The sequence below is a fragment of the Mytilus californianus genome, unplaced genomic scaffold (assembly GCF_021869535.1).
Source record: "Mytilus californianus isolate M0D057914Y unplaced genomic scaffold, xbMytCali1.0.p SCAF_2, whole genome shotgun sequence".
Taxonomy (NCBI): Eukaryota; Metazoa; Mollusca; class Bivalvia; order Mytilida; family Mytilidae; genus Mytilus; species Mytilus californianus.
The window spans coordinates 55,516,414-55,580,925 of NW_026262668.1; the positions used below are offsets into that span (position 1 = coordinate 55,516,414).

The 64,512-nt window shown below is 32.1% G+C and overlaps 1 protein-coding gene and 1 long non-coding RNA gene across 6 annotated transcripts; both read left to right on the forward strand.

The window, feature by feature from the left end:
• Window positions 1–1,560: 1,560 nt before the first annotated feature.
• Window positions 1,561–50,127, forward strand: LOC127730051 (zinc finger protein 236-like). The gene is made up of 7 exons (XM_052238098.1): window positions 1,561–1,725; window positions 33,011–33,438; window positions 36,873–37,304; window positions 38,070–40,588; window positions 41,125–41,273; window positions 41,950–42,033; window positions 43,673–50,127. Exons 1-7 carry the CDS (start codon window positions 1,677–1,679, stop codon window positions 43,891–43,893), a joined length of 3,882 nt encoding a protein of 1,293 aa, XP_052094058.1. The 5' UTR covers window positions 1,561–1,676; the 3' UTR covers window positions 43,894–50,127.
• Window positions 14,793–30,164, forward strand: LOC127730064 (uncharacterized). Of its 5 annotated transcripts, none has more exons than XR_007994951.1 (4): window positions 14,793–17,658; window positions 17,929–19,936; window positions 28,613–28,979; window positions 29,141–30,164. It is a non-coding gene; the product is annotated as an uncharacterized LOC127730064 (long non-coding RNA). The 5 variants fall into 5 exon arrangements; XR_007994950.1 differs by having other exon boundaries at window positions 17,929–18,315; window positions 18,839–19,936; window positions 28,613–30,164; XR_007994948.1 differs by having other exon boundaries at window positions 28,613–30,164.
• Window positions 50,128–64,512: the final 14,385 nt, after the last annotated feature.

Here is a 64,512-nt window from a genome sequence, read left to right on the forward strand (position 1 = left end):
GACTATTTTCTAATAAAAAATAATACCTTTTTTTTTATTAATCCACTCGAGTGCTTTTGGGCATGGGAATTGTTTTATAGATATTTTTAATATTAAATTATTTATTCTGTTTAGCTTTTTCCCTATATTTTACGTATGCTTGCAGCAATGCTTATATCTACACGACCTTGTTGTGGAAACAGTTTATTATGATCTATTATGTAACGCCCCCATACTCTTATTTTCCGAGAATATACCAACACATAGTTTATAAACGCTGCATGGTCGGTATAAAAGGAATCCTAAGAAACGAAAGAATATGCAAAAATCCATTTTTTTTAAGTGAAATTGAAGATGAGGAGTATTTTCGTATCAAGTGTGACAAATTCAGAAGCGAGAGAGAGGGGTTGGTTGGAGTTGTTAAATTGAGTTTGTTGTGTTTCATCAAAGTAATAAATGTCAACATTGTATACATGTGATAAAAATTGAGAGATTATTTTAGACGATGGAGAGCTGTCTCATTGGCAAGACATATAATACGAACTATATGTCTCTCTGTATATGCCAAGTCTTCTTATTTGTATATCAAATTCAGTGACAACTTTTACTTGTCTATTTGATATCTATTTTAAAACAATCTTGGACTGTGTAGTGACGGCCCGGGTTACGTGCACCTTTTTCTTTCCTGATTTTCTTTTAATTTTCTTTTTGTTGCGTCACATCAGACATATAATATGTATTATATGTCAGGCTGTGGCTCCGGACTCTGGTCACGTACGTATGGGCCTAAATCGAACGGGGAAAATGTGATAAGCAAGCGCGGAGAATCAATTTTGATAAGATTGATTCCTTTCATAGAAGCACACTCTATTTCCTTAGATAAACCAGACATATATCATATTGTATTTCATATATCTGGACAAATACACATATGCACGTCGTTGATTCTGTAACACCAAATTTTTTACAGTCCCTCTCTCTCCGATACTTTGCGGTTTATCATGCACTTTTCTTGTTTATTTTTCTTTGCAAGTATGCAAACTTGCAAGCGTAGAGGAGGAAGGTTCAAAATGAAACATTTTTCAGTAATGAAGCAAGACCTGAAAATTGCGCCTCGGAGCTGGGATTATTATACTATTATATATGTTCGTATAATAGTCCCAGCTCGGAGAAACCATACAATATCTTTTGAATTCTTTAAAAATGCATTGACTGTATAGTACACGAGGAATTTAGAAAAGATACGATTTTTTTTATTCATATAATTCGATTCATTGCAAACTTAAAATGGTCTAAAACCAAATTAAATAAACCAAAAAATCAGTGAACGTCTTTCTCACTGCTTTTTCTCTATTTAAATTCTTCTGAGTCTCGGTGTAAGTATTTTTCTTTTCAGTATTGTTACGTGAATAAATTAATTTCTAGTATACTATTTTTAGATCTTATAGTACCCATAACACACATGCATTTTATCAATTAGTCAACAAGTTGTAAAATAATATTGCCGAATAAATTATTGTTCACCATGCGACAAGTGACGAGAATCTATTTCCGTCCTCGTGCACACGTGCTAAGGTCAATCCCGTCATGCATTTATCAACATGGAGATGAACGAGGTGGTCGCGATCGTTACTGCATACCTATGCTTATGAAAACTACAACACACATGACCGGGATATTGAAAAGGGATTGTAAAAATGCCCAAGATATCAAGAAGAAAGCAGTCAAAACCTCAGCACATATGTGGTAAGTAGGAAAACATGGGATTTTTGTCTAAATTTGTATATTTTGCTGGGCGTGAACAGCCTGCATGCACATACATCACGCGTGCGCACGTGACGTTTCATCGACTTAAAGCTTCTACAATGCATAATGTTTTATTGATTTTTAGCAACCTCGAGTATTGATTAACTGCTACAGCAGTCGCTGGCTAGAAACATCAGTTTATTATTTATTATTTTGAAGAAGTACGTGTTGCGTTTGTAAGGATCGTCCGCTATATTTACAAATCGGTAAATAGGTCAAATATGTCAGCTGACCAGGTTTACCTGTAGAATTGTTGACATACACACTCACCTGTATGATTTGAAACGTGCATGCACAAGCATAAGTTCGTGATAGGAACTGGCAACAGTTCAAATTTATTGCATGAAGATTCATAATTTTAATGAATAATTTCAATAAATAAACTGTCTACTTTCACTTTCTATAAATACGTTTGTATAAAAATAGTAATGTAACATTTTACAGTTCAATTTATAACTGTATTCTGAGAATATTATTAATATGACTTTAAAATCAAAATAATTTATATGGATAGATTATGCGAAATAAAAAGATATGTTCGGAATGAAGAAATGGACATTTTTATTAAAAAAAGTGAGAAAAAAAAAAAATTTACATTTTGATTGTAGATGAATCATTTTATTTAAATTGACACAGATGTATTCAAATTATCAAATGGAAGTACATTTTTGATTTTGAAAGAACTATTGAAAAAGAATTGATTTAACATACTGGAAATGTCCATTCGAGAGATATTTTGTGACATGCAGAGCCTGCCCCCAGGTGTAGCCAACCTCTTGTAGCTTGCCTACAATAGTTACCATGGTGGTCACTGGTACAAGATCAGTATGTTTTTCTCATACTGTTGGTGTCATATTGAAAGCTGGTGTACTTCCATTTAGTATTCTTAGTACGTGGCCTAGCCATTTAGAATGTTGTTGTTGTTCTCATCTATGATGTTCTGACAGTTACACTGGCCTCTTTTATGTTGATTTTTTGTATTGCTGATTTCATTTGGCGTAAATTTTTTGTGAATTGCGAAGACAGTTGTTGTCTAAAGATTTCTTCCGTTTGTATGTCGCGATGTTTAATTCACTGGCATTCTGATCCATACAACATGTACAAAGAGGACTGGTTTTACATTGCTGGTGAATAGTTTTAGCTTGGGGTTAATGTTGACGTTTTAGACTTCCAGATGGGACTGTAGTCTTGCAAATGCTGAGCCTGCATTTAAAGTGGTTTGGATGTCTTTCTTAGCTCAATTATCAGTACTGATTATGCTCACAAGGTAATAGGATCTTGTAATGAGGCCTTTTATAGCTTGCTATACAATAATTGTTTTGCTTATTGTTGAAGCCTGTAAAATGACCTGTAGTTGTTTACATTCTTGACTTTTGGTCTGACTGCCAATGGTGAATATTTTTTCTCATTGTCAGTCTTACCACGTCTTCTAATTTTCATATTTTTATGCCCCAACTACGATAGTAGAGGGGCATTATGTTTTTCGGTATGTGCGTCTGTTTGTCCGTCTGTCCTGCTTCAGGTTAAAGTTTTTGGTCAAGGTAGTTTATGATGAAGTTGAAGTCCAATCAACTTGAAACTTTGTACACATGTTCCCTATGATATGATCTTTCTAATTTTAATGTCAAATTAGAGTTTTGACCCCAATTTTACGGTCCACTGAACATAGAAAATGATAGTGCGAGTGGGGCATCTGTGTACTATGGACACGTTCTTGTTATGCATTATATTTGAAACTACCTGTATGACATGCTAGTGTGTGGAATCAGCTGGAAAATTCAAATTTGGATTAGTAATTAAGTTTTTGTCTTGCCTTGATAGAGTAAAAAAGCTAGAGAGAGAATTAGTTACATGTAAGTTGTTTCCAGCAGTGTCTGCAAGCATCAACAATTTGTTTAAGTTTGTAATTATTTCAGTTTAAGGGGAACCAGTCCCAACCACTAATAATGAATCAATAATATTTGGTTTGCAGTTATATAAGCAAATAGCACCTTTCATTTTCATGGAGATAATTTTGCCCTGCCCCTCAGTCATGGTTTATTGACTTTGAAACTATTGCATAGTTTACATGTTAAAGTTTGATTAGGTCAGTTTAAGGGGAACCACTTATGATAAGTCAATGATATTCCTTTTGAAGTTGCGTTAACATTGGCATATCTTGTATCCTAGTAATTATTAGGGCCCCTGCCGAATGGCGTCCGCCCTATAGTGATCTGTCTGTCCATCCGTCCGTAACAAATCGTGTCCGCTCTATATCTAGAGAACCGTTATGATTTCAAAGTTTATACTTGACATGTATATTAACCAACACCAGAGGGTGTGTCATAATGTATGTTCAACTTCCTAGGTCAAAGATCAAGGTCAAAAACTTTGGTTTTAGTTGACAACCCCATGTCCTATGGTAAAGATCGTGTCCGCTCTATATCTTGAGAACCGTTATGATTTCAAAGTTTATACTTGATATGTATATTAACCAACACCAGAGGGTGTGTCATAATGTATGTACAACTTCCTAGGTCAAAGGTCAAGGTCAAATACTTTGGTTTCATTTGACAACCCCATGTCCAATGATAAAGATACAATTTTTTTACCACACATTATTCACAGTGGGGCCCACAGAGATGGCTCCCATCTCAATGATATTTAGTTTGGCCCTGTTGAGTGTTTCTTCAGTCATGGTTCATTGACGTTGAGTATTTTGCATAATTTACATGTTAAAGAATTGATATTTTAATTTCAACATTTTCATTATAATACTATCAAAATTACATCCAGTATTTGCCTGCCATAATTTTGTCCTTCATTTGTATTACTATTAGCTTAAATAAGGCATTAGATTTTTCCATTTTAGTTGTTTTACATTTTATAGGGTCTTTTAATTTAAATTTAGATACATGCACAGCACTTTGTGTTTTGTTCATTGTTGAAGGCTGTAAAATGGCCTGTAGTTGTTAGCATCCTTCTTGTTTGGTCTGACTGTTTATGGTGGACAAGTTTTCTCATCATCACTGTATGCTATGCTAGTGTGTGGAACTAGCTGAAATTTGGATTAGATTTTAATTTATATGCAAATAATGTAGGATTTTAGTAACACTTTTCCTTAAAACATATACGTTAAAAAATAACAATTTATAGAGTTTTTTACTTTATAAATGGATTATCGAAAATTAAACAACCTATAATCGAAACATCACTAGTACTACATGTATAACATGCCAATATGGTGAAGATTGATTATTCTCAATGGTCATGTTATAACTTAACCAATGATGTAATGATTTCCTGCAGATGGACACCTGTTGAAAATCTCACAATAAACTGGAGTACAAAGAGTAATTCATTATAGGACTTTAGTTATTTAATAAATCATAAGGGCAGAAAATTAGAAGACCTAAAACCAGCTAGAATGTATCAGTGAACAGTGAACTCCTACTCGCACAATTAATACATTTGCATATCCAATATACATTATTTTCTTTTTCAAGGAAAGGAAGAAATGCAACCTTTCCCTAGAAAATATGAGTTGCTTTACTTCTTTTGTAATACACTTCTAGAACGGTTTTTTTTTATTTCCTTTCCTTGCAGGCTTGTCCTAATTTCCATACCCGATTGTTTCAAATATAAACTTTTAAATATTATTATAAATTGTTGCTTTTTAACTTTTTTGGGGGAAAACCATTCACCACATATCATGCCTTTAAGTTTACACACATTGATGGCTATCATATTATTTTGGTTTCACCTGTAGGTTAGATATCAGTAGTGATCTTTAGAACTTTACAGGTATGCATATTATGTGAACAGGCATGGTTAAATTTCCCATGAATTAGTATGTCATACTAATGGAATGAAGATTGTTTCTTCATAACTTTTCAAGCAGAAAAAGTTTTGTAAGCATGCAGATCATTAGTTTTGATGTCATGATTTGGCAGCACTCTGTTTTGGGATAATTTTTTCAGTGACTTTCTGTGTTAAAAATTATTATTATAATCATAAAAAGGCGTCTCATATTACCTGATGATTTTCTTATCCTCCTGGAGCACATGCGATCATTCCAGTTTTTGTTTGTGTTGCTCAGTCTTTACTTTTCTATATAGAGTTTTGTTGATTGTAGTCTTTTCTGTGTATTTCTTTTTTGCCAATGTGTTGTCTATTCTTCTTTTCTTTGTTATTGTTTGTTGTCCCTTTAATTTCTTATGTTTCTTTTTTGTTAAGATACATTTGTACTAGTTATTTTGGAATCTTAAACAGCATTCTCAAAAAGTGGTGGTCCGAAAGTTTTTGACCACCAAAATTTTTCAAAGAACAGACACAATTTGAGCATTTTGCAATAGAAATAATAGTGGGGACCAGAAGATTTTCTTCAAGGACCACCAGGTAAAAAAAGATTTTGAGGACTCTTGTCTTAAAGAATTCACTGGTTTATTGAAAATAACTAATATCTAATACGTGAATTAATAAAATGTTGACCAAATACAAACAAATTGTCTGTACATGGATGTAAGGAGATGTAGATAAATGTTAGAGAGACAGCAACAACAACCCAATAAGGCAGGTTCAATACATATAAAGAGACTTAATTTTATATTGAAATAGATGTGCAATGTGTGCAGTCGTGATGTTTTTCTCTCAGATTTCCGAAATGGAACAGTGCTTTTGAAGTTAAAGGAGTATATGCACCAATTTTAAACGAACACACAACCACTCAGAGCATATGTATAGAATGGTATTTCAAACTTAAAGAGACAAAAATATAACCTGTAGTGAACATTATAAACACCTGAATTAAGCTCTAATTATAAAAAGAACCATAGTGAACAACATCAGAAAAAGGTGTGTCACAATAAAAGAAGGACAAGGGGTAGCATATAATACCAATCATGAATTAGTGCTTAATCATGTTAATGGACAACTACATTAGATGAAACCCTGACTTATGTACTGAACTTTGAAGAAAATAATGTTGAAAGAAAAGATGAATTATAATCTTAAGAATTCTCTTATTATTTTTGTTTAAATACACTAGTCCCCAATTAAATTTTTTATATGACTTTATGAGTTTTTTCATTTGCTTTGAAAAAAAGGTCTATATAACAAAAAATTAAGTGTCAAACCATAGGTTTTTTTCAAAATTAAGTAAAAACAATTTGTGAAGTCTGAAATCTTGGCTTTGAATTTTAGTTGTCGAAAGACATGAAAGAAGAACTCTAAAAATGTATAAAATTGGGTTAAATCATTCATTTCCAGCTGAAGGCATGAAATTTACAATTGAATTGAAAAATTTAATTTCCTGTTAAATGCAAAGTTTAAAGGCCTGAAAATATTCATATAATTTTCACGTGTCATGTTAAAAGCTGGGATACAAAATCAGATCATTTTATTGTTCATTGCCCACGAACATTGAAATAGTTTTAACATGTTTGTTCTCCATTCAATGACAAGAATGCATAGCGTGTACCGGCGCCCATGCATGACAGGAATTAGGTCAACATTTAAACAGGTAAACATTTTACCTGTTTCACCCCTTCATACATGTATGTACATTCTTATAGCTTGTGGGGAAATAGATAAAATGTCCACTAAATTTAAGCCATTTAAAATGACCATTACATAATGAGACTAAATGTCTGTTCTAAGCTGTGATATTGTGTAACGTATTTGATCAGTGTGGGAGATATTGGAAATCATTAAATGTTAACAAACCAGTTTTTCTTGTAGCGTGCAGCGTTATATAGATCTTGGTTTTCAATGATTGTGCAAGGTTATACCAAATAGAGGATAGGTTCATGTCATGCAGAAAAAAATGGTGTTAAGTTTACTTCAGATCATTTTGGCATATATAGTGCTTGATTAAAATCAATACTTATAAAGAATTTGATATGTTGTCAGTAAATGTACCATTTCAATACATGTCTTAACCTAAAATGAAATATACTGCACCATGGTTTTGTGTTTATTTGTTTTTATCCCGTTTTAGATCATATTATATCTTTGAAGGTTTTTATGTTTTTATGAAAGAATTTCATATCAGATTCACTAAATAGTTAATGAGGACTTTGTTGGTTAATACTATGGACACTGGACACAGTATACCAATCAACTAACAGAAAATCATTTTTTTTTCAGTTTTTTCGACTCCAGTCATGATAAATAAATTTCTACAATATTTTATAAGGTAACATTACTGACTTCATTTCTCATGGTATGCTCTTGACAGTTATTCTTTCGTAGAGTTATATTGAATCAAAACATAAATCACCAATTCAAAAATTTTGCAATGAATTAAACATAAGGTCTGGACTCGACTGTATGAATAAAGACCTTAGATGAATTCTTGCTTCTTCCCAACATGCCCAATTTTTGGTTCAAGTTTTTTCAGTTAGATCCCACTTTCACAAGTGCGTCTTGGAGCTGATAGTCAAAACACTTTCAGCCAATGAGAAGCTGTGTTGCATCCAGAATTAAATCATTAAGATATATTAATAAAAGATCTTGAAACTGTTACTGGATATGGTAAATATGAGATAAAATATAATACTATTCCTGTTTTATCAAAACAATTACTCTTTAAAGAATAAGAGAAAATATTGAATAATTATTTAATACAATACTTTTGCTTCTTGATGCAGATTATGCAGATATGAGAAAACTATAAGTATACATAAAGAAAACGGTTTTTAAGCAGTTAAGCTGCTTTATGCGAGCACCCTAGATTTGTGTTCTACCCAATAAATGCTGAAATATGTGCCATTGTTATTATCTGGCTGGCTATTATGTTATTTATAACTAATTGAACACTTTTTTCATACTTTTAATTCTGGAATACAAAAAATATGACCAGAAAAACCTTAAATGATCGTCGAACCACCCAAAAGTTTTGAAGTTGCACATAGGAAGTAGTGCTCAATAGAAATCCTTATGTAGTTTATTATCCCCTGTGCTTTTGGCCAAGATGTCAAAGAACAATTGCATGAATTATTTCATCGCCGAAAATCTCTAATTACAAGTCGTTTACAGTTGCCAAATGGCACAAAGCGCAGGAATATTGTATAACGGCTGTGACTAATATGACACGGAGTTGAAGTCTCAGTTGGCGGTAATTTTAACTTCATCGACAAAACGTAAATCAAGGACGTTTTAAATTTGGTGATTTCTGATAATAATCATTTTGTTCAACGGCTAGCTTTATACCGAAAATCGCCAACATGTTATGTGTAAATCCGAGTAAATCGTATCTGACTGACAAAAACAACATTGAAAAACAATGGATGCCATAAACCGGAAATGAAGACAATTATAATACCGGATCTAATTCCGGGGGCGGATAAGGGTAATTCCGGGTTTGCCGATCAAATACAATAAAAATATAATAATTCCAGGCATGAGACAAAATACATCTATCATGATGAAATATAAACTCTAGAATTGAAAACCAAAGATATATTGAAAAGAAAGAAAAAGCAGGAAATATTTTATACAGAAACTCAAAATTACTTTTAGTTCACAAATTTTCATGTCAAAAACCAATAAAATGTGACAGTATTTTCCTTATCATTAATAAATATTGATATTACATGTAGATGTTTTTATTGTTTTAACATATTACTACAATTCCATGAGGTAATTTCTTCTCAATTTTGAAGGGCCTATACAAATCTGGAAGTTTCTTACTTTATTTTCACAGAGGAACTAGCTAATATAATATATAGTGCAACTAGATATGATACACTTAAACAGTTTTGAATTTGAACTGTTTAATATAATGGTATAATTAGTAATAAATAATCAATTGTTGAGACAACACACCCACCCACAGTGATACCCTCAGCCTCCCTCAGCCTTCCTAATACAAAAAAAAAGATTATTTGAATTCATAAATTAATATACAAGACAATTACATTTATTATTAAACATGTTAAACGACAGTGACACTGACAATGAAACAAGCTAACTTAACACCAAAAGCACATTAAATTATCTTACTGAGTTATGAACTATTTCAAGTAAAAGCAGGACCTGGAATTTAGGTTGTGGACCTTTAATCAGCTTGGAGTGTCAAAGGTCCTGGGCTGTCCAGTACCAAATGTTAATTTGAACCCCTGCATTCACAGTAAAGCGATTTTGACGTGTATTGCAATTCCAAGTAGAATTTACTTTTGGACATTAAACGTTTCGAATGCGTATTAAACTAATTCAAATCAGTTAATAATGTGAATCGAATTCGAATTATGTGTGAACGCAGCATTGATATATCTAAGAAATGAAGAATATTAAAAAGATGGACAAAATATTTGTATTAAATTTGTTGCAATTTTTGTCTTGCCTTGACAGAGTCAAAAAGTGAGACATATATATATATATAGGCATGCTGTTTTGGCGGAATCAACAATGTATTAGTTTGTGATTTTGTGATAAGGTCTGGTTTCTGGTAGGTCAATGACATTTTGTAAGTAGTTGTGTTAGCATAGGCACATCTCATTACCATAGAGAATATTTGGCCCCACCCCCTTAGTCATGGTCTATTGACTTTGAAACTTTGCATAGTTTACATGTATATGTTTGTGATTAGGTCAGTTTAGGGGGAACCACTAGTGGTAGGTCAATGATATTTGGTGTGCAGTTGTATAAACTTTTTCATTTCTAATTTCCATTGAGATTATTTGGCCCCGCCCCCTCAATCATGCTCTTTTTACTTGGAAACTTATGTTACTTTGAAATTTCATTTATTAGTTTTCGATTAGGTTAGTATTAGGGAAACCAATAGTGGTAGGTCAATGATAATTGGCATGTAGGTGTAGAAGCATTAGTACGTCTCATTTCCATAGAGGATATTTGGTCCTCACCCCTCAGTCATATGCATGATCTATTGACTTTGAAACTTTTACTTAGTTTACATGAATGAGTTTGTGATTATTATGATTATGTCAGTTTAAAATTACCAGTAATCTTAAGTCAAAGCTATTTGGTATGCGAACGTATTGGTATTCAAAAGTTTCATTTCCATGGATATTATATAACCCCACCCCCTCATTATGGTTCATTGACTTAGAAATTGAATTTGTGTTAAGGTTTGTTTAAAGGGAACGACTTATGAAAAGTCAATGGTATTTGGTTTGCAGTTGAACAAGCATTGGCACCTTTCATTTCCATAGAGATTGTTTAGCCTTGTACCTTCAGTCATGGTTCATTGACTTTGAATATCACTTACATGTTAAAGTATTACTATTTTAAGTGTAACATTTGCATTATCAAAATAACAAATAGGCAAAACATTACGTTGTGTTAATAGCTTATTAAAGATTAGACATGTGTAATTATTATAAAAATAAGGAGATGTGGTATGATTGCCAATGAGACAACTATCCACCAAAATTCAAATGAAGTGGATGTAAGCAATTACAGGCAACCGTACAGCCTTCAAAAATATATGTTGCATCATTGCTAGGCCATTATAACAACATCAGCATTTCTTGTAATACTAGTATACAAGAAAATTACACCATTTCAGATAGTTTCAGGTATGATTTGATAATTGTGCATAGTGGCACCAGCTGATCCAACTAAAAGCGCTAATATGGCATATTCAAACTTTAGTACATAGTGGAATTAAACCATACACCACTGTTGGACACCATAATTGAAATTATTATTCTGAAAAGAATATTCCTCCATGCAGCCTGCAACAATTAGCAAAACCTATACTGCATAGTAAGATATAAACGACCACGAAATGACAAATGTAAAACAATAAAACTAAAGCAGCCTGATTTATGTACAAAACAATTATGAAAAATAAATATGATATACAGCAACAATCAACAATCACCAAATTACTGGGTCCTCACTATGGACAGGTACATACAGAAATTCGACGTCATAATCGGATTTTAACCAATGAAGAACTGAGATCAAATGAACCACACGTTGATTAAATTTTTTTTATACAATGGGTGCAGAAAGGGATAAATTGACGAAGAATTAGAGAAAAATATTTTCATCCATTCTTCCACTATATTCATCTTAACTTCTGCCAAGTTTACCTTTGATTTTTTTAATTAACTGCCTATAGCGCCTTTGGTGCTTTGATTTTTAATTATAAACATGATTATCTGATATCACTAGCTAGGTATACTAGGCACCATAATTGTTTGCCATAATTGAGGTTGAAAATCAGACAGCGTCATTTGAGTATAACTAACAACTCTTCTAAAAGGAAACAACAAGTTATATGTATATGCATCAACTTGAAACAGTTTTCATCCTTAGATAATAAACTTAACTCTTGGAGCCAAAAAAGGGTCCTTATTGCACAGACTCCTAAAAAAAAAACCATCTGACATTAAGCAGTGTCGTCTTTGCCGTTAAGCTGCTAATGAAGGTGCAATATTAAACTAGATTCATGATTGATCTTGTTTAGTTTCTAACTGATTGATAATACTATAATATGTTCCTAACAAAAAGGATATTAAACCTACATGTAGCTTGAATCAGTGTTGACCAAAAATAGACTTAAATCAGACAGTGTGTTTGTAGGAAATACAATTTGTACATGCACAAATTAGTTAGAAAAATAAGGAGATGTGGTGTGATTGCAAATGAGACAACAAGTTCAAATAAGGTGGATCTAAGCAATTATAGACAACTCTACGGCCTTCAACAATGAGAAAAACCCATACCATATAGTTGCCTTTAAAAGGCCCCCACATGAACAATATGAACAATATAAAACAATTTAATTTAGAAAACTAACAACCTAATTTACAACCGAACAGTTTACGAATAACAAATATGACTGACGTGAACCAACCAGTCTAATAGTTAACAAATTTCAAAAACTAAGAGACTTGTTCTCAAACATTTTATTGAAATCTGTATCTCTTCTTTTTATCACAAGACCTGTAATGCAACTTGAAATAGTAGAATATCACATAGCATAGATGAAATGAGTATTTTATAATAACAATTTTGAAATTTTTTAAATTGGAATTAAAAGGCAAAGTGTTACATAAAGAAAATATTAAGTTGAATTTTTCTTGTCAGTTCCCGGTACATAAAAAAGGCTAGATCACTGAAACAGGTGATTTAATAAATGTCAAAGGGGAACAATCCATATTAGAATATAGTTCAATAGGTTCATCATTGAGTAACATGGATGTAAATAATAATCACTTATATGAGTGATTTAATTCAGTTATAATTAAAGAGAGACAACTCTTTCCTGAAACTGAAATAACTGAAATAGGTGATTTTGAAATCACTTGTTTAAGTAGCACCCCTGACTGGTAACAAAAGAAAAGATATTTAGAAAAAAATGAATGGGAAACTAACACCCACCCCCAAAAACATGAATGAATAAACAAAATATATAGTATGTTTCAAACTTTGTATTATTATCATTATTATTGACAATATCATAATTTGGGTTCTCATTTACCCTTTGACAATTAAAGACATATATTCTGTCTTTGTTACATTTGTACATGTATATAGTGGCCTACATTACTTACCAAAAGTTCATCTACAAAGATAACTATTAATAGGTCAAGACAATTTGATTCTATGTTTGGCATCATACATGATTATAGTCTGCATTAGAAGTAGAATTTTCATTGAGCATATGTCAACCAGAGTGAAAGAAATTTTGATGAAAAGATGCATGGATTTTGTCTGTTTCAAAAATGATATAATTTTCCAGTCAAAAATTGATGTAGAAGTTACTTCATCTCTTTGATTTTAAAGCATTTTTTCACCTAAAATACAGCTCCCTTTGTTACTTGAACACCTATTATGTGTGTACTCATTGTTTTAATTGGTGCAGATCATTATCCATGTTGTTAGTATTTCAATTTTTTACTCAACATAACAAATATTTGTGAATTAAAAGTTAGAAATCGGTTTAGAAATGAATTCAAAGTATTTTTATACGACCGCAAAAAAATTTTGTGGTCGTATATTGGTATGACGTTGGCGTCGTCGTCGTCGTCGTCGTCGTCGTCCGGCGTCGTCGTCCGAATACACAATGGTTTTCGCACTCTAACTTTAGTTTAAGTGAATGGATCTCTATGAAATTTTACCATAAGGTTCAATACCACAATAGGAAGGTGGGGATTGATTTTGGGGGTTATGGTACCAACAGTTAAATAATTAGGGGCCAAAAAGGGGCCGAAAATAAGCATTTTTGTAACTTCCAGACATAACTTGTGTGTTATTGTATGGATCTCTTTGACATTGTACTACAAGATTCCATATCACAAAGGGTCGATGATGGGATTGATTTTGGGGTTAATTTCCTCGAAATTTTAGCAATAAGGGACCAAAAGGGGGCAAAAAACAAGCATTTTTCTAGTTTCATGACAATAACTTGTGTGTAAGTGTATGGATCTTTCTGAAATTTTACTACAAGGTTCCATTTCGCAAAGGGAAAGCTGGAATTGAGTTTTGTGGTAATTGCCCAAAACGTTTAGTAATAAGGGGCCTAAAAAGGGGTGAAAAATAAGCATTTTTTAGTTTCTAGACAATAACTTGTGTTCAAGTGTATGGATCTCTCTAAAATTGTATTACAAGGTACCATACCACAAAGGCAAGGCTGTTATTGAGCTTGGTTTGGGGGGGGAAGGGGGGGTGATGAATCATAGGGGGGGGGGGGGTCAAAAAAGGGGTAATTATTTTTTTTCGTTTAAGGAATAAGGGGAAAAAAGGTTAAAAAACTAGGGTTTCCATTTTAATAGACAAATAATTGAGTAAAGAACATTATTTAAAAGCAGTGTAAGGTTGGTAATTCAAACTCATTTAAATATCTCACCTGCACTATGTTTGAATTATGTAAATTGGAAATTTGCCAATTATTTTAGTATAATAAACTTCATTGGAAATTTGCCAATATAAAATTTTGCTGATGAAGGTTTTTTGTTTACCTTTAGTCTGACTATGATGGCATTTTCTATTTTAATAGCGTTATGATGTAGTTAAATTTTTTTTAATACTTTTATGATGTATTTTAATGCGCTTTTATGGTTGCAAATTTATTGTTTTAATATAATAAACTCCATTGGAAATTTACCAATAGTTTGTTTATTTTTAGCTATGACTATGATGTCATTTTCTATTTAATTTTAAGGTTACAAAGTAATTTCAGTTTTAAATATTATTGTAAAATGTTTGCCCAAAACATTTATTAATAAGTGGCCAAAAAAGGGGGCAAAAATAAGCATTTTTTTAGTTTCCAGACATTAACTTGTGTTCAAGTGTATGGATTTCTCTGAAATTGTACTTAAAGGTACCATACCACAAAGGGAAGTGGGTCAAAAAATTTGGGGGGGGGGGGGATTTTTTTTCCTTTTTTTTTTCTTTAAAATTTTCCATTTTAAGTTGGTTAATTCTGATCACAAAGAGAAAGTTGGAATTGAGTTTGGGGGATAATTGCTCAAATGTTTAGGAATAAGGGGCTAAAAAAGGGGTTAAAAATAAGCATTTTTTTTTTAGTTTCTAACAATTAATTGTGTTTAAGTAATTGGATCTCTGTGAAATTGTACTGCAAGGTACCATACCACAAACTGAAGGCTGGGATTGAGTTTGGGGGGGGCGTGATGTGTGAAAATTTTCCACTTAAAGTTGGTTAATTATTTCTGATTTAGATATAAAAGCAAATAATAATGATGTGGTTTGATTTTATCAAAAACTTAAATTGAAGTTATGTATATTGTAAATTTAGGTTACATTGGAATTTAAGAATTGGCTTTGGGGTAGGGTTATGGCTCAAACCTTTAAATAATAAGGGAAAAAAAGGTGAAAAAACAAGGGTTTCCAGGTTAATAGACAAATAAGTACAAAACATTATTTAAAAGCAGTGTAAGGTTGGTAATTCAAACTCATTTAAATATCTCACTTACACTGCTTTTAAATTATGTAAATTGGAAATTTGCCAATAACTTTATTGTTAATAAATGCATTGGAAATTTGCCAACAATTTTAGTATAATAAACTTCATTGGAAATTTGCCAATATAAAATTTTGCTGATGAAGGTTTTTTGTTTACCTTTAGCCTTGACTATGAAGTCATTTTCTATTTTTATAGCCTTATGATGTAGTTGAATTATTTAATACTTTTATGATGTGTTTAAATGGGGTTTTATGGTTGCAAATTTATTGTTTTAGTTTAATAAACTCCATTTAAAATTTGGTAATAAAAAAAAATTTTGTTTATTTTTATACGACCGCAAAAATTGAAAATTTTTTGGTCGTATATTGGTATGACGTTGTCGTCGTCGTCGTCGTCGTCGTCGTCGTCGTCGTCTGGCGTCGTCCGGCGTCGTCCGAAGACACATTGGTTTTCGCACTCTAACTTTAGTTTAAGTGAATGGATCTCCATGAAATTTTACCATAAGGTTCAATACCACGAAAGGAAGGTTGGGATTGATTTTGGGGGTTATGGTACCAACAGTTAAGGAATTAGGGGCCAAAAAGGGGCCAAAAATAAGCATTTTTGTAACTTCCAGACAATAACTTGTGTGTAAGTGTATGGATCTCTCTGACATTGTACCACAAGGTTCCATATCACAAAGGGAAGGCTGTAATTGATTTTGGGGGTAATTGCCTCAAAATTTTAGGAATTAGGGGCCAAAAAAGGGCAAAAAACAAGGATTTTTCTAGTTTCATGACAATAACTTGTGTGTAAGTGTTTGGATATTTCTGAAATTGTACTACAAGGTTCCATATCACAAAGGGAAAGCTGGAATTGAGTTTGTGGGTAATTGCCCGAAACGTTTAGGAATAGGGGGCCAAAAAGGGGCCAAAAATAAGCATTTTTCTAGTTTCCAGACAATAACTTGTGTTCAAGTGTATGGATCTCTCTGAAATTGTACTGCAAGGTACCATACCACAAAGGGAAGGCTGGGATTGAGTTTGGGGGTGATGAATCATAAGGGGGTTCAAAAAATTTGGGGGGGGGGATTTTTTTTTTTTCTTTTTTTTTCTTTTTTTCCTTTTTTTTTTTCTTTTAAAATTTTCCATTTTAAGTTGGTTATTTCTGATTAATATTTAAAAGCAAATAATAATGATATGGTAGGAGATACACACCAAACAGGATGTGTAAATTATTATATAATAAGTATTGTGCAATAGCAAGAAATTTTCAATTGCACAGTATTGCATAATTGCAAGAAATCTTCAATTGCACAGTATTGCGCAATAGCAAGAAATCTTCAATTGCACAGTATTGCGCAATAGCAAGAAATATCCAATAGCACAATATTGCGCAATAGCAAGAAATTGTCAATTGTACAGTATTGCACAATAGCAAGAAATATTCAATTGCACAGTATTGTGCAAAAGAAGATACTTTGTATAAATTGCTTATTTCTTGATCAATTTCAATGGGGTTTTATTCTTGAATTCTTGGGATTCTTTAATATGCTGAATCTAACCAAGTATTAAGTTTTTGGATTTTGGGTCCCGTTTTTAAATTGGTCCACATTGAGGTCCAAAGGGTCCAAAATTTAACTTTGTTTGATTTCATCAAAAATTGAATTATTGGGGTTCTTTGATATGCCGAATCTAACCGTGTACTTAGATTCTTAGTTTTTGGTTCCGTTTTCAAATTGGTCTACATTAAGGTCAAAAGGGTCCAAAATTAAACTTAGTTTGATTTTAATAAAAATTGAATTTTTAGGGTTCTTTGATATGCTAAATCTAAACATGTATTTAGATTTTTGATTATGGGCCCAGTTTTCAAGTTGGTCCAAATCGGGGTCCAAAATTAAACTTTGTTTGATTTCAACAAAAATTGAATATATGGGGTTCTTTGATATGCTGAATCTAACCATGTATTTAGATTTTTGATTTTTGGGCCCCGTTATCAACTTTGTCCACATTGAGGTCAAAAGGGTCCAAAATTAAACTTTGTTTGATTTCATCAAAAATTGAATTCTTGGGGTTCTTTGATATGCTGAATCTAACCATGTATTTAGATTTTTTATTTGTGGACCCACTATCAAATTGGTTCATATTGAGGTCAAAAGGGTCCAAAATTAAACTTTGTTTGATTTCATCAAAAATTGAATTATTGGGGTTCTTTGATATGCCAAATCTAACCGTGTATTTAGATTTTTAATTTTGGGTCCCGTTATTGAATTGGTCTACATTAAGGTCCAAAGGGTCCAAAATTAAACTTAGTTTGATTTTAACAAAAATTGAATTCTTGGGGTTCTTTGATATGCTGAATCTAAACATGTGTTTAGATTTTTGATTATGGGCCCAGTTTTCAAGTTGGTCCAAGTTGGGGTCCAAAATTAAACTTTGTTTGATTTCAACAAAAATTGAATATATGGGGTTCTTTGATATGCTGAATCTAAACATGTATTTAGATTTTAGATTTTTGGCCCAGTTTTCAAGTTGGTCCAAATTGGGGTCCAAAATTAAACTTTGTTTGATTTCAACAAAAATTGAATATATGGGGTTCTTTGATATGCTGAATCTTACCATGTATTTAGATTTTTTATTTGTGGGCCCGCTATCAAATTGGTTCATATTGAGGTCAAAGGGTCCAAAATTAAACTTTGTTTGATTTCATCAAAAATTTAATTATTGGGGTTCTTTGATATGCCAAATCTAACCGTGTATTTAGATTTTTAATTTTGGGTCCCGTTTTTTAAATTGGTCTACATTAAGGTCTAAAGGGTCCAAAATTAAATTTAGTTTGATTTTAACAAAAATTGAATTTTGGGGGTTCTTTGATATGCTGAATCTAAACATGTGTTTAGATTTTTGATTATGGGCCCAGTTTTCAAGTTGGTCCAAGTTGGGGTCCAAAATTAAACTTTGTTTGATTTCAACAAAAATTGAATATATGGGGTTCTTTGATATGCTGAATCTAAACATGTATTTAGATTTTAGATTTTTGGCCCAGTTTTCAAGTTGGTCCAAATTGGGGTCCAAAATTAAACTTTGTTTGATTTCAACAAAAATTGAATATATGGGGTTCTTTGATATGCTGAATCTAACCATGTATTTAGATTTTTTATTTTGTGGGCCCGCTATCAAATTGGTTCATATTGAGGTCAAAAGGGTCCAAAATTAAACTTTGTTTGATTTCATCAAAAATTGAATTATTGGGGTTCTTTGATATGCCAAATCTAACCGTGTTTTTAGATTTTTAATTTTGGGTCCTGTTTTTTAAATTGGTCTACATTAAGGTCCAAAGGGTCCAAAATTAAACTTAGTTTGATTTTAACAAAAATTGAATTCTTGGGGTACTTTGATATGCTGAATCTAAACATGCATTTAGATTTTTGATTTTTGGTCCCCGTTATCAACTTTGTCCACATTGAGGTCATAAGGGTCCAAAATTAAACTTTGTTTGATTTCATCAAAAATTGAATTCTTGAGGTTCTTTGATATGCTGAATCTAACCATGTATTTAGATTTTGGATATTGGACCATAATAGGTGAATGTCCAATTTAAAATTTTTAAGTTCTTAGACCACATTCATTCTGTGTCAGAAACCTATGCTGTGTCAAATATTTAATCACAATCCAAATTCAGAGCTGTATCAAGCTTGAATATTGTGTCCATACTTGCCCCAACTGTTCAGGGTTCGACCTCTGCGGTCGTATCAAGCTGCGCCCTGCGGAGCATTTTATTAGCTATGATTATGATGTCATTTTCTATTTTACTTTTATGGTTGCAAAGAAATTTTTATTTTTAGATATTACTGTTAAATGATGCTGATTAAGGTTTTTGCTATGTTTAGCCATGACTATGATGTCATTTTCTATTTTAATATCTGTCATGATGTATTTAAATGGGCTTTTATGGTTACAAAGGAATTTTATTTTTAGATATTACTGTAAAATGTTGCTGATTAAGGATTTTGTTTATTTTTAGCCATGACTATGATGTCATTTTCTATTTTAATACCTTTATTATGTAATTTCCATTTTTATACGACCGCAAAAATTGAAAATTTTTTGGTCGTATATTGGTATGACGTTGGCGTCGTCGTCGTCGTCGTCGTCGTCGTCGTCGTCGTCGTCGTCGTCGTCTGGCGTCGTCCGGCGTCGTCCGAAGACACATTGGTTTTCGCACTCTAACTTTAGTTTAAGTGAATGGATCTCCATGAAATTTTACCATAAGGTTCAATACCACGAAAGGAAGGTTGGGATTGATTTTGGGGGTTATGGTACCAACAGTTAAGGAATTAGGGGCCAAAAAGGGGCCAAAAATAAGCATTTTTGTAATTCCAGACAATAACTTGTGTGTAAGTGTATGGATCTCTCTGACATTGTACCACAAGGTTCCATATCACAAAGGGAAGGCTGTAATTGATTTTGGGGGTAATTGCCTCAAAATTTTAGGAATTAGGGGCCAAAAAAGGGGCAAAAAACAAGCATTTTTCTAGTTTCATGACAATAACTTGTGTGTAAGTGTTTGGATATTTCTGAAATTGTACTACAAGGTTCCATATCACAAAGGGAAAGCTGGAATTGAGTTTGGGGGTAATTGCCTGAAACGTTTAGGAATTGGGGGCCAAAAAGGGGCCAAAAATAAGCATTTTTCTAGTTTCCAGACAATAACTTGTGTTCAAGTGTATGGATCTCTCTGAAATTGTACTGCAAGGTACCATACCACAAAGGGAAGGCTGGGATTGAGTTTGGGGGTGATGAATCATAAGGGGGTTCAAAAAATTTGGGGGGGGGGGATTTTTTTTTTTTCTTTTTTTTTCTTTTTTTCCTTTTTTTTTTCTTTTAAAATTTTCCATTTTAAGTTGGTTATTTCTGATTAATATTTAAAAGCAAATAATAATGATATGGTAGGAGTTACACACCAAACAGGATGTGTAAATTATTATATAATAAGTATTGTGCAATAGCAAGAAATTTTCAATTGCACAGTATTGCACAATTGCAAGAAATCTTCAATTGCACAGTATTGCGCAATAGCAAGAAATCTTCAATTGCACAGTATTGCGCAATAGCAAGAAATATCCAATAGCACAATATTGCGCAATAGCAAGAAGCAATAGCAAGAAATTGTCAATTGTACAGTATTGCACAATAGCAAGAAATATTCAATTGCACAGTATTGTGCAAAAGAAGATACTTCGTATAAATTGCTTATTTTTTGATCAATTTCAATGGGGTTTTATTCTTGAATTCTTGGGGTTCTTTAATATGCTGAATCTAACCGTGTATTAAGTTTTTGGATTTTGGGCCCCGTTTTTAAATTGGTCTACATTAAGGTCAAAAGGGTCCAAAATTAAACTTAGTTTGATTTTAACAAAAATTGAATTATTGGGGTTCTTTGATATGCCGAATCTAACCGTGTATTTAGATTCTTGATTATGGGCCCAGTTTTCAAGTTGGTCCAAATTGGGGTCCAAAATTAAACTTTGTTTGATTTCAACAAAAATTGAATATATGGGGTTCTTTGATATGCTGAATCTAACCATGTATTTAGATTTTTGATTTTTGGGCCCCGTTATCAACTTTGTCCACATTGAGGTCAAAAGGGTCCAAAATTAAACTTTGTTTGATTTCATCAAAAATTGAATTTTGGGGTTCTTTGATATGCTGAATCTAACCATGTATTTAGATTTTTTATTTGTGGACCCGCTATCAAATTGGTTCATATTGAGGTCAAAAGGGTCCAAAATTAAACTTTGTTTGATTTCATCAAAAATTGAATTATTGGGGTTCTTTGATATGCCAAATCTAACCGTGTATTTAGATTTTTAATTTTGGGTCTCGTTTTTAAATTGGTCTACATTAAGGTCCAAAGGGTCCAAAATTAAACTTAGTTTGATTTTAACAAAAATTGAATTCTTGGGGTTCTTTGATATGCTGAATCTAAACATGTGTTTAGAATTTTGATTATGGGCCCAGTTTTCAAGTTGGTCCAAGTTGGTGTCCAAAATTAAACTTTGTTTGATTTCAACAAAAATTGAATATATGGGGTTCTTTGATATGCTGAATCTAAACATGTATTTAGATTTTAGATTTTTGGCCCAGTTTTCAAGTTGGTCCAAATTGGGGTCCAAAATTAAACTTTGTTTGATTTCAACAAAAATTGAATATATGGGGTTCTTTGATATGCTGAATCTTACCATGTATTTAGATTTTTTATTTGTGGGCCCGCTATCAAATTGGTTCATATTGAGGTCAAAAGGGTCCAAAATTAAACTTTGTTTGATTTCATCAAAAATTGAATTATTGGGGTTCTTTGATATGCCAAATCTAACCGTGTATTTAGATTTTTAATTTTGGGTCCCGTTTTTTAAATTGGTCTACATTAAGGTCCAAAGGGTCCAAAATTAAACTTAGTTTGATTTTAACAAAAATTGAATTTTTGGGGTTCTTTGATATGCTGAATCTAAACATGTGTTTAGATTTTTGATTATGGGACCAGTTTTCAAGTTGGTCCAAGTTGGGGTCCATAATTAAACTTTGTTTGATTTCAACAAAAATTGAATATATGGGGTTCTTTGATATGCTGAATCTAAACATGTATTTAGATTTTTGATTTTTGGCCCAGTTTTCAAGTTGGTCCAAATTGGGGTCCAAAATTAAACTTTGTTTGATTTCAACAAAAATTGAATATATGGGGTTCTTTGATATGCTGAATCTTACCATGTATTTAGATTTTTTATTTTGTAGGCCCACTATCAAATTGGTTCATATTGTGGTCAAAAGGGTCCAAAATTAAACTTTGTTTGATTTCATCAAAAATTGAATTATTGGGGTTCTTTGATATGCCAAATCTAAACGTGTTTTTAGATTTTTAATTTTGGGTCCCGTTTTTTAAATTGGTCTACATTAAGGTCCAAAGGGTCCAAAATTAAACTTAGTTTGATTTTAACAAAAATTGAATTCTTGGGGTACTTTGATATGCTGAATCTAAACATGTGTTTAGATTTTTGATTATGGGACCAGTTTTCAAGTTTGTCCAAATTGGGGTCCAAAATTAAACTTTGTTTGATTTCAACAAAAATTGAATATATGGGGTTCTTTGATATGCTGAATCTAACCATGTATTTTGATTTTGGACATTGGACCATAATAGGTAAATTAAAAAAATTGAAGTTCTTAGACCACATTCTTTCTGTGTCAGAAACCTATGCTGTGTCAAATATTTAATCACAATCCAAATTCAGAGCTGTATCAAGCTTGAATGTTGTGTCCATACTTGCCCCAACTGTTCAGGGTTCGACCTCTGCGGTCGTATCAAGCTGCGCCCAGCGAAGCATTTTATTATTTAGATATTACTGTTAAATGATGCTGATTGAGGGTTTGAATGCTGGGATTGATTTTGGGGGTAATTGCCTCCAAATTTTAGGAATTAGGGGGCAAAAAACAAGCATTTTTCTAGTTTCATGACAATAACTTGTGTGTAAGTGTATGGATATTTATGAAATTGTACTACAAGGTTCCATATCACAAAGGGAAAGCTGGAATTGAGTTTGGGGGTACTTGCCCAAAACGTTTAGGAATAAGGGGCCAAAAATAAGCATTTTTCTAGTTTCCAGACAATAACTTGTGTTCACGTGTATGGATCTCTCTGAAATTGTACTGCAAGGTACCATACCACAAAGGGAAGGCTGGGATTGTTTTTGGGGGTAATTGTCTCAAAATGTTAGGAATTAGGGGCCATAAAGGGGCAAAAAAACAAGCATTTTTCTAGTTTCAGGACAATAACTTGTGTGTAAGTGTATGGATCTTTATGACATTGTACTGCAAGGTTCCATATCACAAAGGGAAAGCTTGGTTTGAGTTTGGGGGTAATTGCCCTAAACTTTTAGGAATTTGGGGCCAAAAAGGTGCAAAAAACCCAAGCATTTTTCTAGTTTCCAGACAATAATTTGTGTTCAAGTGTATGGATCTCTCTGAAATTGTACTGCAAGGTACCATACCACAAAGGGAAGGCTGGGATTGAGTTTGGGGGTGATGAATCATAAGGGGGTTTCAAAAAATTTGGGGGGGGATTTTTTTTTCCTTTTTTTTCTTTAAAATTTTCCATTTTAAATTGGTTATTTCTGATTTATATATAAAAGCAAATAATAATGATATGGTTTGAATAGGTAAATTAAAAAATTTTAAGTTCTTAGACTACTTTCATTCTGTGTGAGAAACCTATGCTGTGTCAAATATTTAATTACAATCCAAATTCAGTGCTGTATCAAGCTTGAATGTTGTGTCCATACTTGCCCCAACTGTTCAGGGTTCGACCTCTGCGGTCGTATCAAGCTGCGCCCCAGCGGAGCATTTTATTTTAAAAAGCATTTCAAATTGTCTAAGATTTGCACAATCACATGCTAAATTAATTTACTTTAGCTATAGTTAAACATAACAGTTTTCATTTGAAATATATATGTATTCCCTTAGCCATAAAGTATAAGATAATCTTGATATTTGGCCTCACAAATGTTATTCTGTGTTACAGCTCTTTACAATGGCATTATGCTTGAGCAAACATTGATACAAACAAAGCAAGCAAGCCAAACAAACCTTTGTCTTACTACCATTATGAAAAGAGCTGTAATCTATTCACAGACTTGTGCTCTATCATGTCTATGTTAATTTATCCAAAGTGTTTCTAAAATTAGCTGTTTTTTGTCTCGCCTGCAACATTTGTGTTGAAAGAGCGAGACATAGCGATCCTAGATTCCGTCAGCGACAACATTTAGGTTCAATCTGTGGACAAACATTTTTGTAGACATCAATAACTTTCTCAAACCTTTATGAAATTTTTACAGAAGCTTTTTTATCAAAAGACAGTATCCAGAGCAAAATTTTGAAAATATTCATTTCATTTTTCAATATTTTACTGAGTAAATGGACTTAGTTTTGTTATACAACCGCAAAAAATTTTGCGGTCGTATATTGGTATGACGTTGGAGTCGTTGTTGTCGTCGTCCGAAGACACATTGGTTTTTCGCTCTCTAACTTTAGTTTAAGTGAATGGATCTCTATGAAATTTTACCATAAGGTTCAATACCACAAAAGGAAGGTTGGGATTTTGGGGGTTATGGTACCAATAGTTAAGGAATTAGGGGCCAAAAATAAGCATTTTTGTAACTTCCAGACATAACTTGTGTGTTAGTGTATGGATCTCTCTGACATTGTACCACAATGTTCCATATCACAAAGGGAATGCTGGGATTGATTTTGGGGGTAATTGCCTCCAAATTTTAGGAATTAGGGGCCAAAAAGGGGCAAAAAACAAGCATTTTTCTAGTTTCATGACAATAACTTGTGTGTAAGTGTATGGATCTTTATGAAATTGTACTATAAGGTTCCATATCACAAAAGGAAAGCTGGAATTGAGATTGGGGGTAATTGCCCAAAACGTTTAGGAATGAGGGGCCAAAAATAAGCATTTTTCTAGTTTCCAGACAATAACTTGTGTTCAAGAGTATGGATCTCTCTGAAATTGTCCTGCAAGGTACCATACCACTAAGGGAAGGCTGGGATTGATTTTGGGGGTAATTGCCTCAAAATTTTAGGAATTAGGGGCCATAAAGGGGCAAAAAAACAAGCATTTTTCTAGTTTCAGGACAATAACTTGTGTGTAAGTGTATTGATCTTTATGAAATTGTACTACAAGGTTCCATATCACAAAGGGAAAGCCGGGTTTGAGTTTGGGGGTAATTGCCCATAACGTTTAGGAATTTAGGGCCAAAAAGGGGCAAAAAACCAAGCATTTTTATACGCCCGTTTACGGGACGTATTATGGTATACCTCTGTCCGTCCCCCGTCAACATGTCGGACATTAACTCAAAAACGATTTAACCAATTTGCATAGAACTTTGGTGAATTGTTTATATCTATTGACGTGAGCTCTCTTTCATTTTTTATAAATTTTATATTTTACGTTTCGGAGTTATGGGGTTTTATTCATTAAAAAAGGGGGGATTTTCCAGTTTTTGGACAATAACTCAAGAATGCTTTCACCGACTTGCAAGAAATTGTGGTGAATTGTTTATATCTATTGACATGCGCTCCCTGTTGATTTTTATAAATTTTAGATTTTACGTTTCCGAGTTCTGGGGTTTTATTCATTAAAAAAAGGGTGATTTTCCAGTTTTCGGACAATAACTCAAGAATGCTTTCACCAACTTGCAAGAAATTGTGGTGAATTGTTTATATCTATTGACATGAGCTCCCTTTCGATTTTTATATATTTTAGATTTGACGTTTCCGAGTTACAGGGTTTTATTCATAAAAAAAGGGGGATTTTCCAGTTTTTGGACAATAACTCAAAAATGCTGTCAGCAATTCTCATGAAACTTTGGTGAATTGTTTATATCTATTGATGTAAGCTCCCTTTACATTTTCATAAATTTCTAATATGACATTGAGAATAAATTGAACTTTATTTGTTTATAGTCTGACAACATATTTACTAAGTATTGCGCAACGGCACAGTGTATTGCACAACAGCAAGAAATCTTTAATTGAATATAAATTCAATTCATATAACCAATTTCAAGTTCTTTGACTACATTTATTCAGAAACCTATAATATGTCAAATATTTAATTACAATCCAAATTCAGACCTGTATCAAGCTTGAATATTGTGTCCATTTTTGCCCCAACTGTTCAGGGTTGGACCTCTGCGGGCGTATCCAGCTGCGCTCAGCGAAGCAGTTTATTCTAGTTTCCAGACAATAACTTGTGTTCAAGTGTATGGATCTCTCTGAAATTGTACTGCATGGTACCATACTACAAAGGGAAGGCTGGGATTGAGTTTGGGGGTGATGAATCATAAGGGGGTTCAAAAAAGTTGGGGTGGGGGGATTTTTTTTCCCTTTTTTTTTCTTTAAAATTTTCCATTTTAAATTGGTTATTTCTGATTTATATATAAAAGCTAATAATAATGATATGGTTTGAATAGGTAAATTAAAAATTTTTAAGTTCTTAGACCACACTCATTCTGTGTCAGTAACCTATGCTGTGTCAAATATTTAATTACAATCCAAATTCAGTGCTGTATCAAGCTTGAATGTTGTGTCCATACTTGCCCCAACTGTTCAGGGTTCGACCTCTGCGGTCGTATCAAGCTGTGCCCCAGCATTTTATTACAATTAACATTCAGATTCAATATAAATATTTTTTCAGTCATCAATAACTTTGTCTGACACCCATGGAATTTTACTTAAAAAAAGTTGGACAGAAGCTCTTTTTCAGTATGATGAAAAGACTACAGTATCCAGAGCAAAATAATGATTTTTTTTTTATCATTCAATTTTCTGTATTTTACTGATGAAAGACTTAGTTTTGTTTTCAGTTAACAAGTTAATACAGTGACAGTCTGGGGTTTAACTTTGTTACACGTCAATCACCTTGTAAAATCTTCATAGAATTTTGAAATTATACAATTTTCTCATTTTCAATATTTTTACTGATAAATGGACTGACCTTTTATAGTGAACAATACACTTTTACATAGACAGCAGCAATCGCAAGAGGCAAGTGAAACACAGGGTTTGAAGGAACCTATTATGTATGTAACACTCAGAAATGTGTCCATATGAGGTCACTGTACTTTTTCAAAACAATAAATTTAACATAATGTGACAGTTAAAAAGATGATGCACATTTAGAATGACCTAAATTCACATCTTGTAAGTTATGCATACGGTTTAACATATTTTAACGTTGTCTTTAAGTTATGCATGTTTTTCTAACAATTATAAGGCTGGTATCAGGGATTGTCATGATACATGCAAAGTTATTTTTCTTGTTCATGTCTCTTTAGTGAATTACCATAAACGTTATTGACGTCACTGAGGACATTTAAGCACTATAAGTTTTAAGACATTCTGGCGTTTTAAAGTGGGCATGTTTTGGCGAATAACAATTATCGGACACGTTTGGGGTGTGTGAAATTGGACATGTTAGGGTGATTTTGGATTTTAAGGACACGTTGTGGCAAAATAGACACATTTGAGGGAATACAACATGTTTGGGGGGATTGACACCTTTGAGAGTGTTACATGTATATTTATTTTAATTTGCTAAAAAAAATTTAAAATCTCTCTTATGACATCACTTTGAGGGAAGATCATTTTTAGATTTTTTCCTTGAAATGTTGACATCAAGTCAATTTTGATATGCTCTCTCTAAATATATGCAAAGAAAAATATATGTTCATGACTTGCTTCTTAAAATTTTGGGTTTGATTTGGCATGTTTGACGTGAAAACACAAAATTTTATGTTTCAATACTTCTCTGGAAAATTTCATGACTTTCAAAAGAAGAAAATCTTTTGCCCATTTTTTTGTAAAATGTTCCTTACTTTGTAGGTTTCTTTCGCTTAGTTACCTTGTTGAAGGTTATTATTTTTTAGAATTATTGTGAAATTGTGCAATTTGCATTCAGGATAACTTTAGTGATCTATGATTTGTTAAAAAAGGTTGGGACAATATTACAATTGCAATAGGGGTACTCGGGCAATAGTATCATTGAAGACCCATTGGTGGCCTTAGGCTGTTGTCTGCTCTATGGTCGAGTTGTTGTCTCTTTGACACATTCCCCATTTCCATTCTCAATTTTATTTGAATGAGAAAGGCTGTAAGTAGTACGCTTGGTCATTTTGATGTATCTGCTAGGTAAGTACATAAATATTATATTAAATGTGAAACAGTTATATTAAAACCACTTTTTATACGACCGCAACAAAATTTTGAGGTCGTATATTGGTATGACGTTGGCGTCGTCGGCGTCGTCCGGCGTCGTCGTCCGAATACACAATGGTTTTCGCACTCTAACTTTAGTTTAAGTGAATGGATCTCTATGAAATTTTACCATAAGGTTCAATACCACAATAGGAAGGTGGGGATTGATTTTGGGGGTTATGGTACCAACAGTTAAGGAATAAGGGGCCAAAAAGGGGCCGAAAATAAGCATTTTTATACGACCGCAAAAAAATTTTGTGGTCGTATATTGGTATGACGTTGGCGTCGTCGTCCGAATACACATTGGTTTTCGCACTCTAACTTTAGTTTAAGTGAATGGATCTCTATGAAATTTTACCATAAGGTTCAATACCACAAAAGGAAGGTGGGGATTGATTTTGGGGGTTATGGTACCAACAGTTAAGGAATTAGGGGCCAAAAAGGGGCCAAAAATAAGCATTTTTGTAACTTCCAGACATAACTTGTGTGTTAGTGTATGGATCTCTCTGACATTGTACCACAATGTTCCATATCACAAAGGGAATGCTGGGATTGATTTTGGGGGTAATTGCCTCTAAATTTTAGGAATTAGGGGCCAAAAAGGGGAAAAAAACAAGCATTTTTCTAGTTTCATGACAATAACTTTTGTGTAAGTGTATGGATCTCTCTGACATTGTACCATAAGGTTCCATATCACAAAGGGAATGCTGGGATTGATTTTGGGGGTAATTGCCTCCAAATTTTAGGAATTAGGGGCCAAAAGGGGCAAAAAACAAGCATTTTTCTAGTTTCATTACAGTAACTTGTGTGTAAGTGTATGGATCTTTATGAAATTGTACAACAAGGTTCCATATCACAAAGGGAAAACTGGAAGTGATTTTGGGGGTAATTGCCCACAACGTTTAGGAATAAGAGGCCAAAAAGGGGCAAAAAATAAGCATTTTTCTAGTTTCCAGACAATAACTTGTGTGTAAGTGTATGGATCTTTATGAAATTGTACTGCAAGGTTCCATATCACAAAGGGAAAGCTGGGTTTGAGTTTGGGGGTAATTGCCCCAAATGTTTAGGAATTTGGGGCCAAAAAACAAGCATTTTTCTTGTTTCCAGACAATAACTTGTGTTCAAGTGTATGGATCTCTCTGAAATTGTACAGTTCATACATGTGAACCTCCCGACGGGAGTACAATAATACCGTTTTCAGGGGTCTCCTCCCGACCTCCAGTTGAAGACAAACAAATCCTGTGTATGAAATATTTCATGAATGAAAAATTTCAGCCCAACATATCTGGTGTAACTGACATTACTGAAGTTATATTTTACCTGTAAATCAATTAAAATGCATAATTATATGGCCTCACTTGTCACCTTGGGTGTCAAACATACTGGTAATAAACGATTTTTACCTCAGGCTAACTGCCGTTGTGTAATAAAACTTTGTTTATTTAAAATGAATGTTAGGTTACTTCCCTTGATTTATCCTGTTTTAAGTTATTTTCCTTTAAATAATGTAAATTTTTAAAAGAATATAAATAAAATATAAATTGAACAAATAATCATAAAAGGATGGAAATTAAATGATTTTAAATGTTTTAGGACAAATAAAAAAATAATAATTTGAAAATTATTTGAGGATTCTATACTTCCTTTAAAGGCTTAAATTGAAATTTATATAATAACTATGACCCATGGTTACTGTTTGAATGTGTTACTTTTCATGCATTATAAATCTACTTGCGTAAAGATAAAAAAAAAAAAAAATCTACTTGCATAAAGATAAAAATAAAAGATCTACTTGCAGATAGATAAGCAAATGTTCTGATTGCAATGAATAATGGGAAGAAAGATATGACCTAAAAAATTTAAAGAACATACTGAAAAAGAAGAATGTTAGATTGAACAAGTTGAAAGTTTAAAAAGATAGAGAAAATTTATAAGTACAAAGGTACTATAAACATAATACATTGGGATGGAAAGTTGAAGAAAACACACTTTAACAGACAATTTCTACAGAACACGGTTACATTTACGACAGAATTTATGTCGATTAAAAACATCCTGATCTGAGTCCTAATCTCCAAAACTCCTGATCTTAGTTTCACAGTCCATCACATGTATGTGTACTGCAAGGTACCATACCACAAAGGGAAGGCTGGGATTGAGTTTGGGGGTGATGAATCATAAGGGGGTTCAAAAAATTTGGGGGGGGGGGGGGGGATTTTTTTTCCCTTTTTTTCTTTAAAATTTTCCATTTTAAATTGGTTATTACTGATTTATATATAAAAGCAAATAATAATGATATGGTTTGAATAGATAAATTAAAAATTTTTAAGTTCTTAGACCACATTTATTCTGTGTCAGAAACCTATGCTGTGTCAAATATTTAATTACAATCCAAATTCAGTGCTGTATCAAGCTTGAATGTTGTGTCCATACTTGCCCCAACTGTTCAGGGTTCGACCTCTGCGGTCGTATCAAGCTGCGCCCCAGCGGAGCATTTTATTGTAACTTCCAGACATAACTTGTGTGTTAGCATATGGATCTCTTTGACATTGTACCACAAGATTCCATATCACAAAGGGTCAATGCTGGGATTGATTTTGGGGTTAATTGCCTCAAAATTTTAGGAATAAGGGGCCAAAAGGGGGCAAAAAACAAGCATTTTTCTAGTTTCATGACAATAACTTGTGTGTAAGTGTATGGATCTTCCTGAAATTTTACTACAAGGTTCCATTTCACAAAGGGAAAGCTGGAATTGAGTGTTGTGGTAATTGCCCAAAACGTTTAGTAATAAGGGGCCTAAAAAGGGGTTTAAAATAAGCATTTTTTAGTTTCTAGACAATAACTTGTGTTCAAGTGTATGGATCTCTCTAAAATTGTATTACAAGGTACCATACCACAAAGGCAAGGCTGTTATTGAGCTTGGTTTGGGGGGAAAGGGGGGTGGGGGTGATGAATCATAAGGGGGGCGGGGGTCAAAAAAGGGGTAATTTTTTTTTTTCCTTTTTTTTTTGTTTAAAATTTACATTTTAAGTTGGTTATTTTTTATCACGAAGAGAAAGTAGGAATTGAGTTTTGGGGTTAATTGCTCAAACATTTATGAATAAGGGGCCAAATATTGGTCGAAAATAAGGATTTTTTTAGTGTGCTCTAATGTTTAAGGAATAAGGGGAAAAAAGGTTAAAAAACAAGGGTTTCCATTTTAATAGACAAATAATTGAGTAAAGAACATTATTTAAAAGCAGTGTAAGGTTGGTAATTCAAACTCATTTAAATATCTCATCTACACTGCTTTTAAATTATGTAAATTGGAAATTTGCCAATAACTTTATTGTTAATAAATGCATTGGAAATGTGCCAACAATTTTAGTGTAATAAACTTCATTGGAAATTTGCCAATATAAAATTTTGCTGATGAAGGTTTTTTGTTTACCTTTAGCCTTGACTATGAAGTCATTTTCTATTTTTATAGCCTTATGATGTAGTTGAATTATTTAATACTTTTATGATGTGTTTAAATGGGGTTTTATCATGTTTATGGTTGCAAATTTATTGTTTTAGTATAATAAACTCCATTTAAAATTTGCCAATAAAAAAAATTTTTGTTTATTTTTAGCTATGATTATGATGTCATTTTCTATTTTACTTTTATGGTTGCAAAGAAATTTTTATTTTTAGATATTACTGTTAAATGATGCTGATTAAGGTTTTTGCTATGTTTAGCCATGACTATGATGTCATTTTCTATTTTAATATCTGTTATGATGTATTTAAATGGGCTTTTATGGTTACAAAGGAATTTTATTTTTAGATATTACTATAAAATGTTGCTGATGCTGATTAAGGATTTTGTTTATTTTTAGCCATGACTATGATGTCATTTTCTATTTTAATACCTTTATGATGTAATTTCCATTTTTAGATATTACTGTTTAATGATGCTGATTAAGGGTTTTTTGCTATGTTTAGCCATGACTATGATGTCATTTTCTATTTTAATATCTTTATGATGTATTTAAATGGGCTTTTATGGTTACAAAGGAATTTTATTTTTAGATATTACTTTAAATGTTGCTGATTAAGGATTTTTGTTTATTTTTAGCCATGACTATGATGTCACTTTCTATTTTAATACCTTTATGATGTATTTAAATGGGCTCCCATGTATTTAGATTTTTGATTATTTATACATGTTACCAAATTGGTCCACATTGAACAAAAACGGTCCAAATTTCAACTTTATTACATTACATCAAACATTGAATTCTACATATTCTTTGATATATTGAAATTAACAAACAATTTAGTTTATGGAGATTCCACCATAATAGGTAAATTAAATTTTTTTCAGTTCTTACACCACATTCATCCTGTGTCAGAAACCTATGCTGTGTCAAATATTTAATGACAATCCAAAGTCATAGCTGTATCAAGCTTGAATTTTGTGTCCATACTTGCCCCAACTGTTCAGGGTTCGACCTCTGCGGTCGTATCAAGCTGCGCCCCAGCGAAGCATTTTATTACATAGTTTCATACATTCTGTGTTTTTCTCTAACAGGTGAAGATGAACCAACAAATGGAGAAAGCAACAATGGACCAGTTGGAAAGGATGCTGTAGAAGATAATAATGCCAACATTGTAGTAACTGAGGAGGAGAAGGATGAAACATCCAAAGTGGATAGTTGTGATGAAAATAATGCAGAAAATTCTGATGACATCATCCCCTTACATCTAGAAGCTGAAGATGTTGATGATTACTCAAACTTGAAAATTGATGAAACTGATGATAGAAATAATTTCGACACAGATTCTAACTATTCATTTGATCATGGTGGAGACTCGGAAGTTGGACAGTCAGAACATAATTTCAATACTCCATCTTCATCTGACCGCATGTGTGATTTCTGTGGAGCTGTAAAGAAAAGTCCATCTGACCTTGCTCGCCATCTCCTAAAACATACTGGCGAACATCCTTTTAAATGTGATGTAAGTGTTAAAAGTAGCTTTTACAGTTATGGCTTGGTAGCAAAAGGGGAATAATTATATTTTAGAATTTTTTGTTATCAGTGACAGACTAATTCCGTATTATTGGACATTCAATTGTGTCAAGAACTAATTATAATAAGAAAAAAGTCTATAAAAAGTATAAATACATATCACAGAGTAAAGCATGGTCTGTAAAGTTCATCTTTCATGTTGGCATGCATTTACCAGAGACATTTACAAATTTCTTGTATTTTTTACACACACAGTTATATGCTGAAGCACAACATTTTCCATAAACATTTAAGCTATTCTTTAGCATATAACCATGTGTGAAAAATGGTCAAGCATAGCTTAAATGTTTATGGAAAATGTTGTGAAAACATTGGAATATTCATTTATTTTTCCTATTGTGTATTCCTGTGCAACAGTTTTAATCTTAAAACCCCATGTTTCTCCTATGTCTATAGTATAATGAGATGAATATCAAGAATTAACTCCCGTACTCCCTGGATTTGACTATTTCAGGACTAACAATTAATTGGGAGTAACTTTCAGTTGTCTCCGATTATGAACAGTTTGTGTGGTGGTCTAAATTTTTTGCAATCTATAATTTCATCAGGTAACAGTAAAACAACCAAAAATCAAGTAAATATCACCTAATTATGGATTCCAAAACTGTTTATGCCAATACATTGACTGAAATAAATAAATTATAAAAATAGGTGATTAGGCTAGTTCAAGTATCTAAACATGGCATTGACATATAATTGACCATCATGTAAATAAGCATCCAGTTTAAAATCAAGTTTCTGAGGTGCATTTAATGCTAAGGTATCTTTGGATTAGAACAGTAATTTGTAAATTCATTTGTTTCCCTGTCGTAGGATTATCTGGCTATTTGATGACTTTTCAATGTCTTATTTATTTTTATACGACCGCAAAAATTAAAAATTTTTTGGTCGTATATTGGTATGACGTTGGCGTCGTCGTCGGCGTCGGCGTCGTCTGGCGTCGTCCGAAGACACACTGGTTTTCACTCTCTAACTTTAGTTTAAGTGAATGGATTTCTATGAAATTTTACCATAAGGTTCAATACCACAAAAGGAAGGTTGGGATTGATTTTGGGGGTTATGGTACCAACAGTTAAGGAATTAGGGGCCAAAAAGGGGCCAAAAATAAGCATTTTTGTAACTTCCAGACAATAACTTGTGTGTAAGTGTATGGATCTCTCTGACATTGTACCACAAGGTTCCATATCACAAAGGGAAGGCTTTTATTGATTTTGGGGGTAATTGCCTCAAAATTTAAGGAATTAGGGGCCAAAAAAGGGGCAAAAAACAAGCATTTTTCTAGTTTCATGACAATTACTTGTGTGTAAGTGTTTGGATATTTCTGAAATTGTACTACAAGGTTCCATATCACAAATGGAAAGCTGGAATTGAGTTTGGGGGTAATTGCCTGAAACGTTTAGGAATTGGGGGGCCAAAAAGGGGCCAAAAATAAGCATTTTTTCTAGTTTCCAGACAATAACTTGTGTTCAAGTGTATGGATCTCTCTGAAATTGTACTGCAAGGTACCATACCACAAAGGGAAGGCTGGGATTGAGTTTGGGGGTGATGAATCATAAGGGGTTCAAAAAATTTGGGGGGGGGGATTTTTTTTTTTTTTTTTTTTTCTTTTTTTCCTTTTTTTTTCCTTTTAAAATTTTCCATTTTAAGGTGGTTATTTCTGATTTATATTTAAAAGCAAATAATAATGATATGGTAGGAGATACACACCAAACAGGATGTGTAAATTATTATATAATAAGTATTGTGCAATAGCAAGAAATTTTCAATTGCACAGTATTGCACAATAGCAAGAAATCTTCAATTGCACAGTATTGCGCAATAGCAAGAAATCTTCAATTGCACAGTATTGCGCAATAGCAAGAAATATCCAATAGCACAATATTGCGCAATAGCAAGAAATTGTCAATTGTACAGTATTGCGCAATAGCAAGAAATATTCAATTGCACAGTATTGTGCAAAAGAAGATACTTCGTATAAATTGCTTATTTCTTGATCAATTTCAATGGGGTTTTATTCTTGAATTCTTGGGGTTCTTTAATATGCTGAATCTAACCGTGTATTAAGTTTTGGATTTTGGGCCCCGTTTTTAAATTGGTCCACATTGAGGTCCAAAGGGTCCAAAATTTAACTTTGTTTGATTTCATCAAAAATTGAATTATTGGGGTTCTTTGATATGCCGAATCTAACCGTGTATTTAGATTCTTAATTTTTGGTTCCGTTTTCAAATTGGTCTACATTAAGGTCCAAAGGGTCCAAAATTAAACTTAGTTTGATTTTAATAAAAATTGAATTTTTAGGGTTCTTTGATATGCTGAATCTAAACATGTATTTAGATTTTTGATTATGGGCCCAGTTTTCAAGTTGGTCCAAATCGGGGTCCAAAATTAAACTTTGTTTGATTTCAACAAAAATTGAATATATGGGGTTCTTTGATATGCTGAATCTAACCATGTATTTAGATTTTTGATTTTTGGGCCCCGTTATCAACTTTGTCCACATTGAGGTCCAAAGGGTCCAAAATTAAACTTAGTTTGATTTTAACAAAAATTGAATTCTTGGGGTTCTTTGATATGCTGAATCTAAACATGTGTTTAGATTTTTGATTATGGGCCCAGTTTTTAAGTTTGTCCAAGTTGGGGTCCAAAATTAAACTTTGTTTGTTTTCAACAAAAATTGAATATATGGGGTTCTTTGATATGCTGAATCTAACCATGAATTTAGATTTTTTATTTGTGGGCCCCGCTATCAAATTGGTTCATATTGAGGTCAAAAGGGTCCAAAATTAAACTTTGTTTGATTTCATCAAAAATTGAATTATTGGGGTTCTTTGATATTCCAAATCTAACCGTGTATTTAGATTTTTAATTTTAAGTCCCGTTTTTTAAATTGGTCTACATTAAGGTCCAAAGGGTCCAAAATTAAACTTAGTTTGATTTTAGCAAAAATTGAATTCTTGGGGTTATTTGATATGCTGAATCTAAACATGTGTTTAGATTTTTGATTATGGGCCCAGTTTTCAAGTTTGTCGAAGTTGGGGTCCAAAATTAAATTTTGTTTGATTTTAACAAAAATTGAATATATGGGGTTCTTTGATATGCTGAATCTAACCATGTATTTTGATTTTGGACATTGGACCATAATAGGTAAATTAAAAAAAATTCAAGTTCTTAGACCACATTCTTTCTGTGTCAGAAACCTATGCTGTGTCAAATATTTAATAACAATCCATATTCAGATCTAGAGCTGTATCAAGCTTGAATGTTGTGTCCATACTTGCCCCAACTGTTCAGGGTTCGACCTCTGCGGTCGTATCAAGCTGCGCCCTGCGGAGCATTTTATTTACATTTTTATTGTATTTTCAGCTTTGTGATAAAGCTTTCAAGTCTAAACGATCCTTACAGCATCACCAACATACAGTGCATGGGATCAGTCTAGCTGTTTCCATGGTAGCAATTGATGCCAGTATCACAGCCAACAGAAAACGTAAATCTGATGAATCAGTGGGATGCCATTCTTCCCCAGAGAGTGAAACTAAAAAGATAAAATCTGAAGTTCAGGATTTATACAGTTATCCATCTATGGTATATTGTGGAGAACCTCAGGGATCTGTATACATTTCAGACACATCATGTAGCAGTACTGGTAGTTTTAAGATCAGCCCAACAACAACAAAACTGTGCTCAGAAGATGGTAACAACAGAACTTGCCAAGTATGTGGAAAGACATGCAGTAAACCAAGTGATCTTAAAAGACATATGATGAGCCATACTGGAGAAAGACCATTCAGATGTAATGTGAGTTCAAAGATTTTATCATGTACATTTGTATTGTGAATTGAGACAATCAATGGATAAAATATGTAGCTTTACATTGATATTAGAGTGAGACAGAATTATAAAAAGGCTTGGTAATCTGGTCAGTTAAGAATAATGTTGTTCTACTACATGTATTAGATTTCAAGGTTGAGATCATCTCTTGACTTTGCAGTCTTCATGGTTAAATTTTCAATCCATAAGCAAGTCAGACCACTGGCTATACATGCCAATCTAACATTTAACCTGTTCAAAAAATGTCAGTTGGAAAAAGAGATTTAATTTGAACTGTTATCAGATCAATTTCTTTTCTGAAAAAGGAAAGGAAATTCAACATTTGACAGGTTTTTCAATGTGAAACTCAACTGATAATATCATTTCATATAATTCATAATAATTAGGAAATACATGTATGGTATGATTACCAATGAGTTGACTTTTTCATTGAACAGCCTAGGCTTTCTTTACCAACATGAGAACTCCATACTACATGTATTAAACATTGTTTAAAATTCAATCCCAACCAATAGAAATAATAGTTAAAAAAAAATCAAACTGGAAGCATTTCTTGTATTAAGTGGAAGCTTTCAGGTATATTGATATTAAAAAATAAATGTTTATTCAACTAAATTATTTCACTGTTCTGTAGATATACATTCTGTATATAACAAAATTGAAAACAGAAATAAAATCTTTGGTTGAATATCAGCAACTTGGGTATCAATGTTTGTATTTCATATTTTTCAGATTTGTGGGAAAGCTTTTCGAGCTAAAAATAGTATGTTTTACCACCAAAAATCATCACATGGCCTAAATATTGAACTAAGTCCCGGTCTGCAGGAGCGTTTTATGAAATTAAAAAAGCAAAATCGTCTTAATACATTGATGAGCCAGCCAAATGGTAGTCCCATATCATATGTAAATGAAGAGTCTAAAGATATCCATATCCACAATGATCCTCAAATGGCAAGTTCTCTTCTGTTACAAAAATTAGGACAAAAAGTCAGATGTGCTAACAATCAAGTGCTGTATAGTTATGATATCAATACACATCAGGAAGGTGAGGTGGAATTGGATGAAAACACAGGACTCTTCAAACAGTCAGGAAGCATCTTTAACAAACCACTTGTAACAGCTGGACAGATAAAACCAGAACCTTTAAAACTTACTAATAGTATGGTAGGAATGCAAATTGTACAGGAGTCTCATAAAGTCAAGCGCCACATCTGTGTTAAAAATGAAACCGTTTTGGTCACAAGGCTAGATGGGGTGGATGTACTCACTGCAAAAGATGTCTCTTTGTATAAATGTTACCTATGTGGCAAGCTTTTTGATGATCTGCTGAAAATCCAGTGCCATCTGTCAATGCATTTTCAAAGGGATCTTACTCTTTATCGTTGTCAGCTATGTGATGACACATTTTGGTTTAAGTTTCGGGTCATAAATCATATTCGTAAGAATCACCCAAAAGAATCAAACTTGGCTTTTAAGAAAGCTGAAGAAAATATGAAGGGAACTTTACATAATAAACCATCAGTAGATGACAATGAAATTGAACTTACAGGTAAAGAGGAAAATGACAATAAAAAGAAAGATAAGACATTGATGGAAGGTGATGAAAAAGTGAAGGTTGATGAAATGGAAACTGAAAAAGATTCAAAGCAGAATGAAGAGATTGGGAAAAACCAAGAGCCATTCCCAGATCCTGAAAAATTACATTCTGAAGAGGAGAAAAGAGACGAGCAGCAAAATGACCAAATGGAAGAAACTACCTCAATCAAAATTGAAGAAAATCCAGTTGAAGAAAAAGAAGGGGATGAAGATGTTGCATCTACCTCAGATAAAGATATTACCAAAGATTTCCCTGTTACTGACCTCTATGACTTGTCCAATAAAGCTATGAAGTCTGATCCACTTGGAAAATTGTACAAAGGAATAAGATTTAAAAAGAAACCTAATGGATCTTTCATATGTTTACTTTGTAGGAAATCGTTTTACAGGGAGTCGGCTTTACTGCAGCATATCAAAATTCACAATCAACAACACATCTGCTACTGTGAGCAATGTGGTGAAGGCTTTATGGAGTATGGGAAATTAAGGTTACACATCACGGGAGATCATAAGAAAAATGATGACGATGATGATGATACAGTATTGCCATCAGCTACAGCAAAGAATACTTTACTCTCTTCTTTGTTATCAAAAACCTCACAATGGCACAAACCTCCAACTCCAAGTATTCCAGTGCCCAATGATAAGATTTTTGAGAAAGCCAGAGAAATTCTGCAAAAGGAAGGAATACAGGAAGATGTAACAGTTGTGTTGCCAAGTGAACCAGATGAACAGAATTCTACTGAGACAAGGAAGGCTAACTTAGACAATATTCTGTCAAACCAAGAATCTGAGATATTTGTACAGAAGAAACCTGATGAATCTGAAATCCAGGTATCCCCAAAACGTCTTCTGATGTCCAAACTGCTCTCAAAATCAAAAAGAAAATCATCACAACCTATAAAATTAGAAAATTCTGACCCCATGGATTGTACAAATGTTGTGGTTACCAGATCTGACTCAGAGAGGGAGATATTTACTGTAAAACAAGAACCTGTTGTAGATGAAAAAGAGTTGCTTCCCCCTCCAGTCTCAGTTCCAGCTCCAATATCTACTTCTTCCTTTCCTGTCATCAATAGTGAATTGATGGCTGCCAAACTCAATAATCTAGCAATGTTGCATCCTGGGATACATCCTGTTGTTATGGCCAACACTCTTGCTACACTTGCAGCCCAGGGTGTACCAATCACCTCTCAGGGAATGCTGATTGCAAGTGGAAATATACTCTCTGGAATTACTCCTGGTCTCCCCTTGGTAAGCCTTCCATCTCACACTAGTAATGGGCTATTAGGAACATCAATTCCTCCACAGGTTCAACAACCAGTACTAAATAATCCTACAATTAGTGTACCGATTTCCCTGACGATTCCAAAACAAGAAAATGAGGACCCAGTAGTTATTAAAGAAGAGCCAAAAAGTCCTACAGAAGATAATGATTCTGATTCTAATCATTCTTCTAATATCTCAAATGAAGAATTATCAGAGTCAGACAGAGAAAAGCTTGTTGGATGTCCAAGAGTTCAGTGGAATGATCCGGATAAAAGTGAGCCCGTGCTTGAAGGGAATCCCAGCAATTTACCGTTAAGTTTACAACAAGGATGGGGATTGTCTTCAGATGGGAGAAAAGTCACATCTTTGTCAAGGACACATTCAAGGTCAGTTATTCAAATATTTAGATGGTCATAAAGATTCCTTGTAAAGATACAGTGAGTCTTATTATTTCATGGTTGCAAAAGGTTCATGTTTAATTTGAACTTTTTCTTGTACGGTATATATAGTACTTACTAATGACCAAATGGAGTTCATGTTTTCTATAATGACAATTTTCTCTTTTGACGATCTGGAGTTAAATTTTAAAACTCGTGATTGATTGGAAAATGTTACTTTATTTTGGTTTCAATGTGACAATTAACAACATTTGATCTTATCCTTTTCAAATTTTGATATGTTGTTTCTCATGAAAAAATAGAGGACAAAGATTGGCTTTGATGATATTCACTTTGGTAGTTCAGGAGTTATGGTCCTTTTAAATTGACAGTGACATTAATTTATGTTATAAAAACCTGATTCGCTGTAATTTTAACATCCTCTTGTAAGTCAAGTTGAATTCTTTGACTACAGACTTTAAACATTTCATTCTACACTAGAGTCAGTAGTTATGGTCACAAAACATTTCTGCATTGTTTTACAGATTGCCAGTAGTCAGTACTCCAGTAGACAGAGAAAAAATCTGTAAACCAACAGTGTTAGCAGATGGAAGGACTGTGTTCAGATGTCCTTTCTGTAATAAAGACTTTCTATCTTACTCAGACATCAATAGACATATGGATTTTCACGAGGGTAATTAATATTTTTGCAGATTTTAAGTAATGAAAATTTAGTATTACCATTTTCAAGGATTTTTTTCTTTTTGCTATAGTCCACAATTGTGTAGACTCAAATACATTTGTCTGTATGCAATATTAATGATGGTAGTTTCATTAAAATTTGAGAATTTGTATTTGAAGTGTGTGATGAGATGTAAGATTTGAGCACTTATCTGATCTATCAGACTCCTACTTCCTAATTGCCAAAACTTCTAATTTTTTAATATGTTGATAAAAAAAAATTATTTAAGTGAAACTTTTCTCAGGAACTGCTAAACATAATGACATCATATATGGTCAGCAGCGTGACAGTGAATGAATTGTAAAGAGTTAGTGCTTTTTGGATCTGTCAGACACCCACTTCCTGTTTCCGATACTTTGAATTATTCTATTTACTACACCATGAAGATGGAAACATTAAATACACATGTAAAATGATTTATACTGTACAGCTCTTCAGTTGTGATCAAGGTGTAAACATTGATAAATATTATTATATATAGATTATACAGCTATGATAAATACATTCACTTACCAAACAATATTGTTCCAGAGGTATTGAATATAAAGATTTTATTTGTTAATCTTATTGCTTATGATATATATTACATATCTATTAACTTATAATAATTTAATTATTTTATTTACAGACATCAGACCATTTAAATGTAAATATTGTGAATATTATGCCAGGACCAACAGCCAACTTAAAGTACATATGATGAGGCATCAAGGTAGGGTTAAGTTCAACAAGTAGAAAATCACAGATCTTTTATCTTTCCATTTTTGTTTTCTGTTTGTAGAAATGGTGGTGGTTTTATTTTTAGGGTTAACATTATCACAAATTTAAAAATGTCTTCTTCAAAGAACCATTGCATCAACTTTGTCCCAATAGATTGATTGATTGATTGATTGATGGGTATATCATGGCAGCCCTTTTTAATTGATGGCTGAAGCTGGAGAGAACAACTGTTCTTCAGCAGGAAAACTTCCAACTGTTAATCATAGTCAATTAAGTTCCAAGTCAAACATAACTTGCATGAGCAGGGTTTGAACTTACAAATTCAGTGTTCCAATAGATTTGAATATTCTAGAAATAGTAATAAAAAAAAATATTTTGTTTTCTGTCTTATATTTAAAGGAACAGTGGCATAGTTGATTGACTAGTAATGTCAGTTAATACAAATCAGTAATCTTTTGGTTTGTTCACCCCCAATTTGATTAAATCTGGTTCAGTGTTTTCATAGTAGAATATTAAGTTTTCTATCCTGTAAGGCTCTTTAAAAACCAACAGTGCAAGAACAAATTCATTATTGATGGCTGGAGGCGTGCTGGTATACACATATTATAGTCAACCATTTCAGTAACATTCATGACCAAACACATCCAAATTGAGCATATTTTTTATGTTTCATTTCTTTTTCCCCTTTTTTATGAAGGTTCGATATATAGGTTGACAAATTGTAAATCGACTGAAAGAAATTGTTGAATTCCCTGTTTTTTTCTTATCCTCATAGGCTGCATACCTAGTTAATTACCTACAGAAAAAATGGCCCAGGTGGTGTTTTGCGTCTGGCGTATTAAATTATAATCCTGGTACCTTTGATAACTATTTACCCCTACTCTATTAAAGCAATTTGCAAATACAGGGGAACCTTTGCTTGTGTAATGTGATTAACAGGACTTATTTGTTGGTTGTTGTAAGCATCATATACAGTTTTAAAACTTATCAATCTGAAGAATGATTGCGGCTAATGTACAAGGCATTGGCAATATTAAATATGAATGTTTACAGTGCAGCCAAAGGGAGGTAATTAAAAAAACTTTCAACTTTGCATATAAAAAAGACATATTGTATAAAAGTTTTTCATTAACAGATTTGAATTAAAATCTTATAATGGCTGTTGATAATATGTACTGCCCCTCTACTCTTTGATCCACAATGCAGGAAAGTTCTTAAATTCTAAAATCTACTGACATCGTACAACTACTTGCCTCTGGCACATTACTTGTTTGATAGGAAATACAAGTTAAGGGTCAGTTGGTATAAACTATTGGTATTGCAAGAATGAATGAATAAGAACAAGAAAACCTTAAATAAGGAATTATAAATTGAAATATTAAAAAGAAATAACTAAAAAATCTTATATAATTAGGGGGGTTAATCTTCTGTGTTAAAAAACCATAAACACTTGTTTAATTGATATTTACCAAATGTAGGCAAACAACTTTGATCTACTAAATCCTTCAAACAGAATCATAATAATCTGATAGACTTGGTGAAATTTCTGTGGGTCTTCATCAAAATGTTTTTACAGTTTTACAGTTCATACACACAAGCAAATTAATGTTGTCAAATTTTATTTTTTTCAGGAATACGTGAATTCTGCTGTAAGCTTTGTAACTATAAAGGTGTTACACAATCTGATCTGAATCGACATATGAAATCACAGATTCACTTACTCAAGGCCAAGCATGCATGTCCTCATTGCGATGAAGGATTTGTTACCCCACGCAACCTGGATCGTCACCTTGATGGCAATTGTATTGTCAAAATGCAGAAGCTTGAAAATGGGGTCCTTATTTTAAAGTGACATTCATTTAAGTTTTATTTTAAAGCAACATGCTTGACAGAATTAATAGCAAGATCCATTTGAATGTCTTTTTCAAGAACGTTGGTTGGAAGATTTGCCTACTGTGCGAGGGAAATTTTAAGATTGGTATCTTTTAAGAAAGGCCTCTTGTAAGAAACAAGGGAAGTGAATTAACAAGATTAATGCAATTCATTGATGTTTAAATAGACTGAGTTTAGACATGAACTTTTAAAAAAAATTGTTTTAATGTTTTCTGTGTACTTCAATCAAAGTATCATTGTTATTTTTAATGTTGGGTAAAGATTATGGTTATTTGTTAATATTTTTTCTTATTTTATATATAAAAAGTTTGTGTTGCAGTTTTTACCTCAGTTATTAAAATACATTCACTTTTTCATTCCAAAATTAATCATTCCTTTTGTTTATGATTCCAGAATTATATATATATAGTTGGGAGTTTTATCTATCATTTAGTTTGTACATATTTATATTTTTATATTGGTTTATCTTTTCATATTTTATTACATATTTCTATCATTCCAAAAGATTTTCTGTACTAAGGAAGAAACAATTGTTGTTCTTCTGTTATTTTTTCATCTGTTACAATATATTTTTTGTCAGATTTATTTTATATAATTCAGTTTGTTAACTCCTGTATGCTTTATTGATGATTAGCTTACAAATACCTAAAGATGGTGTCTCATTTAAAAGAGTTTAATTACTGACACAAGTTAGGTATTTAAGAGAATGATTGATAATGTGTATATAATCTGTAAAATCAGAAAACAAATTTTAACAGTTGTATACTATGGAGAAATGTTTTTGTACTTCAAAAACTGTATTAACCGCAGTACATTGCTTTCTTTACATGGAACTTTTAATTAGGATTCTTAAATCAATTTTGACATGTTTTGATGTGTGATAAATTTATGAATTATGAAATAACATTCATTGATGTTTTCTATAGAAATAAATGTTTTGTGTGTTATATATTATGAATTAGAATATATACATAACCACTCATACTACCACACATTGTATATAGATATAGAATATAGATTGTTTAGTATTTTATTTTTATGAATACTTGTGTTTAGAGAATCAAAACAAAGAAAATTGTATCTTTTAAATTTTCAGAAAGGCTTTTTGAGTTTCTTTTGGTGAACCTACTTTATGAAGCAGAATATTAAGAAAAATGGGTCCTTAAGTCAGATTTTTGATAGATCAGTTATTGTTTTAGCAAACAAGAAACATTAACATTAAGAAATTTGCAATAGAGCAATAAATAGTTGCCCATTACAGCCGATTGCATTGAGTGTGTAGGTAAAGGTAATATTTTTGGTTAGCTTGCTTGCTAGCTTGCTTGCTAGCTGAACCGTGAAGTCATTATTAGGTAAGGTATACTACCCTCCTTTTGAAGTAGCCTAGTCCTACAGACGGATAGATTGGTTATCTGTCGGACTAGTCTACTCTTAAAGGAGGGTAGTTTACCTAACCCAGTGACTTCAGGGTTCAGCTAGCAAGCAAGCGTAACCAAAGATATTACCTTTTCCTTAGTAAAAAGCTTAAACTCCTTGCTGGAAGTAATGGTTAGCTTCAGTAATAACAATTAAAGGAAATGCTAAAATGATAAATGGTCTTTCAATGAAAAGATAAGTAGCATGTATTTGAAACTTAGTAGAAATCAGTTAACCATTTTATTATGAATGAAAATTGGTTACTGAAAGTACAAACTTATATAACATGGATATCTGTATGATTAAGATTTAAATTGCCCAAGATTTCCACTCAATTAAATTAATTATAATGCAAAGGCTAGATTTTTTTGATAAGATAAATTTAAGATTATTAGAAATGTCTGTTTTGTGAAACTAACTGGTAGGAAGATAATCAATGTTTCCTCTAAATTTTAATGACTAATCAAAACATGTATTGTAGAAGACCTCTAATACATTGAAATATGTAGTGATTTGCCTTATTTATCATCCATAAATGAATTTTAGCTCTGGTTCATTTCACCATAACTTGCATGAACTTTTTTTTAAAATTACATCTACTATAAATATCTTCTTTGTATGTTACATTCCATGCATGATTTTAATGGCAGTGTAGTATGGTGATAAAATTGTGATAGCACTGTTATGTTTGTAAAGTTTATGTTTTTGAGGGTAGATATTTTATGGACATGTATATAAATTGTTTTTATCAATGTTTATTACCCAGTATTTATAGCTTTGCTATTCAGCAGTATATATGGTGTACCAATTTTGTTCGATTTAAAAACGTCACCATAATCTTCCACATCTTTCTATTGAAGCTAATTTCTGTTCGTGTTTTCCTCAACATTATTTTTTTTTTTAGGTAATATTTAACTTTTTTTTACATTTTAAAAAAGGTTTTATTCCAGTTATGATAGCTGTTCATATTGAAATGCTTGATATTAGAAATAGCTTCATTTAATCAGCTTAGAGAAATTGACTTGATGCAATATATGAAGTAAATGTCTGGTTAAGCCCTATCTGTTACAGGTTAGTGATAGTAATTATGACATTTTGGGAGTAAATATATTTTGCATTTTAAGAAGTTGATTTAGAAAATGATTGAAAACTATTTTGCTATAGGCTGAAGGTGTAATTCCCAATAAATCCATTGCTGGATAATGGTTGTTGTCTGTTTGAGTAGTATTTCCAATAAATGTAACATGTAATCTATATGTAACTCTGTTGTACAAATTCATAGACAACTCTATTTGTCTATTCATTTTCTAAATTTTGAAATGATTTAACATGAATAATATGGAAGTTATGCATTGAACTTTTTCATAAACTACAGGGTTCAAATAGTCTGGGAAATAAGTGAATTCTGATGGCAAATTTTGATTATAGATTGTCGAGAGCACCAATCATTCAACTACAAAAAAAGAAAGAAATTTTAAATTGATTTTGTAAGTTTATGAATGTGTAATAATTGTAAAATTGTGATGAATAGGAAAGTATGTATATAATTGTTCTTCTAATACTGGGTATTTGTTGATTGACATTTTATTTTATTGTGAAGTTTTATTTTTATATAGATTGAAAATAGGTTATATGGTTCCGTTTTCACAAATCAATATATTGTGGTAATTCAGCTTTCACAAGTTTTCAAAGATAATAAGGTAATTTTGTTATTGTTATATTATATAAGAATTTTAATATCATTATGGTTTATTATTAACTCAGATGGTTTACTTTTTCTGAGAGTAATTACTTTGAAAAATATTGTTTTTCAATAAATATAAATTTTATTTTTCTTTCCCAGGCCAGCATCACATTTATTGCATACAGTCTGTGATAAATTTTCCATGAAAAATAGAAATGTAAATATTAATTTCTACGTCTTTTTTAAACCAGTTTTATTTTTGAAAGGAAAATGAATTTCCAGATTATTATTTACACTTTGAAAAAATTCTGGTTAAATTTAAGTATTCCCAGTGCTCCAATACATCAAGCATTACTCGTACACCTAACATTTTATGTAAGGAATAAGAGGCTGGAATATATAGTTTCATAAAATTTTAATGTGGAATAAATTGAATTAATGATTTGGTTAGTTAATGAATTTTAAATATTTATCTATTTTCTCAAAGATAAAAATAAGGAAAGGGTTCCTAGACACTTCAAGATAAAAAGTGAATATAAGTGAGAATTTCAAGCATTTAAATAAAAATTTATCAGAAATTTAAGATATAATGAAAAGGTCTGGTTGACCAAGTTATATAGTTATATTTCATATCTTCAATCACAACAAATAAAAATATTTTGGAACAGTAGTAAGCAGCATATATGGGTCCATTTGTGTACATTCCAATTTTACACTATTGTGTTGTTATTTGTTAAGAATAGAAAAACTCCATTAATCCATTTATATAAACATGTTATTATTAATTTTAATTTGCTTATATTACACAACATTATTTTTTTTAGGGAGATTGTTGGATAAATTTTTTTTAGAATAATTAATTGACAAACAAATACTTTGCCCTTGACTAAGACATTGCAATGATTTTAATTCATTGTTTCAGAAGCTGTAATTTGCTGAAATTTTAAATGACCAACATTATTTTTGTTATATTTGTTGAAATACTTCCTTAACATTTTATGCTCCTGTTTTTATAATTGTTTCATTAGACAGATATGTGATGAGGAAATTATTCTCATCTGTATGTTTCTGAAACATTGAATTAGTAAATATTCACAAGATTTGTTTTACAATGACCAGAGTTTTTTATTGATCTGAAAATTTGTATTTCATTGTTGTTGTTTTTAAATATATCAGAATTCACAAACCATTTTATTGATATAATCTTGGTAGCTCATTATACGCAAATGTTTAGATATACATCCTGTGAACACGTGTAAATGCTGTGCACTTTTACCTTTTCTTGTAAAAATTAATCATTTAAGTAGTTTTAGTCAGGGAATATGAATATTGATACAAAGTCAGACCTCTGTAACAACTGGTGTAGAAAGGTTACATTATGGAAACTCTTACAGGAAGAGAAAGGTGACATGTTATGATCTTTGAAAGGGAGTTGGTACACATTTGATATACATGTATAAGCTTTTTTTTCGCTTTTTTTTTCTCATTGAGAAATTAATTTGAATCCATTGATGACAGACTTTTTTTTAATTTGAAACGCTTCTTATGACTCTCAGTATAGAAATAATTTTTTTAACCATTTGAAATGTACATGGTCTGCAGTAAAGGATTGACTCATTAGAATTTATACATTTTTATTAATTAAGCATGGAAAACTGTAGTAAAAAATTTTCTTTTATTTGATTTCATGTTATTCAGTGGACGTTTTTATGATTTATGGCTATGTTATATAATTCTGTGGTCAAATGTTTCCAACCGCAGAATTTATCTTGCATGGTATATGTAGACAAATTTATTTTTTGAAAATGAGTAGTGGATAAATATCTTAGAATATTCAACTTTATATAGATTTTAATGAGAAGTCACTTGTTGTTGATGTTATGGGATATTGCTATTCTGTTTTGCAAAGATTTAGCAATGACTTTCAGAACTGGGGATCTCTTGTCCAACACCATGTGAGCAACCCTTTATAATTTTCGTAAAAATCAATAGTTGACAAATAAACAGATTGTATTGTAAGCAATATTTTAGCAAGTCAAATTTCCCTTGCTGTTACAGGAAATACTACTTGATGACAATTTTAAAACAGGTCTTGTCATATTACCAATGTTAGCTTATTGTAGTATGGGAGTATAAACATAAAACACAGAATTTGGCCAAAATGAAGTCTATATTACACTATTTCAAAAGTAGAATAAAATTAAAAAAAGTATAGGTCACTGTGCCTATTTTCAAGTTGCAGACTTGAAAGTTCTCATATTATGTAGATTATACATGAGAAATCACTATCATTTGACTAAAATGAAAACTACATGATAGAATTTTGAAATAAAAGAATGGGCAGATAGTTTTATGCTTTTGTGAAATAATAAGAAATTGTTGGGTTACTGAAGTATTTTTTTCCTGCATAATAAAATAAATAAATTTGCTGTACATACTTTAATATGAACCAAATTAGCTGATTTATCTACCCATCCTCTGGATCAAATCTTACTTATTTCAGTAAAAATTTGGAATGAATATTTACACTCAAGTGAGATCCAAGATGGGGAAAGACTCCCATTCTACCTCAAGTATATATCTTATCCAGTTTCTTTGTTTTGATGTCACTGTAAAAGATAAATTCTGATGAGAAGTTTATTATTAGCATTCCTAACATATCAATTAGTCATGTAATTTCACTTATCTGCTTAATTTACAGCTGAAATGTAGGCTATTTTTCTTCTATTTATGAGTATTGACAATATCTTAGACTGTCTTTATAATGTCCAATTCTGATTGTTTTTTGGATAAAGATAACAAGTAAGATACTGATTTTGCAGAAGATTTTTATGTCTGTTAGTAAAAAAAAAATATTAATAAGCAAAACCAATTCAATAGACAGTGGCAACAAAATACATCTGCAAAAAGTGTCCGCAATATTTGCTGTTTTTTTCTATTGTAATTTCATACTTTCTAGTGTAAAAACTCATCATTAAATGTCTTTCTACACCAGTTTAGTCCTACTTTTGTTTATATCACTACCTCCTCACAGAACTTGTATTAAACCAAATTGTATATTGGTAATCCAACAATAAATGTTTTAACACCCCAGTATCTTGTTTGTTATTTTGCTCCCAGTTGTCATTATATTACAAGATTCAAAATGAATAGGTCATTTGAAGTCAAGCGGAAGCTACTGTAAATTCATGAATTATTGCGATGTTTTTATTTATGCGATCAATGTGGCTTGGTGATTATTGCAATAATAAGAACTCGCATTCTGATATCTGATAAGGATATCTGTTTGCAGATTTTCTTTAAATCTCAATAATTAATCTCACATTTTTGTCCATTCTTCAAAAATCACAATAATTTCTGAATTTACAGTAATTGTCATTGAGAGTTGACTATCTCATTCTCAGTATTTTGTATTAATCATTTTCTGCTCACCTGGCCAAAGGCCGCTTTTTGCCATCACCTTTGATGTTTTTTCAGTTATTTATCTGTAACTTTTCACATTTAAATCTTTTTAAACAACAGGACAAATTGAATAGAACGTTCAGAAATTAACATTTACATAATGACACAGTTTTGATACTGTGGTGCAAATAAACTATCAAATATGGCAAATAAATTTTTAATACCACCTTGCAGTTGTATAATGGTATGGTGATGTCGTTGTCGTCATCTGAAGACTTTCGTTTTTTTTCCTCAAGATTTAAGAAATTAAAAATTGAATATTGTGTCGATTTTTGCCCCAACTGTGCGGTCGTATCCAGCTGTGCTAGGCAAAGCAGTTTATTAAAACTTTGTTTGAATTTCTTATTTCTAACGAATTTCAATTGGGTTTAAATAATCTTGAAATATTGGGGTTCTTTGATATGCTTAATCGTACTGTGTATTTATAATTTTGTTCCATACAAATTTTATTAAATAAATAATTCAAAATAACATTCTTACAATCAAAGTCATACATGAAACCAATAAACAATGAAAAATTACCTCCTCCATAACATCACATCAATTGTCTACTGCAATTCAAATAAGTAAATAGATGCATCACCAAAATAATCAAATTATCAGCATTCTCATTCAAACATATCAATCTGCTCCAATAATAATTTAAACATTTCCCACATACACATTAAAACAATTTCCTCCATATTGACATTTCTGTTCAAAGGGAAATAACTCAAACCACAATTTGATGATAATCCACTCTAAACCACAAAACATTAATGTCACCTTTTGATATTAATTTTCAGAACAATTGTTAACCACAAATGCACAAATCTAAATAAAATAACATCCCAACCATCCCTTAGAATAACAATCCCATAAACCACAATTACCAATTCATGCCCAATTTCATGCCACAATTTTATCCCACATTATGATCCTATTTTGCAAAAAAAAATTAAAAATCTTCAGTTCATTATAATATAATTCTGTTATTCTTTTAACTTAGATATAATTTTATTCTGCATTTTATTTCCACTACAACATTCAGTCCTAAAATTGCTAAATTATCAATATTAATTTTTAAATGTTAACAGTTTAATAATGTTAAGAAAAATAAATTTCCTCCCCTTTCCCGTTACCCAAAGTCATGATATGTTTAAAAACTTTGATCATTACCTGATGACAAATAAACCTCAACTACCATACACATCCATCTGTACCCCACTTGTAGCAAAAGAGAGGCGAAAGATACCAAAGGGACATTCAAACTCGTAAGTAGAAAATAAACTGACAACGCCATGGCTAAAAAAAGAAAAAGACCAACAGACAAACAACAGTACACAAAACACAACATAGAAAACTAAAAACAGAGCAATATTCAAACACCAAAAAATTATTGATTAATTTGATAAAAGGTTTTATACCAAAGCTTAAACTAATTTCCTTCATGAAGCATTTTAAAAACTTAGCTAATATTGTCCATTAATAAATAAATTTATTAAATTATTTGTGTAAGATTTTGGATATTGCACCATAATAGGTAAAAGTCCAATTTCAAATTTTTCAGTTCTTTGACCACATTCATTCTGTGTAAGAAACCTATGCTGTGTCAAATATTTAATCACAATCCAAATCCATAGATGTATCAAGCTTGAATGCAGTGTCCATACTTGCCCCACTGTTCAGAGTTCGACCTCTGTGGTAGTATAAAGCTGTGCCCTGTGAAACATTTCATTTAATGTGAACATCTGAGGCAGTTTTGATCATATATAATGGTCAGGTTACTTGCTAAGTAAATGCCGGGAGATGTTTAAGATTTTGTCTGAGCCATGACATAGTCAGAACACAGCTTACAACATTAAAAATGCCTTCTGAACATCAACATTTCAATATTTGCACAAAATCTGAGTTATATAAACAGTATTTTTTGTTCAAACTTCGTTTTATAATGCCTCATTGGGCGAAGGAGATTCCTATTGATTTGATGGGAAAGGTCATCATCACATCAGCTATTGATAGACTGAAATTTGGGCAAAATTTTATCTCTTGAACCATAAGTCCATTTTATAGCAATTCGCTGTTTCTTTGCTTTTTGTGTGTTTTCTGAGCATTTACTGATTTTGTGTCATAGATTGATACCCCATATCCTATATTTTCTATTGGTATGATGAAAGTCCATAGGATGAAGAAGATCCTATTGAATTTGAGATTACGAAGTTAAGGAAAAGATCATAAGAGCAATTAGTCGAACTGAAATAAGGTCAAAATAATTGGTTAACATATGTCATCTTGGGAACAATGTCTAACCTTGACAAAAAAACTTGGCTTGAAAATGGCCGTAAGAATAAAAGAAAAAAGACCCCTATTGAAATTTGTGTTTGTAGGTCAAATGTCAAAATCAGTGGCTGGAAATAAACTGATATTTTTGGGAAAGTTTGTTTCTGGACAATATTGTTAGAGCTGTAAATCAAATCTTTGGTACATAATGTTTTTGAGGTGAAAGACTCCTGTTGACATGCCAAAGGTCAGGGTTACAGCAGCAACACGATTTTGGGGGCAGAAGGTCAACTGTCAAAGTTACAGCACCTATAGATTGAGTAAAATTGTTGAACCTTTTAGTTTTTGGACATTATATTTTTTAAGCTATAAATTAGAACTTTACTGATCTTTGGTGGATAATACGGCTTGCATTGAAAAGACTACTATTGATTTTGAGGTAAGCTGTTCAAAAGTCAAAGTCATGTCGGAAAGTAATAGACAAATTAAAATTTCGCAAAATTTTGATTTTCCATCATTTTACATTAATTGTCAGTCTCCATCATCAATTCCCAAACACAAACAAAAGGTATTTAACACTATCACACATACAAAAAAAGACGATTTCTCGTACTCATATCTATATCACTCAAATGGTACTTCTGTAATTTTATATGAGTCCCAAAGAACCAACAATAATTGGAAACCAAATATAGCTTAGATGTTTTCCGTGATGTTCTGAACAAGTATTGTCAAATTTGTTACATATATATTACAAACCAACTAGAAACCAAATGTGTCTTTGTTATCCTTTATAACGAACAGAAGGCAAGCTGGCCCTTTGGGGAGTATTATCCAATTACACGAAGCCGTTACTTTGAAGGCACATTCAATTTACGTTTGACCATGTGTAAAAATCCGTACTACTACTAATATCATCCAGAAGAAACCAAATATGTGTGAGGTAACGGAGTAGATCTAGCTTTGTTACTTTGGTGCTGGTTAGGAAATAATTATGGCTGTCAGTAGGTGACAAGGGAATCATGGAAAAATTATAGTGTGTACTGATGAATCATGACAGAAAGGTTTCTTGGCCAACACCGGGGCACCTTTATTACATTGGACACGGAAACGAAAACGTAACAATTTTGCAGCATTCGATATAAGATATAAGTCCGGTGAAAGCAAAAGATGATGTAAATGACGAGAGCTATATATATTCAAAGAGATCTAAAGACTTTAAGCGAATAGGCAATTTCATCTTCGGTTAACTTTTTCTGGGAAAGTTGTGACTTTATAATTTCTTGTGTAAAGTGCATAAAGTAATTCTTGCCGACCGCGCGAGTGCTGTACAATCTAATTAAAATATAGATCTCGGATTTCGTTATACTACGTTATACTACATACGAAGCTTCGTATGTAGTATAACGTAGTATAACGAAATCCGAGATCTATATTTTAATTAGATTGAGTGCTGTATAGCCAGTCAAGGTCGTAAAAAACTTCCATCATCATCAAGTATTTTTTTTAAATGTGTATGATAAACCATGACAAATGCCAAAACTTTTACTATTGGGGTTCTCTTCGTGATGCTCAACGTCCAGCGGTTAACATTTAATATATATCCAGACGAGAACAAATTACACCATAAAACAATGCAGGTAGAAGGTCGGGAAATAGACTCCAAACACACTACTCTCAATTTATTATCTTATTTCATTTTTTTTTTTACTTTTCATGACTTTGAACAATTCTCTTTTTAAGGTCTTTGCTATTCCTCCGGGAATCCAGGAAATGTTATGACTAAAATGCAAAAATTAATAAATTATGTAACCATACACAAATATGTGTGTTTTAATAAAGTGTTGCTGTGTTATAGTTTATAATTTGAACAGGGATTGTCAAATGTTCCAGGGGGTCTGCACAATAACCTTTTCTCAAAATATTAATGTTATTACTTACACCCTTTTGTGCGTATATCATTAAGTAAAATTACAGGGGCGGATCCAGGATTTTTGAAAGGGGGCGTAGAATAGAATCTTTCGCCGAGCGGAGCGAGTCGAAAAATGTTTTTGACCTTTTTTTGGCTAAAAAACATAAAATAAGTGTAAGTGCACTAATTTAACGGTTCCTGACGTGGGGCAGGTATATTTTATAGTTAGAGTGTAAGGGTTTGACATTTTTGATGCCGTATTCTCCCCATTAATTGTCTATTATAAAATGATTGGATGGATCCAAAGCTATGTACCAATATATTTGATGTGGGATTTGTCAGTAAAAAATGGACATGGAAAAATTCTCCCTAGCCAAGTCGGTCACTGAAATAGAGGTCACAGCTAGCATCTGAAGAATGCATTGCGAATTTGTGATTCGCACCTCTGATCATACATACTAATATAATTGATGTTAAACTTTATTCACTTATCAATAAAAAATAAATCCACAAAAAACATTTATTGAGAGTTTCTAGTGATGACTTCTGTACAAATCTGTCGTCTAAGCCATAGGGTTCACCAGAAGCATCTTCCTCGGATTTCGTCGAGAAAAATCGTCAATGATTTTTTCATAGTCAAGTTCGATGTTTTTATGGACATACAAAAGTAACAGGGCATTTAAGCGTTCTTCTCCCATTGTACTGCGCGAGAAGGTTTTAATATACTTTAACGACGAGTTTGCCCTTTCTGTGGAACTGGATGTTACGATGGTAATTTGAATTTAAAAATGACTGAGTGACGTTTTTTCGACGTACTGGTCAACTCCACGTAGCGAATCACGTGACTTTGACATAATCAATAATATATCACACGTAAATACGAGCGAATAATATCTTTATAAGTAACGAATTGTCGCATAAAATATACGGGAAATGGCAAAGTTAACGAAATCTAAGTCTGATTAATCATTTTACAGTCTTAATTAAAAAAGAAAAAAAAACGTGCAAGTAAAAGGGGGGGGGGGGGCGTACAGCGTACGCCGCCTCTGGATCCGCCACTGCTTCATAAGAGAAGAAAAAACACATGCAATCATTCAAATTGATTTGTTTAGGTCATGTCACCCAGTGGTAAGTATCAAAGTCATATCAGAACGAGAATATATTTATGTGCTGTGAATATGACCCCAACTGTTGGCACAAAGATATGTCTCGCCTGTCGGCACAAATTTAAAGTAAAAAAAAGACAATCGGACGGACAGGAACATTGCTAATTAATTCAGAGTCGCTTGACCATAAAATAATGGGCAGGGCCTCGAAATGGTCAACAGACTGCATGAGATGTACAGACAGTAAAGTAACTTTATAGAAAATATTATTGATTTATCACAAGAGTCATCCTATCAAACCGTAACTTAAGCAGAAAACTTAATATTGTAAATTGTTTTTTAGTTGGAAGTCCATGGCGAGACAATACAAATTCTAGTTCACACGGTAAAAGACCACAGGAAGACATGTCACCCTACCCTTATTATTATTCAGATTCCAACTATAGAGACTGATATGTGCTCATATTCCCTTCTCTGACGAGGGCGAAGGGATTAATATAATCGAAGCACTGACGGGGAATATAGGCTCATATTCCCTGTGAGGCCCGGATAACAAATATATTATATAATGGAGTGTCCTGATTTAAGCATTATTTGCAATTCTGATTTTTGTTTTTGTGCACAGCGTATAGACTCATATATACCCTGTCAAGATAACCAAATTGCAGGATTAGCCGGGACATTTCACTGAAGGATTTATATAGTAATTGTTTCCACTCCAGTCAAGGATTTGTATAGTCAAACCAAAACTGTACTAATCCTTGCTCCATTATAATATTATAATTGTTTATACTTAATAAAGAAACTTCTAATCCATAACAAATCGTCTGTCAGTAGAGACTTGCGGTTTGTTTAACATTTTTGAATAATTGACAAACAAAAGGAGTTGGTTCACCAACTTGGCTCATAATTTTGGCCCTAAACAATTGAAAAATGTTTTCACTGCAAAAATGAGGTGAAAAATGGATGAAAACATATGCTAAAACTGAGTCCAATTAGTTTCGCAGCAAAAAATGATTTTCACCAATTGCGTCATTAGTGACATCATAATGTATTAAAGTGAATTTCGTAAAATCCTGATTTTTTGCAGAATTTTGCAAAAATTATAATGACAGTTTTCTGGGACTATTATACTAACATTAGTATAATAGTCCCAGCAGTTATATGAAAAATTAGTTAACAGTGGCGCCACCCTTATCCCACAAATATGTTTTCTGAAATATTCTTTATATACCCCATTCTTTACATTTCAACAAACATTTCAATGGGCTAAGGGTGGCGCCACATATGAAATCATGAAAACAGGTGGGAAAAGTTGAACATTTCTATGAAATTGGATGAAAATGAAATCTTTTCCCATTTTAGGCTAATATCTTTATAAATATGAAGCAGATATACAACTTTTCTTACTATACTTTCAAATATCATACATTTTATTTTAGCAATACATAAAGTTACACCAGAGACATATAATTTGTCTCTGGTTACACATTAGATTTACTTGAATAATTAAAGTTTAAAAAAAAACACTGGCCTTTACAGGGCCGTTTATTGGGGTTCCTGGCTCTACTCCTTTGGCAAACAATTTTCAAAGTTCATATAGCCGGTAACATGATACATTGATACATATAAAATAATTTGTACAACAAAGATTGGCTACAAACATAGGCGGATCCAGGGGGGGGGGGGGCTAGGGAATCACTGAAGCATGACTGGAGCGGGGCCCCCCCTTAGGTCAGTCAGCGGGCCCCCTTATGAAAAGTTCTAGATCCGCCACTGACAAATTCAACAAAAACAAAGAAACTGATAAAAGAGGAGGTAAATGTTGTTTACTGGCGCATTAGTACAAATACGAAATTCTCAAAACCGTACTTGAACTAGATTTTACTTTTAAATTACCTCCCTTTGTTGCTGATGCTGAGAAGATTTCCAAATTCCTCAGTAGGCTAATTTTAAGTCTTTTTCTAAATGTTTATGTTATGTTAGAGGGGACAAAAAGAGGGAGGAGATATCAAAAGACCAAAGAGGCAATTAAAGTTCATCTTACTTATTTTATTTAAGGTTCATGTGGACCATTTGGCTAAAATGGCTGCATTTAAGCCAGTTTCACTTCAAAATTTACTCTGAGCTGGGACTAGCTTTTAGTATTATACCAGGGTTTTCACTAGAAATTTTTCGTGGTGAGTCCTGGGACACATCACTTTTAGAAATGGTGAGTCCCAATAGATTTTGATGAGTCCAGGATGAGTGTAATTTTTTGTGTCTTATAATATGATGAAATAAAAACTAAAACGATGCATGTTTGATTGGTAGTTTTTATTATATCACCAACATGAGATCACGAAATAGCAAAACAATACCGAAAGTGGTGTTAAACACCAGTCAATCAATCCAACTTTGGACACCAGAATAACAACTGAAAAATTAAATAACCCTATGGCATCCTACTATTCCTCTTCAAGTCATAATTTTTATCAATATCAAAAGGCAAACCTAAAAGGAGGTAGAAAGATAGTAGACCAATGTATGAACATAGCCCCCAAAAACAGCCATTTACAGGTTAAATATATAAAACGGGGCAATAAATTAAAAAATATTCTTATTACAAATCCCATGATACATTGGTATATTTTTATTACACAATAAAACGAGATGCATGCATTTTATGTATATAAAAACAAGCAAATCTAAAGTGAACACTGTTCAAAATATTGAGCTTGGCTAAATAGTAATTATTCTTAAATCATTTTTTAATCGGATTTGTTTCAATCAATCAAAACATTTTTCACCTTGTTTACGATCGCGATGTTCAACATGCACAATACGAGAAAAATGTTAAATCATTCGAAGACCAGTAGAATTATTCTTATCCGTAAAATTTCAAATCAACTTTGTTCTATGATCTATTTTATGTATAGTAGCAACAGTTATGAAATATTATATCATTTCAAGTTCTCAAATTTGTTTACTTTCTTTGGTTCAATTGATACATTTTTTGTAAATACGTGATGTTCAACACGTGGAAATATTAAATCTTTTCAAATACTCATAATAAGTCCCCTACCGACGAAGTCGAAGGGGACTTGAGGTTTGCACTCCGTCCGTCTGTCCATCTGTCCATCCGTCAGTCCGGCAAATCAGCTTTCCACACTTTTTTTCTTCGTTCTTGAAGATATTGATTTGATATTTGGTATATAGTTTTATCATGACAAGTTATAGATCAAGTTCGGATTTTGTTCCGGTCTGATGATTTATTCCAGAGTTATGAACCATAACTCTGGACCATATCTAATGTTAGAGTACTATGTTAAACCATATTTCTGTACAAAGGGAGATAACTCATTTTTTAAAAGACATTCAAATTATTTGAAGAATTTTTTGGCAGATTTGTTTGTTATTTAGTATAAACTAATTTTCTGAATGCTATAGATATAAAAAAAAATTATGAAGAGAAAGCCTTTAATTAGATAATAATCTATTTTTATTAATGTATATATTTCAATACATTACATTGTGTAGATAAAAGTTGTTGACATTTTATAGATAAAAGTTACAAATCTATATTAGTTTGTGACAAATGAAAGAAAAAATATTTGGAACTATTAATTATATTTGATTATAATTTGAAAATAGATATACACTGTATTACATCATATCTAATTTTAGAGAACTATTAATCATATCTAATGTTTTTTTCACTCATATAATCAGTTTTCTTCACTGTTTTTATACGACCGCAAAAATTCAAAATTTTTTGGTCGTATATTGGTATCACTTTGTCATCGTCATCGTCAGCGTCGTCCGAAGACGGATGGTTTCCAGATAATAACTTTAGTATAAGTAAATAGAAATCAATAAAATTTTAACACAAGGTTTATAACCACTAAAGGATGGTTGGGATTGATTTTGGAGGTTATGGTCCCAACTGTTTAGGAATTAGGGGCCAAAAAAGGGGCCCAAATAAGCATTTTTGTAGTTTCCAGACAATAACTTGTGTTAAAGTGTATGAATCTCTCTGAAATTATACCACAAACTTCCATACAACAAAGGGATGGTTAGGATTGACTTTGGGGGGTTATGGCTCAAACTATTTAGTAATTAGGGGCAAAAAAAGGTGAAAAACAAGGGTTTTTCTGGTTAAAGGACAATTGAGACAATTTAAAAGCAGTGTAAGGGAGGTAATCCAATTCAAATTAAAGAACACTGTTTGATTACCTCCCTTACACTGCTTGTAAATTATGTACTAAGCAATGATGATTGTCTTGAGGTGATTAGCTGTCAATTTATTTTCCTCAGTTACTATTAATTAATATTAATTTTAGCCATGACTATGTATGTCATTTTATATTTTAAAACTTTTATGATGTATTTAAATGGGTAATTTTGGTTGCAAACTGCATTAGAAATTTGAATTGAGATACTGACCATATCTTGAGGGAAAGAATTTTTTTGGGGAATAAGGGAAAGGGGGGAGGTGAAAAAAATTGGAGGGGGGGGACAATTTTTCTCATTTCAGATTTCAGAAATTAAAAGAAAATTTCTTCAAATATTTTTTTATGGGGGTTAATATTCAACAGCATAGTGTATTGCACAAAAGCAAAAAACCATGGTAAAATAAAAATTTTTTGGTAGGGGGAGGGGGTGGGGGGTCAATTCGCAACAGCATAGTGTATTGCACAAAAGCAATAAATTGAATATAAATTCAAATCATATAACCAATTTGAAGTTCTTTGACTACAGTTATTCTATGTCAGAAACCTATTATGTGTCAAAAATTTAGTTACAATCCAAATTCAGACCTGTATCATGTGTCCATTTTGGCCCAACTTTTCAGGGTTGGACATCTGCGGTCGTATCCAGCTGCGCTCAGCGAAGCAATTTATTAGTCATGCTTGAAGATATTGACATGATATTTACTTTTTGTTTACACCATGACAAGTTATAGAACAAAGTTAGCATTTTGTTCCAGTAAAATGAATTTTTACCCGGGTAGAGGACTATGTATTGCCATGCAATACTCTCAGAATGCTTGTTTTTTTTTTAAATCGGTAACTATTACATATTTATTAATCATTTTGAACAGAATTATATATTTTAGGGTGGGAGATGTTTAATTTTAAAAAATAGTTATCAGTCAACAAAAATATTTATCTAGGCATTACATGAATTTTTCAACATTGACTTCCAGTTTAGTTTCCTGTCAAAACAACATGACGATCATGAATCTTCTTGGCAAAACGATGTGTTTAGGACTCGAGGGATACAACAAGGACGCGTCCCGGGGACTCACAGGTTTCAAAAATGATGCGTCCAGCTCGAATTTCATGTGTCAAGAACGCGTATATGTTACAGTGAATTTGTATAATCAGGGATTAAGTAGAATCCGTAATATTTTCAGGGATTATGTAGAATCACTGGTTAGTTTAGGGATTATATATAGTCACTTAAATTTTCAGGGATTATCTATAATCACTAGAAAAAACGTTAGGGATTATACATAATAACTGAAATTGAGAAACAAATTTGTTTATAAAGACAATGAATAAAAATTAAATCATTTATTCTATAAAATCATATTAACACATCATTATAAACATAAATTGTAAAATTTTAAGCACAATATATGTGTTAATTAAAATGTTAGGCACAATCTATTCAAATTTTAAGCCCAATATATAAAAATGATAACCTTTACATATTAAAATGTTAGGGACAATATATTAAAATGCTGAGCACAATATATTCAAATGATAACATTAAGATATTAAAATGTTAGGCACAATATATTAAAATGTTACACAAAATATTAAAATGTTAAGTGCAATATATTAAAATGATAACCTCAATATGTTAAAATGTTAGGCACAATACGTTAAAATGTTAAGCACATTATATTAAAATGATAAACACATTATATCAAAATATTTGGTAAAAGACATTAAAATATTACACAATATTTTTAAATGTTAATCACAATATTTTAATAAATCTTTTATTTTTACAAACTAAATTTGGATGGCATCGACTATTGCACATTTGCCCTGATAGTTTAAAGCAGGAGTATTGTCTTCTTTACTTGATTCTTTTGTCATCAAAGTAACAATGTCATGGTATTTGTTCCTTGTCCATATCTTGCATTTTGTTTTTTCCTCTGCAATTTGCAGTAACTGTTGAGCATACGTTTGCTCAAACCAAAGCAGCATCTGTCCCTGTGTCATACTTATTTGTTTGTAAAATAATGTGGTTCACAAGGTAAATAAAATATAACTATAAAACTGTTCGTAAGAAAAACAAATAATAATTTGTCTATATTTGATTTTTTTTTATTATTGATATTCCCTGAAATCATATTAGGGAATTTGTAAAATAATAAGTAAAATGTTCAGTGATTATATAAAATCACTGGTCATTTTCAGGGATTATATATAATCACTAATGATTTTAGTGATTCTACATAATCCCTGAAAAATCAGGGATTCTACATAAACCCTGATTATACAAATTCACTGTAACATATACGTGTCTTAACGAGAACCCTGTATACTGACAGTATAAGGCCAAGTAAATTTAATTAGTAGATTTTCATCCAAATTTTTGAAAAAAATGGGGTGGGTGGGAGGATTTTATTTTTTATTTTTTATTAAATATGAAACGCTCTTGTGACGTGTTCTTCATATATGCAAGTGTAATAATAAGGTTCTATCATGTACATACATGTATAACGAATCAAACATACAAAGAAATGCAAAAACCAAAATTTGAAACAGGATGTTATTAATGAAACGAAATTATCGACAGTTACCGGTAACGAAAATGAACAAAATCCGGAAATCGTAAATTTTTCAAAATAAAAAAAATTGGGGCGGAACAATTTGAGAGGGGCGGGCGGGGATGAAAATCTATCAATTAATTTTAATTGGCCTAATAGTCCCAGCTCTGAGGACAGACAATCCTGAGTATCTGGAAAAAATTTAAGGCATAGCATGCCCTAGATAAACAAATATCAAATACAATTTTTTTTTGAAAATTAAAAGCTTAGCTGGATTTTGCAGTGCACTTTTTTTTCATTCCTCAAGAAGATGCCAAAATAAAGTTGAGAAAGAGGTTTGAGAACTTCCCCACAGGTAATAATTGAAGTGAACTGTATTGATTGCCAGGGACAATAGATACCTGCCAATAATTGGTGGTTTAAACTGTACCTGAGTGGACCATATCTTGTGAAACTCAACTGTTTGTCAATTTTATCATCTTCTGCAGGGACGAAAAAAAGTGCACAGCAAAATCCAGTTAAGTTTAAAAATTTCTAAAGCATAAAAATGCATTTGAATTTTATTGATCTAGGGCATGCTATGTCTTAAAATTTTTCCAGATGCACAGGTTAGTCTGTGCTCAGAGTAAATTTTGAGGTGATAACACAGCCATTTTAGCCAAAGGGTCCACATGAACCTTAATAGATATTAGGTTTATGACCCCTTCTGTAGGCTTGTGCATTACAATATTTTCAAAGTGCAATAATAACAAAACAGCAAACGTACTGAATAAAAGATATGTGCCATTTTGTACATATACCAAAGGGAAATGTCGTTCTCATGAATTATATTTATTGTTTCATTGCATTCAATAGAAAATGTGGATATTGAGGATACCCAAGCCAAGATTCTTACAGAAAATCCCTAGACTTTAGTACATAAATTTTCACCGCAACATTTGGAACAGAGATAAATCACTTGTTTTTATACGCCAGTTTATGGGACGTATTACGGTATACCGTCTGTCCCTCCGTCGTCAACATGTCCGACATTAACTCAAAAACGCTTCAACCAATTTGCATAAAACTTTGGTGAATTGTTCATATCTTGTTATGTGAGCTCCCTTTCGTTTTTTATAAAATTTAGATTTTATGTTTCTGAGTTATGGGGTTTTGTTCATTAAAAAATGGGGGATTTTCCAGTTTTCAGACAATAACTCAAAAATGCTTTCACCAATTTGCAAGAAACTTTGGTCAATTGTTTATATCTATTGACATGAGCTCCCTTTTGATTTTTATAAATTTTTGATTTTATGTTTCCGAGTTATGGAGTTTTATTCATTAAAAAAAAAGAGGGACTTTCCAGTTTTCGGACAATAACTCAAAAAATGCTTTCAGCAGTTCTCATGAAACTTTGGAGAATTGTTTATATCTATTGATGTAAGCTCCCTTTCAATTTTTATAAATTTTTGATTTTATACTTCCGAGTTATGGGATTTTATTCATAAAAAAGCGGGGACTTTTTTAGTTTTCGGACAATACCTTTAAAGTGCTTTGAGCAGTTTTCATTAAACTTTGGTGACTGGTTTATATCAATTAAGATAACCTCCCTTTAGTTTTTCACAAATTTTTGATCTGACATTGAGAAGTTATTGAACTTTATTCGTAAAAAATGTGACGGGTGTATCATGTGCTCATGGCAAAGCTGTTTATTTTTCATGTTGTGCTAGTCTTTATTGTTTACAAAAAGCCTTAAACAACCATTACAATCCTAAAAACCTTGTGCTGAGTCACAAAAGTTGAGTGCACCCTAGACTTGAATAGGTCCATATTTGTACTTGTTTTATAAATTGTTTTAGGGAAACCATGTCCATTGCTAGCACTCCATGCAGTTATCCACTATCTATTAAGTACATAATATAAGAGTGCAAGGAAAAAGCCTGTGGATTTTTTATAAAATTTCCGTATGTAAAGCATTGAAACAACAAAAG

Coding starts and splice junctions, on each gene's coding strand:
- LOC127730051 (XM_052238098.1), top strand. CDS start 1,677: ATGCCCAAGATATCAAGAAGAAAGCAGTCAAAACCTCAGCACATATGT. Junction 33,439..36,872: donor AACATCCTTTTAAATGTGAT/GTAAGTGTTAAA, acceptor TTGTATTTTCAG/CTTTGTGATAAAGCTTTCAA. Junction 42,034..43,672: donor ACATATGATGAGGCATCAAG/GTAGGGTTAAGT, acceptor TATTTTTTTCAG/GAATACGTGAATTCTGCTGT.